Below are 60,948 nucleotides of genomic sequence, written 5' to 3' on the forward strand. Positions count from 1 at the left end.
AATCCACAGTATGAACCACCCATCCTAATTTCTCAATGACTTTTTCAAGACTCAAGAAATTAAAAAGAATGCTTTCTAAATGTATGCTGCATAATTCAAGCTGTCTTTTCAACCAAAACATCTTTTGCGTTCATTACCCCATAGCCCACTGGGGCACAGTCAGTTCATTATAAGAATGTTCAAAGAAATCTTATCAGTATCTGAGTATTTATATTCTTCTGGGAGTTTTATGATCTTTGCTATCTTTTTAGCAAATACAAAAAGCAGTTGAAACAAATGACAGTGCTTTGATACTTGGCTGTATTTTAACCAAAAGAATGTAGATGTCTTGGTGGGGTGCATGGTACAGATAGAATTGAATGTTTTACAGTCTTGAAACAACAGAGAAAATGAATGTATTTAATGGAGTATTGTTGCTTTACAGTGTTGGTTAGTTTCTGCTGTACAGCAAAGTGAATTAGCCACACATATGCATAAAGCCCCTCTTCCTTGGATTTCCCTCCCATTTAGGGCAAATTAAAATTTATTTTCAATTTGTACTTTTTATTGAGGTAAAACTCATATAACATAAAGCTCACATTTTTAACTTTTTAAAAGTGAACAATTTAAGCGTATGTAGTACATTCACAGGGAATTTGTTATTGTGTCATTGCTCGGTTGTATCTGACTCTTGCAACCTCATGGACCGTAGTCTACCAAGCTCCTCTGTTCATGGGGTTTCCCAAGCAAGAATACTGGAGTGGGTTGCTGTTTCCTCCTGCATCTAGTTACAGACCATTTCATCACCCCAAACAGAACCTCCATACCCAGGGAGCTACTCTACCTTCCCCTGTATCCCTAGTTCCTCCCAACCACTAACTGCTTTCTATCTCTATGGATCCTCCTCTTCTGGATATTTCATGAACATGGAAATATCCAGAAGAGGAGACTCTGCAGAATAGTCACTCTGCATAATATTTTCAAGGTTCATCTTTGTTATAGCCTGTTATCAGCACTTCATTCCTTTTATGACTGAACAATATTCCATTGTATGAACACATCACCTTCTGTTTATCCATTCATCTGTTGCTGGGCATTTTGCCTGTGGTGAATGGCACTATTGTGAATAGTACTACTATGAATATCAACGTGGAGGTTTTTGTTTGAATACCTCTTTTCAGTTCCTTTGGGTCCTCCACCTAGGAGTAGAATTGCTGAGTCACATGGTTGTAGCATATTGTTTTCATTGCAAAACTTCCTTGGCTAAAAATGTCTTGCCTTTTGATGAGATTAAAAGGTCTTTTTTGCATGGTAGGCTTTGGCTTTCCTGTTGATATGTAACAGCTCTGCACTGTAGCAGGCTGAGCTTTGCCTGTTAGTTGGTTTGTGCGTTTGGCTTTTTTTTTTTTTTTCTCCTAAAAGAGACTCTAATGTTTCAGCATTCAGTGACAAAATAACTCCCTGTCTAGAAACAAGATTTTGAGAGGCAAGGACATTTTCTGACCTCTTTGCCCTTCTTTTCCAAACAATGTTATGTCAAGTGGATTAAAATTGCATTGTGGAAAAGGTATGGAAGTGTTCCCAAATTTATTTTGCGTGGCCCGTCAGAATTATTACTGTTGGGAGCAAGATTGCATTTCTCCCTGTACACCTCTTGAGTCCTTGTGTCTGAACTCATCATAAAATTGACACAAAATAGATTAGCAGGAGAAAAAGAAATTCGTGTAGACAGAGGTCTCATAGAAATGGTATCCAAGAAGTAGCAAAGCAGGCCGCCTTTATACTTTTTAGACAAACAATAAATTTATGAGGAATTGACAGGACAAAGGAACTTGGGTTTTGGGTGCTCATTAGTGAAGAATCTAAATGGAGCTTGGGCTTGGAGTAATAATTTAAAGAAGTAACAAGGCTTGTTTATACAAGCTTCTCAGTCTGAATTCCTGTCTCTGTGGTAAAGGAGTCTTTCTACCTCCAGATACAGAGTACACCCTTCACATGAAAGGTCTATTTCCTGCTTTCAGGGAGACAGAGAGCAGGGTCACAGAGTGCTGGCTATTTCTTAACTAGCTCTGAAGTGAAGTAGCTCAGTCATGTCCAACTCTCTGCGACCCCATGGACAGTAGCCTGCCAGGCTCCTCTGTCCATGGAATTCTCTAGGCCAGAATACTGGAGTGGGTAGCCTATCCCTTCTCCAGGGGATCTTCCCGACCAGGAATTGAACCAGGGTCTCCTGCATTGCAGGCAGATTCTTCAACAGCTGGGCTACCAGGGAAACCCTATCCAAAATAATCAATATGCCACTGCGGCATATTTTGAGGTGGCCCACCCTGGGCCCCAACATTACCTATGCAATTATTGTTTTATGTAATGATTATGTGCCTGAAGTCTACAGTCAGAATACCTGGGTTTGAATCCTAATTCTACCACTTAATAGTTTTAAATCTTGTTTCTTAATCTCTCTGTGCTCCAGTTTTCCCATCTGTAAAATGGGGTTAATAATAGTACCTATGTAAGGATGTGAAGTCCTTAGAGCAGTACCCGGCATGAGGTCTGCCCTGAAAAAGCTTGTTGAACGCACATTCACAAATTGGTCCAGATAATTATACTACCTTTATATAATAAGATAATAGTGCAGGTTCTTTTAAAGGAGGATATTATGGATTTTCTAATTTAAATTTTTAAATCTTGTATTGGGGTATAGCCAGTTAACAATGTCGTAATGGTTTCAGGTGAATGGTGAAAGGACTCAGCCATACATATACTTGTATCCATTCTCCTCCAAATCCTCACGCCCTCCAGGCAAGCACGTAACAGTGAGCAGAGTTCCAAGTGCTATACAATAGGTTTTTGTTGGTTATCCATTTTAAATATAGCAATGTTTACCTGACCTTCCTGAAGTCCTTAACTATCCCTTTCCCCACCGGCAACCATGAGTTCATCCTCCACGTCTCTTGAGTCTGTTTTGTAAGTAAGTTCATTTGTATCATTTCTTTTTAGAGTCCACATGCAAGGAATGTCATATGATATTTCCCCTCTGCCTGACTTACTTCACTTGGTATGACATGCCTACATCCATCCATGTTGCTGCAGATGGCCTTATTTCATTCTTTTTAGTGGCTGAGTAGTATTCCATTGTGTGTGTATGTGTATACGTCTAAGGACATTCAGGTATTTAGGTTGTTTCCGTATCTTGGCTCTTGTAAACAGTGCTGCAATGAACATTAGGGTGTATGTATCTTTTTGGGCCCTGTTTCTCTCTGGATATATACCCAGGAATGGAATTGTAGGGTCCTATGGTAGCTCTATTTTTAGTTTTTTACAGAACCTCCATAATGGCTGTACAAATTTACATTCCCACCACCAGTGTAGGAAGATTCCCTTCTCTCTACACCCTCTCCAGCATTTGTTGTTTGTGGATTTTTTGATGATAGCCATTCTGGCTGGTGTGAAGTAATATTTCATAGTAGTTTTGATTTGCATTTCTCTAATAATTAGTGATGGTGAATGTTTTTTCACATGCTTCTTGGCCATCTGTGCATCTTCTTTGGAGAAATGTCTATTTAGGTCTTTTGCCCATTTGTTGATTGGGTTGTTTGTTTTGATGCTGTTAAGTGTCATGAGTTGTGATGTAAATTGTGGAGACTAATCCCTTGTCAGTCATGTCATTTGCAAATATTTTTTCCCAGTCTGTGGGTTGTCTTTTCATTTGGTTTATTGTTTCTTTTGCTATGCAAAAGCATTTTGAGTTTAAGTAGGTCCCATTTGTTTATTTTTGTTTTTATTTCCATTATTCTGGGAGACAGATCATAAAAAAATATTGCAGCAATTTTTGTCAGAGTGTTCTGCCTATGTTTTTCTGTAGAAGTTTTATAGTGTCCAGTCTCACATTTAGGTCTTTAATCCATTTTGAACTTATTTTTGTGTATGGTATTAAGGAATGATCTAAAATGATATTTTACATGTAGCTGTCCAGCACCATTTGTTGAAGAGACTGTCTTTCCAACATTGTGTAGTCTTGCCTCCTTTGTCATAGATTAATTGATCATAGGTGTATGGGTTTATTTCTGGGTTTTCTAGATGATCTTATGGATTTTAATTTTAACAGTGCCAGATGGTTAAAAATCTGCCCACAATACAGGAGATCCAGGTTCGGTCCCTGGGTCGGGAAGATCCCCCTGGAGAAGGGAATGGCAACCCACTCTAGTACTCTTACCTAGAGAATTCCATGGATGGAGGAGACCGGTGGGCTACAGTCCATGGAGTCGCAAAGAATCAGACAGGACTGAGCGACTAACACTTTCACTTTCACCATTCCCTATAAAAGAACAGTATTCCCCGAAAATATAACACACAAATGCTATTGAAGAAACATTATGGAACAGTCACTTAATACCTGATTTAAAGTACCTAAAGAGATATTACAAAGTTTAAAAACAGTATTTACTAATGATAAGACTCCATATGCTATAATAATAACAACCTGCACTTTTGGTTTTGATGTCAAGATCCAATTCATTCACCGTTTGTTTATTCAAAGTACTTAGCAACTACCACATTCAAGACTCACTGATAAGTATAGAATAGTAAACTAAGGAGGCATTATCCTTATGGAATTTCTAATCCAGTGGTAGAGTTAGAAATGAAAAACAAGTTAACAATTGTGTAATTACAGTTTCTCAGAAGAACTAGGTGAAGAGAATATTAGAAATGAATAATGCATGTATAGTGTTCAGGGGAGTTTCTGATCCTTTGAATACATGCATATAAGTTATCTATGATTATTCATTATTCCAATAATTATTATTATTTATCCAGTGTATTCACCTGTTAAAAAAAAATCCATCATCTTAAAGTTTCCTGCCCTCTAGTGGGGACTTTGAGTCATAGCCACACAAGCAGCTGAGGACCTCAGTCCACCATCAGTGGTCGCTCACTGTGTCTGACTCTTTGCGATCCCATGGACTATAGCCTACCAGGCTCCTCCATCCATGGAATTTTCCAGGCAAGAGTACTGGAGTAGGTTGCCATTTCCTTCTCCAGGGAATCTTCCTGACCCAGGGATCAAACCCAGGTCTCCTGCATTGCAGGCAGATGCTTTACTGTCTGAGCTACCAGTTGAGTGCTTTTGATGTTTCAGCAGCTGTTTAATGAGCTTCTGCTGGTTGAGATGTCCAGTGCGGTACTGGATAAACCATGCAAGACTCTTGCCAGCCACAGGGACACACATGCACATTACTTCCTCCAAAGGGCCTTCTCATGCATGCTTGGTGCCGTGTGACCTCACCATCCTCCATGGGCACCACCTACAGCTGGTCAGTGGCCTATGAAGTGGCCTGGGATAAAAGCTCTATTGAATAAGGGTTTCCTTACAGGAAGATGATAGGCCCGGCTAATCAGCCTTCAAAACATATAAAGACAGAGCCAGTTAATCCAGTCAGAGAAAAGAGATGGGAAGTATTTGAACCATGAGGATGGCAAAGTGTCAGAGCAAAGAATGCCTCCTATTGACCAGCCAGGGCTGCTTCCCACGTTGAAGGTAATGCAGTTACCACCCCCCCACCACCGCCTCCCCCCGCCCCCCACCAGGCAAGTCCAGGTAGAGTTATGACTGTTGCCTTTTTCCTACCTTCTCAGAATATTTTTACTGTCACTGAGTTAACCCAGGTAGTTCCAGTGTTAAAGAACCCAACAGAGATGCTTTGAATATTCAACCCATTTCTTCATTGCAACCCCCTGAGAAGCAGATATTATCATTGCTGTCTTAGGAGCTCAGAGAGGTTGAGTTACTTACCCAAGGTCTCACAGCTAAGAACTAGCAGCACAGAACTCACACCTTGCTCTCAAAGTTCATGTTCATTCCACTACCCTATAACCCATATTCCACCATGTTGAAACTGGACTTAAATGGAAACATGAGATCACATGTTCTCCCACATTTGCTTTTAGCAAAGCTCTCTTTTAAAAATAACTAGGTTCATCACAGCACTGTTTATAATAGCCAGGACATGGAAGCAACCTAGATGTCCATCAGCAGAAGAATGGATAAGATAGCTGTGGTATACATATACACAATGGAATATTACTGAGCCATTAAAAAGAATCCATTTGAATCAGTTCTAATGAGGTGAATGAAACTGGAGCCTATTATACAGAGTGAAGTAAGCCAGAAAGAAAAATACCAATACAGTATACTAACGCATATATATGGAATTTAGAAAGGTAATGATAACCCTGTATGTGGGATAGCAAAAGAGACACAGATGTATTGAACAGTCTTTTGGACTCTGTGGGAGAGGGCGAGGGTGGGATGATTTGGGAGAATGGCATTGAAACATGTAAAATATCATATGTGAATTGAATCACCAGTCCAGGTTTGATGCATGATACAGGATGCTTGGGGCTGGTGGTACACTGGGATGACCCAGAGGGATGGTATGGGGAGGGAGGAGGAAGGGGTTTCATGATGGAGAACACAGGTATACCCATGGTGGATTCAAGTCAATCTATGGCAAAACCAATACAATATTGTAAAGTAAAATTAATTAATAAAGTAAAAAGTTTTTAAAAATTAAATAAAAATGACTAGGTTAAACAGCTTCAATCAGGTCATCAGATAATATTTTTGTACAAGCTTTAAAAATATGCTGACATCTAGGAACAGTTTGATCTGTTGCCCCATAATCTGTTTGCCAAGATGCATTTTTTGTGAAGGGATGGTGCAGGGAGGGTGGCATGAAAGAAGGGATGTGCTGTAGGCCTGAGCTGTCGGCTTCATCTTAACACAGGTGTGGCCTGGGCCCTCTGCACTACTGCCAGTCTCTTGACCTCTTACACATTCAGGGGAAAATAGCAAATCTCATTTCACAGACTGATAGTCTGGACTTTACCCACAGCTGTTCGATCTGTAAATGTTGCCTTGTCTTGTTACCCTGGCAATGGGTTTCTGCTCAGGCGTGTTATCCAAGTCGCAGGCTCCGCTCTGTTGTTGGCCAGTGTGGTAGACAGATGAACGGCATGTTCATTTGTGCACAGATCCAGGTGTATGCACTAAACACCAGGGGAGTGCATGGAAAGTCCTGTCATTCTCTGAGTCTGTTTTTACCAAAGATTTCAACTGCATCTCTGTCCTTTGAATCCCAGGAGGTATTGTTAACCGCCCCCATGGGCTCATAGAAATCACCCAACTTGAGAGTTGCTCAATTTGGCATAATTTTCCTATTGATTTTTTTTTTCCTATTGATTTTTTTATATTTAACTTGACTTTTGGATATACTGATGGGCTATTTTTGTGTATTATGTGGATTTGGAGATGGGATGAACCCAAGAACCTAAGGGCATTTGAGGATTGGAGTCAGGTTAAACACTGGCTGAATCTTTAATCTCCTGGAAGTTTTTTTTCCATTTGTCCCAGGCTTCTTGGTTCTTGCTCTCCAGAAGCTCTGGGTGGAGACAGACCCAGCAGCCTTCCTACTTCTTCACTGGTGAATCATGAAGGAATAAGCCTTTTTTGAGTTTCTATCTTAGCTTCCGTGCCCCTGAATTTAGCCCTGCTCTCCTGGGAGAGGGGGCATTCCACTCATTGGTCAAAGGAGAAGGAGAAAAGCAGTGAAACGGTCTCTGACTTAAAATGTAGATCATTTGGGCCTTTAGAAAGCTTGTGAATATGGAGGGAAAGAGAACCAGGTGTTTATAGTTCTGACTTCTCCCTACTGCCATCGGTAGAAGCAAGGAGGCATGGGGTAAGAGGTTGGAGAAAAGTTTTGGTCCATCCAGAATCTGGAATTTGTACTTTGCTTGAAGGCTAATTGACATACTACCTGAAGACACCCTCTGTTTACTGACAACAGTCATATCCCCTCCGAAAGTCCCTGCGTTGAATTCACTTGGGGAGTCCAAGCAGAAGGCGAACTTAAGTTAAAGAGACATCAAGTCATTTTTAACTATATCAAAACAAAACTCCCCTGAAAGAAAACAGCTGAAAATGTTTATAACAAAGGTAGCACTGCAGAGTGGTGGGGGTGGAAGAGATGATTGTTTTAATGAACGGTATTTAGTCAATGAATATCCCATGGGAAAAAAATAATCTTGACCTCTGTTTTAAACTATACCCCAGACTCAATACTAGATGAATTGTAGGTCCAAATATGAAAAACAAATCTTCTGAAAGAAATCATAGAGTAATATTTATTTACCTAGGGAGGCAACGAATGTTTCAACAGGACAGAAAAAAAAAAAAAGACTACTAATAAAGGATATTATTGGTAAATGGACTACATTAAAATTAAGGAATTCTTGATTTCTTATTGGAGATACCATTAAAAGTAAAAATGCAAGTCACACAGTGGATATGCAAACATCAGTCAGTAAATACGTGCCTAGAAAATATAAAGAACTATAAATTAAAAAATTAAAAAAAAATAAAAAGATCCAATACAGAAATAGTCAAAAGACTTAAACAGATACTTAAAAAAAAAAGAGGCCAATAAGCTTACAGAAAATGTTCGGTCACTGAACATCACTAGAGTCAGTAGCTGTGCTTGTGGTTTTCTAGTTTTGTTTAGCTATACTATTTTATTTTTGGTTGTGCTGGGTCTTCTTTGCTTCGCACGAGCCTTCTCTAGTTGCGGCAAGCAGGGCTACTCTCCACTGCAGGGCGTGGGGGCTTCTCTTTGCGGTGGGTCTACGGCGTGTGGCTTCAGCAGTTGCAGACTCAGTAGCTGTGGCCCCGCGGTCTGGAGCACAGGCTCGGTAGCTGTGCTGGCCAGGCTAAGTTGCCGAGTGATATCTGGGATCTTCCCAGACCAGGGACAGAACCTATGCGCCCTGCATCGGCAGGTGGGTTTCTATCCACTGTGCCTCTAGGGAAATCCAGTAGCTGTGCTTTTTGCAATAGGTATAAGATGAATGAAATAGTCACCTCAACTTTATTGTTTTCATCTGGTAGTTCAACAATACATGTAATAACTGTTAGTTGAAATGAAATTTGTCCCTGCCATAATCTAACTGAACTGAATATACATTTTTTTGTTTGAAACTATGATCACCTCTTCTATCTATGGATACAAATTCCACTTTATATTCTCTATCTGGGATAATAATCATTTGTCCTACTGTGTTTTACTTGGTCATTCTACCACCAAATTTTAAATTGATTCATACCACTTTCCATTATTTCCTATAGATATTGTGCAGTCAGTTAAGCAAAGATTTCTTAAATAGGATACAGAATCTTTGGTTAACATTGGTTTGTTTGTTTTTTAAGAACTTCAAGCCAATATTCCATGTCAGCATGGACTTGTCTTTGTTCAGTATCATCAATTGTTTACTCACCTTTTTCGTCAGTTCTTTTTGTGCACAAATGATGTTTCATATCCCTTTAATGTACAATCCAGTTTACAGTCATAAATACCAACATTGGCCAGACGTACTTCTGAAGACTGGTTGTAAAACACATTAACAGGAGTAATAAAATATTTTCCCTTGAACTTTGATCATAACAGCCAGTTTCTACAGTTCCTACAGTGTTTTTAAATGTAAGTTTTATGATTTTTACAGTAAGATGTGGTGAGGCCAGCAGATCAGATATCTGTCATTGAAAAGGTAGCTTATTACTCACAGTTCTCATGGAAAGGGGCACACCATGTCCTGCACGGACCACACAGGGAAGCACCAGGGTCAGGAGGCAGAAAGAGGGGAGAAATGCGAACCAGAACTGTTAGTGTGGTTTCCACAGGAAGAAGAGAAGAGGCAGGGTAAACAGGCTTTGGGGAGGCTAGTTTGAGTGATTTCAGTGGGTTCAGAGGCAAAGGGACTGTCCCTGGTTGCCTGGTACCTGGCATCACAGCCTGGTGATGGCAGGCCTTGGATCTGGATTTTCAGAATCCTCGCTCTGGGCTCAGCTCGGGTGGGTAGTGGGGTCCCATGAATTCAGTTCTCAGCTGGGGGAACAAATATCATCCTGGTGGGAGACACAGCTGGGGAAGTTGTGGGGAAACCTTAGTCCTTTGTGCTTGTGACACATGGTGAGAAGTCACACTATGGATTTTTTAAAAAATTATTGATTGGTTGATTGGTTGAATTGGGGGTCTTCATTACTGCATGCAGGCTTTCTCTAACTGAAGCGAGCAGGGGCTTCTCACTGTGGCGGCTCCTCTTGCTGTGGAGCGTGGGCTCTAGGCCCGGAGGCTTAGTAGCTCCGGTGCCCGGGTTTAATTGCCCTGCAACATGTGGGACCTTCCCGGACCCCGGGATGGAGCCCGAGCCCCCTGCATTGCCAGACTGACTCCCAGCCACTGGACCACCAGGAAGGTCCCTGGATTTTTAATACAGTATTTGTTTTTCTTTTTGGCTCTGGGGTAGTTAGTGCAGGTGGATAGTGGCTCTGAGTGTGAGAGCCTGGCAGAGGAGGCTGTGGGTCGTGTGGCCTCTGGTGAGTCCTGCAGGCTGGAGATGAGTCCTGTCCTAGCTCTAGAAATTGTCTAGCCTTGGAAGGGGCAGTCCCTTCAGGGTCAGGAAGCCCCCAGATGTAAAAACGTTAGAATAAAAAGACATGCTTAATACACTTTGTTTGAAAGACTTTGTGTTAATGAAATACTATGTTTTCTACTACAATGGGAAATTATTACCATTAATCTGAGGCATATTTGTGTTTTGCTAGAAATAATTTCATGCTATCAAGAGGGTTGGAGTTACTTTCCAGTATCATCATCCAGCAAACATAGTAACATTCCAGAGGTTTTCTGCTCACTGATTTTGCTGGTTTCATGGATATGTTTTCTTTATCTTGCAAGGAGCAACCCAGGGTTACATTTGTTATTTCTCAATTATGCATTTGACCTGAATAATTCTGTTTTCCATCTCAATGTTTTAATTGGTAGCCAAAGAATCATTTAGCAAATACTATGAAATTGCAAGGATTTAATCCGACTTGAAGTTCAAGGTGTGGATTTGATAAGAATAACTATGTTATTCATTTTCATTATTTTCATGGGTAATTGTTTGTTAATAAATAATTTATAATGCCTTATTTCTGGATTTTACATGATTATGCTCAATAAAATTTGCTAATCTTTATTGTTGCCAATTTTTAAAATGTAAGCAGCATTCTTATTTAGAAATTTTCTATTTGTCCCTTTCAGTATTTTGGGGGGGATCTTCCCTGGTGGCTCAGATGGTAAAGCATCTGCCTATAATGTGGGTAGACCTGGGTTCAGTCCTTGGGTCAGGAAGATCCCCTGGAGAAGGCAATGGCAACCCACTTCAGTGCTCTTACCTGGAAAATCCCATGGACAGAGGAGCCTGGCAGGCTACAGTCCACAGGGTCGCAAAGAGTTGGACACAACTGAGCGACTTCACTTTTTCAATATTTTCCTTTTGTATTATCTATTTCTAGTATGATCTTGACTTGTATTGATTTCAGTGATCTAAAGGATTTTAAAAATGATATGTTATCAAATATTCAAAATTTGAATATATGTTTATCTAAAAGTGTAAATCAAGAGTAAGAAAATTAAAAAATTAGAATAGCCTCATATTTTCAAAAGTTATTTTTCTCTTTAAATAGTCACAATTGCCTCAAAAAGTGAGGGACGAAAATAAAGGGATTATCAAAGGCAAAATTTTTACTGATTTATGAAATTAAATCTTGTCAAGTACACTTTTTTAAAGTTGGAGTATAGTTGATGTAGTTTTATTTCTTTGGTTCTGGCTGTGCTGGGTCTTCATCGCTGTGAGGCTTTTCCCTAGCTGCAGTGAGTGGGGCTCCTCTCTAGCTGCAGTGAGCAGGCTTCTGATCGCGGTGGCTTGTCTTGTTGCCAAGCACAGGCTCTAGGGCACGGGCTCAATAGCTGTGCCGCCTGGGCTTAGTTGGTGCTCCACAGCATGTGGCATCTTCCCAGATCAGGGATTGAACTCATGTCCCCTGCACTCGGAGAGGGCAACGGCAACCCACTCCAGTGTTCTTGCCTGGAGAATCCCAGGGACGGGGGAGCCTGGTGGGCTGCCGTCTATGGGGTCGCACAGAGTCGGACACGACTGAAGCGACTTAGCAGCAGCAGCAGCAGCCCCTGCACTGACAGGCGGATTCTTTACCACTGAGCCATCAGGGAAGCCCTAGCCAAATACTTTTATAAAAAACAACACTGCTCAATCCTCTTAGTCAGTTGAAGATTAGTCAGTTATCAATTGACTGATTAGTCAATCTGTCTACTTGTAAAGAATTATCCTTAATGTCACAGTTCATATGTTACCCAGGTGGCTCAGTGGTAAAGAATCTGCCTGCCAGTACAGGACACAAGTGTTCCATCCCTGGGTGAGGAAGACCTCCTGGAGTAGAAAATGGCAACCCACTCCAGTATTCTTGCCTGGAGAATTCTATGGACAGAGGAGCCTGGTGGGCTACAGTCCCTGGGGTTGCAAAGAGTCAGAGATGACTGAGCGACTGAATATGCACTCATATGTTACATGTAGGCCTCTATGTTTATATGAATTCAAGAGCAATACGAATTCTGAAATATTGCACAATGTTCCTGGGGTGCCATGTGCAACTGGTGCAAACACTACATTCTTCTGCGAGTACCTGAGGAACTGAGAATTAAATCTTAAAGGGGAGCAAGAAGAAGAAATCTCTAGCTTTATGGGTAAATGATACATTACAGTGGAAGAACCAACCACCTCAAGACTGAGAAGAGTTGAGTTAATAACAGATACATGCTACTATATATAAACAGCAGGGCCTACCTTATAGTACAGGGAACTATCCTCCGTAGCTTGTAATAACCTATAAGGGAAAAGAATCTGAAAAATAATATAACTGAAACTAACACATCATTGTAAATCAACTATACTTCAATTAAAATAAGAGTCAATATACATCATTCTTTTATCTTTCCTTTTGCTTCTTCCACCCAATTCCTCCCTGTACTATAAAGTGAACCATCTCCTGCATGAGCAGCAACCTAAATATGTCACAGCTCTACTCAGATTGTGACAATGCAAACAAACTCAGAATTGAGGCTTGGGGACTTCTCTGGTAGTCCAGTGGTTAAGACTCTGAGCTTTCTAGGCAGCAGGCACAGGTTCGATCCCTGGTTGAGGAACTAAGATCCCACATGACTATGCCTAAAAACAAGCAGAGGCTTACAAGAACAGTGGCATATTAATTCTCAGAAGCTGGCCAGATATATTCTTAACTGGTTTCACTGAGGTTCATTCCAGTGCATGCATTTTGGTGACGCATGCACGTATTTGGGGGAGTTTAGCACTGGTGGATTCTTAAATTTGAACAAAGAATGTTCAAGCTACCGCACAATTGCACTCATCTCACACACTAGTAAAGTAATGCGCAAAATTCTCTAAGCCAAGCTTCAACAGTACATGAACCATGAAATTCCAGATGTTCAAGCTGGATTTAGAAAAGGCAGAGGAACCAGAGATCAAATTGCAAACATCCGCTGGATCATCAAAAAAGCAAGAGAGTTCCAGAAAAACATCTATTTCTGCTTGATTGACTATGCCAAAGCCTTTGACTGTGTGGATCACAATAAACTGTGGACAATTCTGAAAGAGATGGGAATACCAGACCACCTAACCTGCCACTTGAGAAACCTATATGCAGGTCAGGAAGCAACAGTTAGAACTGGACATGGAACAACAGACTGGTTCCAAATAGGAAAAGGAGTCCGTCAAGGCTATATATTGTCACCCTGCTTATTTAACTTCTATGCAGAGTACATCATGAGAAACGCTGGGCTGGAAGAAGCCCAAGCTGGAATCAAGATTGCCGGGAGAAATATCAATAACCTCAGATACGCAGATGACACCACCCTTATGGCAGAAAGTGAAGAACTAAAGAGTCTCTTGATGAAAGTGAAAGAGGAGAGTGAAAAAGTTGGCTTAAAGCTCAGCATTCAGAAAACTAAGATCATGGCATCTGGTCCCATCACCTCATGGCAAATAGCTGGGAAAATAGTGGAAACAGTGTCAGACTTTATTTTTCTGGGCTCCAAAATCACTGCAGATGGTGACCACAGCCATGAAATTAAAAAATGCTTACTCCTTGGAAGGAAAGTTATGACCAGCCTAGACAGTATATTAAAAAATAGAGACATTACTTTGCCAACAAAGGTCCGTCTAGTCAAGGCTATGGTTTTTCCAGTTGTCATATATGGATGTGAGAGTTGGACTATAAAGAAAGCTGAGTGCTGAAGAATTGATGCTTCTGAACTGTGGTGTTGGAGAAGACTTTTGAGAGTCCCTTGGGTTGCAAGGAGATCCAACCAGTCCATCCTAAAGGTGATCAGTCCTGGGTGTCCATTGGAAGTATTGATGTTGAAGCTGAAACTCCAGTACTTTGGCCACCTGATGCGAAGAGCTGACTCATTTGAAAAGACTCTGATGCTGGGAAAGATTGAGGGCAGGAGGAGAAGGGGATGACAGAGGATGAGATGGTTGGATGGCATCACCAACTCAATGGAGATGAGTTTGAGTGAGCTCCGGGAGTTGGTGATGGACAGGGAGGTCTGGTGTGCTGCAGTTCATGGGATGGCAAAGAGTTGGACATGACTGAGCGACTGAACTGAATCCTTAAAGTCGGTTCTTTTACCTTTTTTATATTCATACCTATAGGTAATGATAGAGTCCTATAGGTTCTACCTCCAGAATAACTATCTGTTTTCAAACTTTAGCATTCTGAGAGTTGCCTAGAAAGAGCTTATTTAAAATGCAAAATCACTGGGTCCCACCTCCAGGAATTCTAATTCTGTAGATGAAGCCCAGGAATCTGCATTTGTGAGACATCCCTGGGACCACACTCTAAGAAACTACTGGTCTACACCAGCACCTCTTCAATTCCATTCACAGGAACGTTTCAGGTCCTCCAGCTTCTCCCTGCATAGGTTCCCCACTAATATCTCTACCCTGAGCCATGCTAATATTGTGATCCTCATTACCAGCTACACATTGAAATCACCTGGAGAACTTTCCCACCTCAGTATTCTTACCTGGGAAAACCCACGGATAGAGGAGCCTGGTGGGCTACAGTTCATGGGGTCACAAAAGAGTCAGACATGACTTGGCCACTACACAACAAACAAGTGTTCTGAGAGTTCTTCTTTCCTCCAGCAGAGCTTCGCAGCCTGTATTGAAGAGAAGGCAGACAGGCTACAGGTGTGGCACTTTAGGACTCTGATGGACCAGTAATCAGGCTGCTCAAGGTCCCGTGGGCTGCAGTGCGAGGAGTGTTTCCTGCGGCTCCTTGGGTAGGAGCGCGAGCTGAATCACGTTTGTCTTCCTCTCCTGCACTCTGTATTCACCACTGTCTGTGGCAGAGAGGTACCCGCCAAGATGTGGAAGGGGAACATGGCCTGGGTGCCGAGGAAGCTCAACCCCAAGGTATGGCTGGTTAGGGAAGGGCGTGGGGTGGGTGGAAGGCTCAGCTGCCGCGGTAGCCCCCAGATATATGTCTTCACATGTATTCTGGTCTTTGGCCCGATGGTTGTTGACAGCTTTCTGCATGGTTACAGGGTGACTACTCCAACTGTGCATGTGTGTTTTAGAAATAAGTTGCACTGCTATTTTGAAAGATTTGGTTTGAGAGCTTGAAAATGGGTTTCAAATTTCTTGGCCTTATCTCAGTCAATTTGAACACTGTTGTGCAATGAAAGAGGAAGAAGTGTTTCTTTTAAACAGTATTTCAGATGTTGGTTGTTCCATTGTTTAACCTGCTTATGCGATTAAAATGTTTTCTGTGTTTGGTTGATGGTTACTAGCTGTAATAAGAGATAACTTAGAAAAGTGTGATTAAGAATTGTTATGTGTAGCACAACCTCGCAAAAAAATGTTCCCAAATATTAAAGGCAATTATCTACCAGACCTCAAGTTTTCAACAATATTAGTTTTACTCAAAACTGTAAAAAATATTACAGTTTAATGTTACAAAAATATTACAGTTTACTCAAAAACTCTATGAAGTAGGTGAAAATTCACAAGCTGGGAACACATTTGCAACATAAGTAGGTGAAAATTTACAAGCTGGGAACATATTTGCAACATAAAATCAACGAAGACCTGGTGTCTAGAATGGAAAAGGGACAATGAAAAATCAATAAAAAGAATGAACAGTAGGAAAAGAGGAGAAAAGACTTGAACAAGTGCTTCACAAAAGAGAAAATCTTTTGTGTATTCATTAAGCATATTAAAAATACCCAACATTATTAGAAATCACAGAAATACAAAAGAAAACCAGAAAATATATTTACACAGCCACTAAATTGGATTTACTCTCATTTAAATTTTAAAATCTGAGGATACTGTGTTGGTGAGTATGTGAAGTAACAAGAGCTCTTATTTCTATAAGTACCTGGTAAAACTGGCATTACCTAATAAAATGGAGCAAATTCATGCTCATGGTGTGTGGTCAGCAGCATTGGCATCACCTGAGAGCTTGTTAGAATTGCAGAATCTGCAGACCCTGTCTCAGACCTGCTCAGCATCTTAAGATCTCCAGCTGATTTCATGTGCATGCTCATGTTTGAGAAGCACTGCTCCATGACCTACTGATCCCACTTCACACGTATACCTTAAAGCAGTGATTCCCAAGCCTTTTGGCACCAGATGGCTTTTGTGGAAGACAATTTTTTCACGTACTGGTGTGGAGGGTGGTTTTAGGATGATTCAAGCACATTACATTTATTTTGTCCTTTATTTCTTTTATTATTACATCAGCTCTACTTCAGATCCTCAGGCATTAGATCCCAGAGGTTGGGGAACTCTGCCTTAAAGAACTTCTATCATGGCAGAATGAAACAGACCAATTATGGTATAGCCATATAATGGAATACTGTACAGTCAGGAAACCCAAAGATCAACAATGTGGCGTATTAACATGGGTGACACTCAGAAGCATTAGACTGAGTGCAAGGAGCAGATCTCAGAATAATACATTTAGAATAAGTTCATTTATATTTGCACACGTGTCTTATTTTACAAGTGTATCTTTAAGAAAATAAGCTTGATGTTTCACATTAAACTAAGATGATTTGTGGAATTTTTATATGAATTCAATGTTTAATATCCTTCCTAATAGTTTGTATTTGAGTTTTGTATTAAACCAAAGTAAAATATTAGTATTTCACTAAGACACATGGAATATGTGTTCAGTCGAATCCAACTCTTTGCAGCCCAGTGGACTGTAGCCCACCAGGCTCCTCTGTCCATGGAGATTTCCAGGCAAGAATATTGGAGTGGGTTGCCATTTCCTCCTGCAGGGCCTCTTCCTGACCTGGGGATGGAACCTGTGTTTCCTATGTCTCCTGCATTGCGGAATGATTCTTTAGCCACTGAGCCATCTCTACCCACTGAGCAATCACACATGGAGATGTCCCCAAACCTTATGTACCTTAACCCAGTGGGCTATTCCATTATTGTTTATGTGTGTGCTGTGACTTAAAACACATTTCAATGCAGAGACCTCGAAGCCAAATTATTTCAAAGGCCTTCCAGGTCCCAGCCTTTCCTCATGGCTTCATTTGTTGCGCTGCTCCACATTCCAGTTGGACTCCTTGCCCTTCTCCAAAGCCACCACCATGCCATTAAGCCATCCCGAGGGATGCCCTTCTTTCTTTAGGCTTTAGTCAAACACAACCTCTTTTGTAAAGGGTTTTCTCTATTCCAAGACAGTGTAACTCATTCTTTTCCAGACCCTTCGTGTGTGTGTGTGTGTATGAGTGTGCGCGTGCACATGTGTGTGCTTGGTTGTGTCCGACTCCTTGCAACCCAGTGGACTGTAGCCCATCAGGCTCCTCTGTCCATGGAGATTTCCAGGCAAGAATACTGGAGTGGGTTGTCATCTCCTACTCCATCCAGACCCCTGTGATGACCAAATAAATCAGATGGCGAGTTGTTCTCACCTTTTTCCTCTGCCAGACCATGAACAACTCTAGAGCAGTATGCTATACTTAAAGTACAGTATATCCATTTAATTGAATACTGCATTTGCCTTCTTCTCATGACATAGGAGAAGGCAATGGCAACCCACTCCAGTACTCTTGCCTGGAAAATCCCATGGATGGAGGAGCCTGGTGGGCTGCAGTCCATGGGGTTGCGAAGAGTTGGACATGACTGAGCGACTTCACTTTCACTTTTCACTTTCATGCGTTGAAGAAGGAAATGGCAACCCACTCCAGTGTTCTTGCCTGGAGAATCCCAGGGACAGGGGAGCCTGGTGGGCTGCCGTCTATGGGGTCGCACAGAGTCGGACACGACTGAAGTGACTTAGCAGCAGCAGCATGACATTAGTTATTCTTGGAACTGTAAATCATATATTCACCTTCATTATTACGTGAGTTTGGTAACAAGTGCAAAATGCTTGCTATTATCTCTAGATTTATTAGTTATCCACATCAGGGAAAACATCTTATGTGACAATTATGCTGTCCAGTTACTGAGATTTTTATAGTCTTTAGTGAACTCTAATATCTTTAATATTTTAAATAGCTAACGATGTATACTTCCAGTTACGAAGCGTATAACCACTTGGTCAGTGGTAAAGCAACCAAGCTTAGCAACTATGAAATTTTGTTTGGAGGCTGGCAGAAAAGATCTATAAAACTCTATGAAGAAGGGGAAAAAAGACCCTGATATGCTCATCTCCTGAAATACTTCTTGAAGTTAAAGGGTTATCTGTTAATGATCTTCTGTGACATTTTGGCTGTTTCCCCATCTCACTCTAAGAAACTATTGGAATGAAACCCACTGACCACAATCATGGTCAGAAGTCTGAGCTTCAGGCAGTCCCCTGGCTGTATTGTACATCTCCTCAAATGTTGATTCTCAGCCTTGGCTGCATATCTGATCATCTGGTGCCCAGGTAACACCCAAGACCCAGATTAAAATCTCTGGGGGTTGAACCCTATTTATTTTCTTTAAAGCTCTCTAGTTGATTTCAATGTGCTGCCAAGATTGAGAGCCACAGCCCTATCTACCAAAGCCTGCCCCGTGCTTTCTCCTTCCTGCCCAGTCCCTTTGATGGTATCTCCTGGAATCCAGATCAGGACCTCTCTCCGTACCTTCAGGGTGTTCTTGGAATCTGTCACCTCCTCCTTAACAGGAATCACCCAAAGATTCTCCCTCCCCAGCCTTTTACACCCCACATACTTCAGATCAGGAGGTGACTGGGGTTTTGCTTGCCCCCAATACCCCACACAAAGCACTTTTATTTGTAAAATCTCTTACTCCTTTGAGACTCATTCATGCCATTCTTACCATCCTTATTGGTGCCATCTGCTGAGTATCATGCCCCTCATTCACTGACCTCAAGATGCTTTTTGTCACTCTTCCCATATTCTTCTCAGCAACCCATCCAGTCTCCCGGTCTCAGATCCTTGACTGGCTGAGCTCTGACCACCTTTCCCTACCCTTACCTCACCACCCTCTGATGGTCCCCTTAATCCTTATCTTTGTTAGAAAATGCATTACCTCTAAAATCTGTTTTTTAAATCCCCCTCTGCCCACCACCTTCTGTCTTTTTAGTTTGCTTGCTCAATCACTGCCGCTGCCACATTTCTTTGATTTGTTGAGATCTCTGATTCCCCAGACCATCACTTTTTTTCCATCTCCACCAGCTTCCTTCTGGTTTCTCCTCTCTACTCATCTAAGTTTGATTCTATCCTGTGTCAGTATAGCCAATCTTTTGAAAACACTACCAACTCCTTTGCATTCTCCTTCTATTGGAATCACCTAGGACACATTCCTGTTTGCACTCTGACTCTCCACCTTCGATTTCCTGCACGGAAGCGGCTGAATGTGACCGGAGAGGCACAGAACAGGGCTTTGAATTTGCGAACAAACTTCCTATCCTGCACTCAGCCCTGCCCAGAAATGGTGCTCTGCTTCCCCATTTTGAAAACTATTTCATACTTTTTCCTTACAATTGCCTTCTTACTCTCCTCCAATTTCCATCTTAAAAAATAGAAGCTATCAGATGAAAATTCCATCTTTCTAATTCCAAACCCACAATCCTGTTTAAATTTGCATGCATCTTTATGCATGGGTTTATTTCTAGGTTTTCTATTATGGTCTGTTGAACTATGTCTGTTTTTATACCAATATCATGCTGTTTCGATTAATATAATTTTCTAATATAGTTTGAAATCAGGGAGTGTGATGCCTCCAGCTTTGTTCTTCTATCTTAAGATTATTTTGGCTCTTTGGGGTCTTTTGTACTTCCATATAAATTTTAAAATTGTCTGTTCTATTTCTGTGAAGAATACTATTTAAATTTAGTAGGGATTGCATTGAATCTGTAGATTGCTTTGGGTAGTGTTAAAATGGACATTTTAATAGTATTCTTCCAATCCATGGGCACAGAATATCTTTCCATTTATTTGTGCCTTCAGTTTTTACATCAGTGTCTTATGGTTCTCAGTGTACAGGTCTTTTACTTCCTTGGTTAAATTTGTTTCTAGGTATTCCATTCTATTTGATATAATTGTAAATGAGATTGCTAATTTCTCTTATAGTTTATTAGTGTACAGAAATGCAACAGACTTGTATGTTTTGGTATCCTATAAATTTTATAAATTCATTCCAACAGATTTTTTTTTGGTGGAGTCTTTAGGGCTTTCTATATATAAAAAATGTCACCTGCAAATAGTGGCAGTTTGTCTTCTTCCTTTTTGTATGCCCTTGGTTTCTCCCCACCTCCCCCCCCCAGTTGCTCAGGCTAGGTCTTCTAATATTCTACTCTTCTAATACTCCACTGTTGACAGTGGGCATCCTTGTCTATTTCCTCATCAGCTTTGCACCATTGAATATAATGTTTGCTGTGGGTTTGTCATTTATGGCCTTGATTGTATTGAGGTACATTCCCTGTGCACCCACCTTTTGGAATATTATTTTTTATCATAAATGGATCTTGAATATTGTCAAATGCCTTTTCTGTTTCTATTGGTGATCGTATCCTTCACTTTGTTATCCTTTATCTTCCACTTTGTTATTATGGTGTATCACATTGATTTTTGTATCACATTGAGTTGACTCATTGGAAAAGACTCTGATGCTGGGAGGGATTGGGGGCAGGAGAAGAAGGGGATGACAGAGGATGAGATGGCTGGATGGCATCACCGACTCGATGGACATGAGTTTGGATAAACTCCAGGAGTTGGTGATGGACAAGAAGGCCTGGTGTGCTGCAATTCATGGGGTCGCAAAGAGTCGGACACGACTGAGTGACTGAACTGAACTGAACTGACACTGATTTTTACAGATGTTGAACTAGCATCACCAACTCGATGGACATGGGTTTGGGTGGACTCCGGGAGTTGGTGATGGACAGGGAGGCCTGGCATGCTGCAGTTCATGGGGTCGCAGAGAGTCAGACATGACTGAACAGCTGAACTGAACTGAACTAGTCTTGTGTCCCTGGAATAAATACCACTTGATCATGGTTTATAATCCTTTTGCGCACTGTTGAATTTGGTTTTCCAATATTTTGTTAAGAACATTTGCATCTGTGTTCATCAGGAATGCTGGCCTGTAATTTTCTTGCAGTGTCTCCTTCTGGGTTTGGTACCAGGGTGATGCTGGCCTTGTAAAATTAGTTTGCTTCTACTTTTTTTGGAGAGTTTGGGAAGGACTGCTATTAATTCTTCTTTGAATGTTTCATAGATTTCACCAGGGAAGCTATCTGGTTGTGGACTCTTATTAGGAGGCTTTTGATTACAAATTCAATCTCCTTATTAGTAATCAGTCTGTTCATATTTTGATTTTCTTCATGATTCGGTTTCTTGTTTCCTGTCTGAGAATTTATTCATTTCTTTTAGGTTGTCCCATTTATGTATAATTGTTCATAGTAGTCTCTTATGATCTTCTATATTTCTGTGGCCAAAAAAAATCAATATTTCTTCCTTTTAAAATTTATTTTTAATTGATTGATTATTGTTTTACAATATTGGTTTGATTTCTATCATACATCAACATAAATTAGCTATAGGTATACACATATCCCCTCCCTCTTGAGCTTCCCTCCCACCACTTCCCACCCCTCTAAGTCGCTTCAGTCGTGTCACCCCTCTAGGTTGTTATAAAGCCCCAGTTTGAACTCCCTGAGTCATACAGCAAATTTCCATTGGCTCTATTTTGCATGTTGGTGTTGTCATTCAGTCACCCAGTTGTGTCCGACTTTGCAGCCCCATGTACTGCAGCACGCCAGGCTTCCCTGTCCCTCACCATATCCCAGAGTTTGCCCAAGTTCGTGTTCATTGCATCGATGATGCTGTCCAGCCATCTCATCCTCTGACACCATTTTCTCCTTCTGCTCTCAATCCTTCCCAGCATTAGGGACTTTTCCAACGAGTCATGTTTGCATCAGATGACCAAAATACTAGAGCTTCAGCATCAGTCCTTCCAGAGAATATTCAGGGTTGATCTCCCTTAAGATTGACTGGTTTGATCTCCTTGCTGTCCAAGGGACTTTCAGGAGTCTTCTCCAGCACCACAGTTCAAAGGCATCAATTCTTTGGTATTCTGCCTTCTTTACAGTCTAGCTCTTGCAACTGTACATGACCACTGGGAAGACATAGCCTTGACTGTACTGACCTTTGTCGGCAGAGGAGTGTCTCTGCTTTTCAACACACTGTCTGGGTTTATCATAACTTTCTTGCCCCCCAAAAATTGTCTTCTGATTTCATGGCTGCAGTCACCATCTGCAGTTATTTTGAAGCCCAAGAAGAAGAAATCTGTCACTACTTCCACCTCTCCCCCTTCTGTTTGCTATGTAGCAATGGGGGAGATGCCATGATCTTAGTTTTTTTTAATATATAGTCTTAATCTGGCTCTTTGACTCTCCTCTTCCACCCTCATCAAGAGGCTTTTTAGTTCCTCTTCGATTTCTGTCATTAGAGTGGTATCATCCACATATCTGAGGTTGTTGATGTTTCTCCCGCCTATCTTGATTCCAGCTTGTAACTCATCCACCCTGGCATTTCTCATGATGTGCTCAGTGTATAGATTAAACAAACAGGGTGACAGCAGACAGCCCTGTCATACTCCTTTCTCAATCTTGAACCTATTAGTTGTTCCATATAGGGTTCTAACTGCTGCTTCTTGACCCACATACAGATTTCTCAGGAGACAGGTAGGATGGTCTGGTGTTCCCATCTCTTTAAGAGTTTTCCACAGTTTGTCATGGTCCACACAGTCAGAAGCTTTAGCATAGTCAATGGAAACAGAGTTAGATGTTTTCCTGACGTTCTTTTGCTTTCTCTATAATCCAGCAAATGTTGGCAATTTGATCTCTAGTTCCTCTGTCTTTTCTAAACCCAGCTTGGCTATTTGGAAGTTCTTGGTTTGCATAATGCTGAAGCCTAGAATGCAAGATTTTAAGCTTGACCTTACTTTCCTCATAGCTCAGCTGTTAAAGAATCCACCTGCAATGCAGGAGACCCCGGTTCTATTCCTGGATTGGGAAGATCCACTGGAGAAGGGATAGGCTACCCACTCCAGTATTCTTGGGCTTCCCTGTGGATCAGCTGGTAAAGAATCCACCTGCAATGTGGGAGACCTGGGTTTGATCCTTGGGTTGGGAAGATCCCCTGGAGAAGGGAAAGGCTACCCACTCCAGTATTCTAGCCTGGAGAATTCCATGGACTCTATAGTCCATGAGGTCACAAAGAGTTGGACATGACTGAGCGACTTTCACTTTCACTTTACTATCATGGAAGATGAGTGTGATTGTCTGATGGTTAGCACGTTCTTTGGTACTGCCCTTCTTGGAAACTAGGATGAGATTGACCTTTTCCATTCCTGTGGCCACTTCTGGATCTTCTAGATTTGCTGACATAGTGAAAGCAAAACCTTGACGGCGTCATTAGGGATCTGAATAGTTCTGCCAGAATGTCATCACATCTGCTAGCTTTATTAACAGCAATGCTTCTTAAAGCCCACTTGACTTTGCACTCCAGAGTGTCTGGCTCAGGGTGTCTAACCACACCATCGTAGTAATCTGGTTCATTAAGATCTTTTTGATACAGTTCCTCCCTGTATTATTTCCATCTCATCTTGATCTCTTCTGCATCTACTAGGTCTCTACCGTTTTTATCCTTTACTGTACCCATCTTTGGGTGGAATGCTCCCTCAATATATCCAGTTTTCCTGAAGAGATCTCTAGTCTTTCTTCCCCCTCCTTTTTTTTTTTTCTATTATTAAGCTCTGTTCATTGAAGAAGGATTTCTTGTCTCTTCTAGCTATTGTTTGGAACTCTGCCTTTAATTGAATGTACCTTTCCCCCTCTCCCTTGTTTTGCATTTCTCTCCATTCATCTGACCCTGGACTTCTTATCAACCTGCCTAGGAATTGACTCTCTCACTTCCGCTATTTGTAAAGCCTCCTCAGATAACCACTTTGCCTTCTTGCTTTTCTTTTTCTTTGGGGTGGTATTGTTCACTGCCTCCTATACAGACCTCTGTCCATAGTTCTTCAGACACACTGTTAACTAGATTTAGTCCTTTAAATCTATTCATTACCTCTATTTCAAATTCATATGGGATTAAGTCATACCTGGCTGGCCTAGTGTTTTTCCTGATTTTCTTTAGTTTAAGCCTGAATTTTGATATGAGAAGCTGATGATCCGAGACACAGTCAGCTCCAGGTCTTGTTTTTGCTGACTGTATACAGCTTCTCCATCTTCGGCTACAAAGAATGTAATCAATTTGATTTCAGTATTGACCATTTGGTGATGTCCATGTGTAAAGTCATCTCTTGTGTTATTGAAGAAGGGTATTTTCTATGACTAGTGCATCGTCTTGGCAGAATTCAGTTAGTCTTTTTCCTGCTTCATTTTGTTCTCCAAGGCCAAATTTGCCTGTTATTCTAGGTATATCTTGACTTCCTATTTTTGCATTCTAATCCTCAATGATGAATTGAACATTTTTTTAAGATGTTAGTTCTAGGAGGTCTTCTAGGTCTTCATAGAACTGATTAACTTCAACAGCATTGATGGTAGGGGCGTAGACTTGGATTACTGTGATGTTGAATGGCTTGCCTTGGAAACAAACAAATATCATTCTGTCATTTTTGAGGTTTCACCCAAGACTTTTCAGACTCTTTCATTGATTATAAGGGCTACTACATTTCTTCTGTGGGATTCTTGCCCACAGTAGTAGATATAATGGTCTTCTGAATTAAATTTGGCCATTCCCATCCATTTTACTTCGCTGATTCCTAGGATGTCGATGTTTATTCTTACCATCTCCTGCTTGACCACGTCCAGTTTTCCTTGATTCATGGGCCTAACATTCCAGGTTCCTATGCAATACTGTTCTTTGCAGCATTGGATTTTACTTTCATCACCAGACACATCCACAACTGAGCATCGTATCTGCTTTGGCTCAGCCGCTTCATTCATTCTGGAGTGACTGGTAATTCTCCTCCACTCTTCCCCACTGGCATGTTGGTCACTTTCAGACCTGGGGGACTCATCTTTTGATGTCATATCTTTTTGGTCTTTTATACAGTACATGAGGTTTTCATGGCAAGTATGCTGGGGTGGTTTGCCATGCCCTCCATGTTTTGTCAGTATTCTGTGCTCTGACTCATCCATCTAGGGTGCACGGCACGGCTCATGGCTTCACTGAGTTAGTTACCCAAACCCCTTTGCCATGACAAGGCTGTGATCTTTGAAGGGGCTGTTTTGCATATGCTTCCATGCTTCTCTCTCCTTTCATCTCTTCCTCTCCTTCTCCCCAACCCGTGTCCATAAATCTGTTCTCTATGTCGTCTTCTCCATTGTTGCCCTGTGAACAGGTTCATCAGTACCATCTTTCTAGATTCCATATATATGTTCCATATATTCCATAATATGTGATATTTGTTTCTCTTTCTGACTTACTTCACTCTGTATAATAGGCTCTAGGTTCATCCGCCTCATTAGAACTGACTCAAATGCATTCCTTTTCTATGGCCAAGTAGTATTCCTTTGTATATATGTACCACAACGTCTTTATCCATTCATCTTTTGATGGACATCTAGGTTGTTTCCATGTCCAAGCTACTGTAAACAGTGCTGCAAGGAATATTGGGGTACATGTGTCTTTTTCAGTTTTAGTTTCCTCAGGGTATATGCCTAGGAAGTGGTATTGCTGGGTCACACGGTGGCTTTATTTCTAGTTTTTTAAGGAGATCTCCATACTGTCTTCCATGGTGGCTATATCAGTTTACAACCTGTGGCATCAATTGTTATGTCTCTTCTTTCATTATTGATTTTGAGTTTTCTTTTTCTTGTTGTGTCTAGCTAAAGTTTTATCAATTTATCTTTTCAAATAACTACTGGTTTCCTTTTCTTTTTTCTATTATCTGTTTAGTGTCTATTTCATTTATTTCTGCTCTTTATTTCCTTCTCTCTACTAACACTGGGCTTTGCTTATTCTTTATGTGAGGTGTACAGTTATTTGAGAATTTTCTTGTTTCTTGAAGTGGGTGTTATGACTAGGGACTTTTGTCTTAAAACTGCTTTTGCTGCATTGTGTAAGTTTGGGTACGTTGTATTTCCATTTTCATTTGTCACAGGGTGGTTTTTTTTTGTTTCATTGTTGTTCAGGAGCATATTGTTCAATCTCTGTGTATTTGTGAATGTTCTGGTTTTCTTCTTGTCATTGATTTCTAAATTCATACCATTATAGTCAGAAAAGATACTTGATAAATTTCAGTCTCCTTAAATTTAAAAAGCTTTGGTTTGTGGCCTCGCATGTTATCTATCCTGGGGACTGCTTAAGTTCCCTTTACGAACATGTATTCTGTTTTGGATATAATGTTACTATATGTCAGGTCTGTCTGGTCGAATATGCCATTAAAGGCCAAAGTTTCCTTATTTTTTTTGTCTATTCTACTCACTGACATACTCAGAGTGTTAAAGTTCCCTATTGTTGTTGCATTGCTGTCTGTTTCTCCAAAATAAATATTTGCTTTATATATTTCAGTTCAGTTCAGTTGCTCAGTTGTGTCCGACTCTTTGCGACCCCATGAATTGCAGCACGCCAGGCCTCCCTGTCCATCACCAACTCCCGGAGTTCACTCAGACTCACGTCCATCGAGTCAGTGATGCCATCCAGCCATCTCATCCTGTCATCCCCTTCTCCTTCTGACCTCAATCCCTCCCAGCATCAGAGTCTTTTCCAATGAGTCAACTCTTCACATGAGGTGGCCAAAGTACTGGAGTTCCAGCTTTAGCATCATTCCTTCCAAAGAAATCTCAGGGCTGATCTCCTTCAGAATGGACTGGTTGGATCTCCTTGCAGTCCAAGGGACTCTCAAGAGTCTTCTCGAACACCACAGTTCAAAGGCATTAATTCTTCAGCACTCAGCCTTCTTCACAGTCCAACTCTCACATCCATACATGACCACAGGAAAAACCATAGCCTTGACTAGACGGACCTTAGTCATCAAAGTAATGTCTCTGCTTTTGAATATACTATCTAGGTTGGTCATAACTTTTCTTCCAAGGAGCAAGCGTCTTTTAATTGCATGGCTGCAGTCACCATCTGCAGTGATTTTCTCTTATTGTATTTCTGTGTTGTCTGTCGTAACTTCACCTCTTTCCTTTCTAGTTTTATTGATTTGAGCCCTCTCCCTTCTTTTCTTGATGAATCTGGCTAAAGGTTTATCAATTTTGCTTATCTTTTCAGAGGACCAACTTTTAGTTTCATTGATGTTCTGTTGTTTCCTGTGTCTCTCTTTCTGCTCTGACAGTTGTGATTTCTCTCCTTGTACTAACTTTACATTTTGTTTGTTCTTCTTTCTCTAGTTGCTTTAGTTGTAAGGTTAGGTTGTTTATTTGAGATTTTCTTCTTTCCTGAGGTAAACTTATACACTAGAAACTTCCCTCTTAGAACTGCTTTTGCTGTGTCTCATATATTTTGGATTATTAGGTTTTCATTTTCATTTGTCTCTATCAAAATCGTTTCCTCTTTTGATTTCTTCAGTGACCCAGTGGTTGTTTCATAACATATTGTTTAGCCTCCATATGGTTTTGTTTTTGCAGTTTTTTCTTCTAGTTGATTTCTGAATCTCATAGCTTTGGGATTCATCAGATCTGAATAAGAGCCTTTCTTGGTAGAGTATTTGTGGTTGCAGGTATTTCTCTTTCATCACTTAAAATATACTGTTGCACTCCCGTCTGGCCTGCAGAGTTTCTGCTGAGAAATCAACTGCTAACCTTATGGGAGTTCCCTTGTCTGTTATTTGTTACTTTTCCTTTGTTGCTTTTAATATTTCCTTTGTCTTTAATTTTTGTCCATTTGATTAATATGCATCTTGGAATGTTCCTTCTTGGGTTTATCTTGTGTGGGACTCTCTGCACTTCCTGGACGTGGGTGACTGTTTTCTTTCCTGTGTTAGGGCAGTTTTCAGCTATTATCTCTTCAGTATTTGCTCAGGCCCTTTCTCTCCTTCTTGTCCTTTGGGACCCCTATAATGCAAATATTGGTGCTTTTGACATTGTGCTAGAGGTCTCTTAAACTGTTCTCATTTCTTTCCATTCTTTTTTCTTTATTCTGTTGTGTGGCAGTGATTTCCATCACACTGTAGTTCGCTGATTTGTTCTTCTGCCTCATTTATTTCTGCTATTAACTCCTTCTAGTGTATTTTTTATTTCAGTTATTGTATTTGCAACTCTTTTTGGTGGTTTTCTATATTTTCTAACTCTTTACTAAAAACTTGTTACTTCTCACTTTGTGCATCCATTCTTTGCCCAAGTTTTGGGATCATTTTTGTGATCATTACTCTGAACTCTTTCTCAGGAAGATAGGCTCTCTCCGTTTTACTAAGTTGTTCTTTTGGGGTTTCATCTTGTTCTTTCATCTAGAATGTATTCCTTTGTCATCTCATCTTGTTTAAATTTCTGTTTGTATTTTTATGTATGTAGTAGCTTAGTTACATTTCTCAACCTTGGAGAAGTAGCCCTCCATAGGGAATGTCCTGTTTACCAGCAGTACACTCCCATTCTGTCATGCAAGGGCCAGGAACCAGCTGGTCCCAGGGTAGATACTGATCTGGGTTTGCAGACTCAGTTCTGCAGGCTTGTGGATCATAGTTTCTTTGCTTTTGGTGTCTGCCAAGTGGTAGGTCGGAGAAGGCAATGGCACCCCACTCCAGTACTCTTGCCTGGAAAATCCCATGGATGGAGGAGCCCGGTGGGCTGCAGTCCATGGGGTCACCAAGAGTCGGACATGACTGAGTGACTTCACTTTCATTTTTCACTTTCATGCATTGGAGAAGGAAATGGCAAACCACTCCAGTCAGTGTTCTTGCCTGGAAAATCCCAGGGATGGTAGAGCCTGGTGGGCTGCTGTTTATGGGGTCGCACAGAGTCGGACACGACTGAAGTGACTTAGCAGCAGCAGCAAGTGGTAGGTAGATCTGGGTTTTGGCCCTGATGGGCAGAGGCATATCTAGAGGTGGCTGTAGGCTCAATAAGTCTTTAAGCAGCCTGTCTGCTGGTGAGTGGGGCTATGTTCCTGCTCTGTTGGTTGTTTTGTTTGAGGCTTCCCAGCAGCAGAGCTTACAGGCTGCTGTTGTTATTGTAGAGTTGCTCAGTCATGTCTGACTCTTTGCAACCCCATGGACTGCAGCACACCAGGCTTCCATGTCCTTCACTATCTCCTGGAGTATGCTCAAACTCAGGCCCATTGAGTTGATGATGCATCCAACCATCTCATCCTCCTGCCCTCAATCTTTCCCAGTATCAGCGTCTTTTCCAGTGAGTTAGCTTTTTGCATCAGGTGGCCAAAGTATTGGAGCTTCAGCTTCTGCATCAGTCCTTCCAGTGAATATTCAGGGTTGATTTCCTTTAGGATTGACTGGTTTGATCTCCTTGCTGTCCAAGGGACTCTCAAGAGTATTCTCCAGAACCACAATTCAAAAGCATCAATTCTTTGGCACTTAGCCTTCTTTATGGTCCAACTCTTATATCTGTACATGACTGCTGGAAAAACTAAAGCTTTGAATAGACAGAACTTTGTTGGCAAAGTAATGCCTCTGCTTTTAATATGTTATCTAGATTTGTCATAGCTTTTTTCCAAGGAGCAGGCATCCCTTAATTTCATGGCTGAAGTCACCATCTGCAGTGATTTTTGAGCCCAAGAAAATAAAATGTCACTGCTTCCATGTTTTCCCCTTCTGTTTGCCATGAAGTGATGGGACCAGATGCCATGATCTTAGTTTTTTGAATGTTGAGTTTCAAGCCAGCTTTTTCACTCTCCTCTTTCACCTTCATCAAGAGTCTCTTTAGTTCCTCTTCACTTTCTGCCATCAAGGTGATGTCATCTGCATATTTGAGATTATTGATATTTCTCCCCGCAATCTTGATGCCAGGTTTGCTTCATCCAGCCCAGCATTTCACATGATGTACTCTGCATAGAAGTTAAGTAAGCAGGGTGACAATATACAGCCTTCATGTACTCTTTTCCCAATTTGGAACCAGTCTGTTGTTCCATGTCTAGTTCTAACTGTTCCTTCTTAACCTGCATACAGGTATATCAGGAGGCAGGTAGGGTAGTCTGATATTACCATCTCTTTAAGAATTTTTCACAGTTTGCTGTGATCCATACAGTCAAAGTTTTTAGTGTTGTCAATGAAGCAGATGTTTTTCTGGAATTCTCTTTTTCTATGATCCAATGGATGTTGGTAATTTGATCTCTGGTTCCTCTGCCTTTTCTAAATTTAGCTTGTACATCTGAAAGTTCTCAGTTCACATATTGTTGAAGCATAAATTGAAAGATTTTGAGCATTACCTTGCTCTAACGTGAAATGAGAACAATTGTGTGGTAGTTTGAACATTATTTGGCATTGCCTTTTTTGGGGGATTGGAATGAAAACTGACCTTTTCCAGTCCTGTGGCCACTGCTGAGTTTTCCAAATTTGCTGGCATATTGAGTGCATCACTTGACCAGCAGCATCTTTTAGGATTTGAAATAGCGCAGCTGGAATCCCATCACCTTCACTAGCTTTGTTCATAGTAATGCTTCCTAGGGCCCATTTGACTTCACACTCCATGATATCTGGCTCTGGGTGAATGACCACACCATCATGATTATCTAGGTCATTAAGACCTTTTTTTTTGTATAGTTCTTCTGTGTATTCTTGCCACCTCTTCTTAATATCCTCTGCTTCTTTAGGTCGATACTGTTTCTGCCCTTTACTGTGCCTATCTTTGCATGAAATGTCCCATCTATAGCTCTAATTTTCTTGAAGAGATCTCTGGTCTTTCCCATTCTATTGTTTTCCTCTATTTCTTTGCATTGTTCACTTAAGAAGGCTTTTTCATCTCTCCTTGCTATTCTTTGGAACTCTGCGTTCAGATGGATATATCTTTTTCTCCTTTTCCTTTCACTTCTCCTCTTTTCTCAGCTATTTGTAAGACCTCCTCAGATAGCCATTTTGCCTTGTTGCATTTCTTTTTCTTGGGGATGGTTTTGGTCACTGTCCCCTGTACAATGTTATGAACCTCCATTGGTAGTTCTATCAGATCTAATCCCTTGAATCTGTTTGTCACTTCCAGCGTACAATCATAAGGGATTTGGTTTAGGTCATACCTGAATGCCTTGTAGTTTTCCCTACTTACTTCAATTTGAGTCTGAATTTTGCAATAAGGAGCTCATGAGCTGAGCCATGGTCACCTCTCGGTCATTTTTGCTGGCTGTATAGAGCTTCTCCATCTTTGGCTGGAAAGAATACAATCAATCTGATTTTGGTGTTGACTATCTGGTGATGTCCATGTGGAGAGTTGTACAGGCTGTTAGGTGGAGCCAGGTCTCTGTGCCAAGGAAGTCTAAAATGTCTGCCACCAGCTAGAGTTGATGTAGGCCCCTCCACCAGACTTTCTGACCCCAGGGAGAGCCACAGAGGCCCCCCTACCTCCCCAGGAGATTCTCCAAGAGAAGCAGGTAGGTTTGGCCCAGGTTCCTATGGAGTTGCTGCTTTTGTCCCGGAACCTGGTGTATATGAGACTGTGTGTGTCCTCCAAGAGAGGAGTCTCTGCTTCTTCCAGTCCTGTGCATCTCCTGCAAGCCCTGCTGGCCTTCAACGCCAAAGTTTCTGGGGGCTCCTTCTCCTGATGCCAGACTTCTAGGCTGGGCAGCCTGGTGTGGGACTCAGAGCTCTCACTGATTTTTTTAAAAACATTGTTTGTTTATGGCTGTACTTGGCCTCCTTGCTGCATGAGAGCTTTCTCTAGTTGCTGTCAGTGGGCTTCTCCTTGCAGTGGCCTCTTTTATTGTGGGGCACAAACTCTAGGTGCATGGGTTTCATTAGTTGGAGCTTGCAGCCTCTAAGGTGCACAGGCTCAGTTGCTCTGCAGCATGTGGAATCTTCCCAGACCAGGAATCAAACCTGTGTCCCCTGCACTGACAGGAGGACTCTTACCCACTGCACCACCAGAGAAGTGCAGCTCTCACTTCTGTGGGAGAAGTTCTATTTTATGGTAATCCCCCAGATCATGGGTCACCCACCTGGACAGTGTGGGATTTGGTTATATAGCAACTGTCTACTACTGTCTCATGGTTTCTTCTTTATGTCTTTGGATGTAGAATATCTTTTTAAGGTAGATTTCAATCTTTTTCATCAATTGTTGTTCAGCAGTTAGTTGTGATTTTGGTGTACCCATGAGAGGAAGTGAACTCAGGGTTGTCCAACTCTCCCATCTTGTCTTCTGAAAGCTCCACACCTTCCCCAGTTCTTTCTTGACTACACAAGGAATTCCCTTTCTCAGTTATCCTTTTTCCCATAAAACTGATCTCTACTTTGGCATCATTTCCATTTGCATACTAGCAACCAACTGTCTTATACACAAAATGTCTATTAACACATTATTGACTGGAGGATTTTTGCAGAAACTAACACCTGTGTCCAGCAATTTGTTGTGTACATGAATATTGAAATGTCTCTGGTCAATAACGCATTAGCTGGGTCTCTCAGCTTGCCTTTAGAGAAATTTTTGCATGAGATCTACAGACCCTGCTTCCTCATCTTTTTAATCTATTTACTAAAATTTTTTGTTTTAACTTTTAAGTAAAGTATGAGTACATTCTTACTATGAAAAATACATTTACAGATAAAACTAAAACCCATTAATCTCTACCTATTCTCTCCAGAAGTGACTGCTGTGATTAGTGAGAAATGTTTCCTTCAAGATCTTCTCATGTTAATTTATACTTATGACCTAGAGATATCTAGCATGTCTTATTATTTACACAAATAAAATTGTACTATTCTGTATTGTTCATATTCTGTAAATTTTTTCCACCCACTGACTTTTAAATTTTCCTATTTAATATAAATATTTCATTCTTGCTAGTGAAAAATTAATTAATAAACTGATTAATCAATCAGTTAATCTAAGAAACTATTGGAAAATTTTTTGAGCCAAATTTGAGACTTACAACCCAGAAAGAGCATCTGAGAAAGTGCCAAAAACTGTTCTACCAGTTAGAAGTCGACTTAGTTTGTAAGTTTTTTTGAGACAGAGGGCTGTACATTAAATGATATATATATTTTTTAATTTTTATTTTTACTTTATTTTACTTTACAATACTGTATTGGTTTTGCCATACATGGACATGAATCCACCACGGGTGTACATGCGTTCTCAACCATGAACCCTCCTCCCGCCTTCCTCCCCATAACATCCCTCTGGGTCATCCCCGTGCACCAGCCCCAAGCACGCTGTGTAATGCATCGGACATAGACTGGCGATTCGATTCTTACATGGTAGTATACATGTTTCAATGCCATTCTCCCAAATCATCCCACCCTCTCCCTCTCCCTCTCCCTCTGAGTCCAAAAGTCCGCTATACACATCTGTGTCTTTTTTGCTGTCTTGCATACGGGGTCGTCATTGCCATCTTTCTAAATTCCATATATATGTGTTAGTATACTGTATTGGTGTTTTTCTTTCTGGCTTACTTCACTCTGTATAATCGGCTCCAGTTTCATCCATCTCATCAGAACTGATTCAAATGTATTCTTTTTAACAGCTGAGTAATACTCCATTGTGTATATGTACCACAGCTTTCTTATCCATTCATCTGCTGATGGACATCTAGGTTGTTTCCATGTCCTGGCTATTATAAATAGTGCTGCGATGAACATTGGGGAACATGTATCTCTTTCAATTCTGGTTTCCTCGGTGTGTATGCCCAGCAGTGGGATTGCTGGGTCATAAGGCAGTTCTATTTGCAATATTTTAAGGAATCTCCACACTGTTCTCCATAGTGGCTGTACTAGTTTGCATTCCCATCAACAGTGTAGCAGGGTTCCCTTTTCTCCACACCCTCTCCAGCATTTATTGCTTGCAGATTTTTGGATCACAGACATTCTGACTGGTGTGAAGTGGTACCTCATTGTGGTTTTTATTTGCATTTCTCTAATAATGAGTGATGTTGAGCATCTTTTCATGTGTTTGTTAGCCATCTGTATGTCTTCTTTGGAGAAATGTCTATTTAGTTCTTTGGCCCATTTTTTGATTGGGTCGTTTATTTTTCTGGAATTGAGCTGCATAAGTTGCTTGTATATTTTTGAGATTAGTTGTTTGTCAGTTGTTTCATTTGCTATTATTTTCTCCCATTCAGAAGGCTGTCTTTTCACCTTGCTTATAGTTTCCTTTGTTGTGCAGAAGCTTTTAATTTTAATTAGATCCCATTTGTTTATTTTTGCTTTTATTTCCTGAATTCTGGGAGGTGGATCATAGAGGATCCTGCTGTGATTTATGTCGGAGAGTGTTTTGCCTATGTTCTCCTCTAGGAGTTTTATAGTTTCTGCTCTTACATTTAGATCTTTAATCCAGTTTGAGTTTATTTTTGTGTGCAGTGTTAGAAAGTGATCTAGTTTCATTCTTTTACAAGTGGTTGACCAGTTTTCCCAGCACCACTTGTTAAAGAGATTGTCTTTACTCCATTGTATATTCTTGCCTCCTTTGTCAAAGATAAGGTGTCCGTATGTGTGTGGATTTATCTCTGGGCTTTCTATTTTGTTCCATTGATCTATAATTCTGTCTTTGTGCCAGTACCATACTGTCTTGATGACTGTGGCTTTGTAGTAGAGCCTGAAGTCAGGCAAGTTGATTCCTCCAGTTCCATTCTTCTTTCTCAAGATTGTTTAGGCTATTCAAGGTTTTTTGTATTTCCATACAAATCTTGAAATTATTTGTTCTAGTTCTGTGAAAAGTATTGCTGGTAGCTTGATAGGGATTGCATTGAATTTGTAGATTGCTTTGGGTAGTATACTCATTTTCACTATATTGATTCTTCTGATCCATGAACATGGTATATTTCTCCATCTATTAGTGTCCTCTTTGATTTCTTTCATCAGTGTTTTATAGTTTTCTATATATAGGTCTTTAGTTTCTTTAGGTAGATATATTCCTAAGTATTTTATTCTTTTCGTTGCAATGGTGAATGGAATTGTTTCCTTAATTTCTTTTTCTACTTTCTCATTATTAGTGTATAGGAATGCAAGGGATTTCTGTGTGTTGATTTTATATCATGCAAATTTACTATATTCACTGATTAGCTCTAGTAATTTTCTGATGGAGTCTTTAGGGTTTTCTATGTAGAGGACCATGTCATCTGCAAACAGTGAGAGTTTTACTTCTTCTTTTCCAATTTGGATTCCTTTTATTTCTTTTTCTGCTCTGATTGCTGTGGCCAAAACTTCCAGAACTATGTTGAATAGTAGTGGTGAAAGTGGGCACCCTTGTCTTGTTCCTGACTTTAGGGGAAATGCTTTCAATTTTTCACCATTGAGGATGTTTGCTGTGGGTTTGTCATATATAGCTTTTATTATGTTGAGGTATGTTCCTTCTATTCCTGCTTTCTGGAGAGTTTTTATCATAAATGGATGTTGAATTTTGTCAAAGGCCTTCTCTGCATCTATTGAGATAATCACATGGCTTTTATTTTTCAATTTGTTAATGTGGTGAATTACATTGATTGATTTGTGGATATTGAAGAATCCTTGCATCCCTGGGATAAAGCCCTCTTGGTCATGGTGTATGATCTTTTTAATGTGTTGTTGGATTCTGATTGCTAGAATTTTGTTGAGGATTTTTGCATCTATGTTCATCAGTGATATTGGCCTGTAGTTTTCTTTTTTTGTAGTATCTTTGTCAGGTTTTGGTATTAGGGTGATGGTGGCCTCATAGAATGAGTTTGGAAGTTTACCTTCCTCTGCAATTTTCTGGAAGAGTTTGAGTAGGATAGGTGTTAGCTCTTCTTGAAATTTTTGGTAGAATTCAGCTGTGAAGCCGTCTGGACTTGGGCTTTTGTTTGCTGAAAGATTTCTGATTACAGTTTCAATTTCCGTGCTTGTGATGGGTCTGTTAAGATTTTCTATTTCTTCCTGGTTCAGTTTTGGAAAATTGTACTTTTCTAAGAATTTGTCCATTTCTTCCATGTTGTCCATTTTATTGGCATATAATTGCTGATAGTAGTCTCTAATGATCCTTTGTATTTCTGTGTTGTCTGTTGTGATCTCTCCATTTTCATTTCTAATTTTATTGATTTGATTTTTCTCTCTTTGCTTCTTGATGAGTCTGGCTAATGGTTTGTCAGTTTTATTTATCCTTTCAAAGAACCAGCTTTTGGCTTTGTTGATTTTTGCTATGGTCGCTTTTGTTTCTTTTGCATTTATTTCTGCCCTAATTTTTAAAATTTCTTTCCTTCTACTAACTCTGGGGTTCTCCAATTCTTCCTTTTCTAGTTGCTTTAGGTGTAGAGTTAGGTTATTTATTTGACTTTTTTCTTGTTTCTTGAGGTATGCCTGTATTGCTATGAACTTTCCTCTTAGCACTGCTTTTATAGTGTCCCACAGGTTTTGGGTTGTTGTGTTTTCATTTTCATTAGTTTCTATGCATATTTTGGTATCTTTTTTGATTTCTTCTGTGATTTGTTGGTTATTCAGAAGTGTGTTGTTCAACCTCCATATCATATTTTTTAAATTTTATTTTTAATTGGAGGACAATTGCTTCATAATATTGCATTGGCTTCTGCCGTACAACTGGAGCCAGCCGCAAGCACACACGACCCCCTCCCCCACCCCATCCCGCCCGTCTCGGTTGTCAGAGCACCGAGTTGCGCTCCCTGTGTTATTCAGCAGCTTCCCATTAGCTCTCTCTCTCACATGTGGCAGTGTCTACACGTTAGTGCTACGCTCTCAATTTGTCCCATCCTCTCCTTCTCTCACTGTGTCCAGTCTGTTCTCTATGTCTGTGTCTCTATTCTCGCCCTGCAGATGGGTTTATTAATACCATTTTTTCTAGATTCCATGAAGTGAAGTGAGTGAACTCAGCTGTGTGCACTCTTTGCAACGCCACGGACTGTAACCCGCTGGGCTCCTGTGTCCATGGAACTCTCCAGTCAAGAATCCTGGAGTGGGTTGCCATGGCCTTCTCCAGCGGTTCTTCCCAACCCAGGTCTCCTGCATTGGAGGCGGCCTCTTTACCGTCTGAGCCACCGGGGAAGCTGCTTTAATGTAGAAAATGTTTTTTTCCTCTCTCTGACTTGCTTCACTCTGTGTAACAGGCTCTAAGTTCATCCACCTCACTGACTTTTTATGGCTGAGTACCATTCCATTTTATATAACTTCTTTATCCATTCACCTATCAATGGACATCTAGGTTGCTTCTATGTCTGAGCTACTGTAACTTGTGCTGTATGAACACTGAAGTGCATGTGTCTTTCTCAGTGTATGTACCCAGTAGTGGGATTGCTGGGTCATAAGGTAGTTTTACTCCTAGTTTTTAAAGGAATCTCCATACTGTATCAATCACTCATTCCCAACAGTGCAGGAGTGTTTCGTTTTCTCCACACCCTCTCCACCATTATTGTTTGTAGATTTTTTAATGATGGCCATTCTGACCAGTATGAGGAGATACGTCATTGTAGTTTTGACTTGCATTTCTCTAATATAGTGGTATTGAGCATCTTTGTGTCTGTTGGCCACTGGTATGTCTTCTTTGGAGAACCGTCTGTTAGGTCTTCTGCCCCTTTTTTGACTGGGTTGTTTTTCTGGTATTGAGCTGCGTGAGCTGCTTGTGTATTTTGGAGATTATCCTTTGTCAGTTTTATTTGCAATTGTTTTCTCCCATTTTCTCCCATTCTTTTCATCTTGCTTATAGTCTCCTTTGCTGTGCAAAAGTTTTTTTAGTTAGGTCCTGCTTGTTTTTACTTCCACTACTCTAGGAGATAGGTCAAAGAGAATATTGCCGTGATTTATGTCAGTGTTTGCCTATGTTTTCCTTTAAGAGTTTTTAGTTTCTGGCTTTACACTTAGGTCTTTAATCCATTTTGAGTTTATTTTTTATGTGGTGTTAGGAAGTGTTCTAATATGCTTTTACATGTAGCCGTTGTTTTCCTAGCTTCACTTATTGAAGAGGCTACATTAAACGATTATTGATAGTTTACATAATTCAGATTTAAGTACCACATGACCCATAAGTGTTGGGTCATGTGACTCTACAAGATAAGAAGGAATGTTATCTTTTAAGGAGTTGTCTAATTGATGCTAGAATGTTGCTCTTTACAGTTGAGCAGGTATCCCTATGGATGGGGCAGAGAGGGGAGGGGAGGCCAAAGGTCTGAGAATTGTTATGTTTAAATTCTCCTTGCCTTGCCATAAACATGGACTTTATTTCACATCCTCTATTACCTAGAAAGGATTTATCATATTGGATTTAACAATTTCTGTACTGACAGGGATCCAATTTCATGCTGCTGTAAACGACGCTGCTGCAACAATCATCCTTGGGCATTTTCCTTACTTTGCCAGGATGGCTATTAAAAGTCACTTCTGCTCACTCACTTTCCAGGTCTCACCACCCTGGCTCCCATCCCTGTTCCTCCATAAGAATTGTCACAATCACTCTGCATTTAGGCTCACAGCAGCACTTGATAGTTAACACACCTTCCTTTTTGAAATGTTTTTTGCTTTGGGGGTTCAAAAAAACACAACCCTGTTGTTTCCTCCTTTCCCTCTGGCTTCCTTTATGTTTTTTGTTGGTTTGCACTCTACTTGCTCTAAATGTTGAGAGCTCATCAAGATGTTTTAAGCCTTTTCTACTCTGGATGCTCTATCCTGGATGTTCCCATACATCTGTTCTTAGCCATCTACATTATGTCTTTCAAATTCCTATTCGAGTCCAGACTAGTACCTAGCAGTCTGCATGAGATCATTCATCTTAAATGGTACACCACAAAAGCAAGTCTTAACATGTCCTAAGAGAACCTGACCTGCCTCCTCCAATCCCCACCTTACTCATTACCTGGCACCCCAACCACCCATTTGTTCAACCCAAAAACCTGGTTCTTTACCTTGGAATCCTGCTTGTAGGAGTCCTTGGATTGTCTTTTCCTAAATGTTGAGTCACTTCCTCTCTCACCTCTCCACCATCTGTGCCCATTTGTTTTGGCCTCATAGTATATGAGGTTTCCCAGGTGGTGCTAGTGATAAAGAACCCACCTGCCAATGCAGGAGACGCAGGTTTGATCCCAGGGTCAGGAAGATCCCCTGGAGGACATGGCAGCCCACTCCAGTATTCTTGTCTGGAGAATTCCATGGCGAGAGGAGCCTGGCAGGTTGCAGTCCATAGCATCGCAGAGACACAACTGAAATGACTTAGCATGCATGCATAGTACATACCAGTCTATCAGTCATTCGTTTGCCTTCTAGAATGTACAGGGTGGCAGGGTAATAGTTGAGCATTTGTCCTCTAGACTTATTTGGTTTTGACCTCTGATCAGCCACTGACTAGGGTGGTGCTACTGTTCAGCCTCTTTGCTCGTTTCCTCACTGGGAAATGGGGAGGGAGTATAGTGCCTAGTTCAGAGGATTGTTGAAAGATTAAATTATAAGGATGGTAAGAGGCATATGATTTAACATGGGCAGACATCAATTTTGGTCATAAGGATCATTCAGAGAACACAGGAGCTATAAAATACTTTCTCTGTGCATAAATTAAAAAACCCCAAAAAACAGAATTTTAACATACTACTGTTATCTGTGCATTGCCCCCAGTAAGATTTTTCTAGAAATACACACAAAAAAACCCTTAAACCAGTGGCCTACAAGTTTACCAAAAAAGAATCAAGAACATATGAAAGTAACAAGGACATTAAAGACCATCCAATGGCCGGTTTTCATTTATTTTGAAAACTAGGTAAAGACACGAGACAGGTTTAAAAAGTGTAGAGTTAATATTTTATTGTCACTTATCAGATGGCAGTAAGGTATATAATCTTCATACTTGATCTTTCCTTTGTGTAAATAAAAAAAAAATTACAAGTTTAAACAGCCAATGGCTGGTCATGTCTTCAGAAAACATGATTAGATTAATTCATTAATGGTGGCTTCAAGTTTTTCCTTATTAGCTCCAGAAAATTCACCCACCTGTTGAGAGAATATTGAATTGCCATTAGATGTAGCACTGCATCCCTCTTTTGTGTATCAGATACGACTACAGAATGGGTAGACAGGAAGTATATACTTATTTAAATTTTACATCCATGGATAACACTCAAGTTTAACAACAACAAAAAGTCAAGGCTCAATTTTTCTACACAAATATCTCTGAACAAAGATAAATGCACTGTGATATAAATATGAAGTACCAATCACAGGGATTAATCAGCAAATCCCTGTGACTTAACAGAGATTAATTAATAATGACATGTCTCATTATGTACTTAATGAAGAATGACACATTTAAATATTCTTAAAAGGAAAAAAATGGGGGTGTGCTTCCCATGTGAAAGGTAAGTCGCTTGTTTGTTTATATGCCAGGCTAGCCTGTTACCCAGCTGGTTTTCAAGGTCAGGTGTACCTACCTTCTGTCCTTTTTTAAAAAACTGGAAGGTTGGCATGCATTTGACTTCACACTCTGCAGCAACATCCTGAGGGGAAGAGAGGCATAGCAAGAAGATAAAAACAAGACTCAGTATTGAGCGCTGACACCCGTGATCTAAAACCAGATTCTTTTTCCTGTTACATACCCAGAACTCAACATTAGGGCTTTGTGTCAATGTTTACATGCCTATACAATGATACAGTGGCACAAAAGCCAAATTGGTTATATTCTCAATTAAAATTTTAAAATATGTACTCTCATCTTTGAGAGATACTAGCCTCAGATACTATACAGTGACTCAGTTTAACAGAATTATTCTGTTTTCTTGAAGTGAAGTATGTAGATGATGATCATAGGCTAAAGTTCAGGGTTAGCGAGAGGGACAACTTGTTTACAAAGGACGTGTTCAAGAAGAAAGTCACGGTAACCTACAGGACAGCTCCACACAGACTTTACTGCTTTTACCACCCCTCACTCTCCACACCTTATTCACACCAGGTTTTGGGGGAAGATTCCATGAAAATGTTTTGGACAAGAGTTTCAAGTGAACAGGTCCATTAGGGATTCAAAACATCAGCTCAGCACTCAAAGAGGTCAGGGAGAGAAATGCAGAAAGAACCATGCACTCTTAACTAACTGCGTGGTCAGCAAAAGCTGTGAAGAACAGCAACCAAGGAGGCAGAAAGAACCCTGAGAAGCAGATCACAGAAACCAAAGAACTTTCACAGGAAAGCAAGGTTGGTACAAACACTGTGGCGTCTTCTAGTCGGGGTCTGGCAGTGAGGAAGACAGGAGTTAAAAACAGAGCGGGCCCGAGATTGAGCCACCAGTCAACGGAAGCAGCCTAGCTTCACCTCTTCCCCTGAGACTGGAAGAAAAGTGTGGTTTAAATCTTTATGAAATTGCACGTGTACTGTTGCTAGTTTGGGCAGGAAGGGTGGCAGACAACTGCGGTTCTTTTCCTGATAACCTTTACTTTTTCTTTAAACACTGCACACCAAGCAGCACAGGGCAGTAAGGCTGCAATAAAATGGCTAGTAATGTACTGAATGCCTGTACATTCCAGGCACCAAACACTCACTGAAAGCAAGAGTTACATGGACATTAGCAAGAACATTTGTTTAAACCCATAATGAAGATCGTAACATTTTAATTGTACCAATTCCAGTAATTCAGGATGAAAAAATGGGGTGGAGAGTTGACCAGGAAGATAGTGAGCTGTACATGTCAGGGTTCAGGACCTTGAGGGTGAGTAATCAGGAGACCAGGCTTCCCAGATGGTGCTAGTGGTAAAGAACGCACCTGCCAATGCGGGAGACACAAGCGACGTGGGTTTGTGCCCTGGATTCAGAAGGTCCCCTGGAGGAGGACATGGCAACCCACTCCAGTATTCTTGCCTGGAGAATCCCACGGACAGAGGAGCCTGGCAGGCTACAGCCCATAGGGTCACATAGAATTAGACATGACTGTGCAACTCAGCAGGCATGAACAACCAGGAGACCTGAAGATTAGAAGGGCAGGGGGACTGGTTTAGCTAAAAGATTAAAAAATGGTTGTCTATGGGATGAATCTGGTCCAGAGAGGTTGCTTGGTTCATGTAAGTGCTTTAAAAAAAATCTCTGAACTGCTTGAATATTTGGGAACACTGGCTGGCTCCTCCCAGCACTGGAAAAGCAGCTGCTTACTGGAGTTCCCTCACTCTTAAGTCGCCAGGTAGGGATCATCTTTCATGCAAGCAGTTGGCAGAAGCCTCAGAAGATGTGGGTGTTAGAAGGGCAATGGGGTCGAAATGGTGAGCCACCCTCTCCCCGACTTCTAATCAGAGAAACATACAGGTGGTACAGCTGACCTTCATCACCCACGAAAGCATGCAAGACAACAGGACGTGGAGATAAGATGGAGCAGAAGGATCTCGAGCTCACCTCCTCTCCTGAGCACATCAGAGTCACAACTAGTTGCTGAATATAACCATCAAGAAAGACCGGAAGCTACCAAAAAAAGCTATTCTACATCCAAAGACAATAGGGCTTGGACACTGATCACAACTTTCAGGTGAGAAAGCTACTCCCAAAGCTTTATGAGCAGAAAACACAGGGTCCCAATCAATGGAAATGATAGTCTCATTCCTGTTCTCAGATTCTGGATACCTCACCCAGTCAGAGCCTGGCACTCCTGCATTGGTACAACTGCCTAACTTAAAATAAGCTAAGTCATGAAAACACTAATGCTTTTGAGAAAGCTTCCAAGTGTTTTAATCATGTTCATACATTTTATGTCTTAAAATTGCAGTCTAAGTCTCTACATGATAAATTTTTAGTTAAAGCATAAAGAATTCTCTCACTGGGTATGAAAGTGATATTACATTGTTCTTCAATCCCCATCCCTGAAAGAGCTGCTAAGGGAATGAGAATATTCATTTTAAAGCTCCTAGATACACATGGTTAAACTACTTTGCAATTTGAATATATAAATTTATCAGTATGTATCATGATTTTTGACATCCAGTTTGACTTTTCATGTAGTCAGATCCATCAGCCCTTCCCTACGCCAATCACTGACAGCATGGGCTTTACTGGATTTTTAATGACCTCAGTAAAGATTGTTGTTTACTTGCTAAGTTGTGTCTGACTCTTTGCAACCCCATGGACTGTATCCCGCCAGGCTCCTCTATCCATGGGTTCCTCCAGGCAAGACTATTGGAATGGGTTGCCATTTCTTTTCCAGGGGATCTTCCTAACCCAGGGACCAAGTTGCATCTCCTGCACTGGCAGGCAGATTCTTTACCACTGAGCCACCAGAGAAGCCCCAAAAGGTTAGTAGTCTGTAGCTAATATTTGATCTCTATTACCTCTGTGAATGTTTTACTTTTTTTGTTTTCTATTACTTGTTCTATGCACTAATTTGCCCATTCCTGTGGGGATTTGAAAAGACACAGACACTTTAAAATTAAGGAGTTACTGTTGAGGTTTTAAAAATATCCCTAATCCTGAGTTGATCACTTCCCTCATTTAAAAACAGAAAGCGAGCCAATCCCTAATGGCACCCCAACTTCCTGCCATTAAAAAAAAACACAACAATCTGGAATGTATGTAGTCACAGCATAATCAGGATACACAACTCTTCCCTCATTCCCCTAAAACCTCCTCAGTGGCTCCTTTATGGTCAAACCCTATCCCACCCCACCCCACCCCTGATCTGTTCTCCATCACCATAGGTTTAGCCAATCTCAGCTTTTTATTAGTTTTTACTAGTTAAGTATAACAGGGCTTCCCAGGTGGCTCAATAGTAAAGAATCTGCCTGTCAATGCAAGAGCTGCAGGTTCAATCCCGGGGTTGGGAAGATCCCCTGGAGGAAAAATGGCAACCCACTCCAGTATTCTTGCCTAGAGAATCCCATGGACAGAGGAGCCTGGCAGGATGCAGTCCATAGGGTCACCAAAGAGTTGGGCATGACTAAGCACACATGTACTAAATGTAACAAGGCTACATTTTACCTTAAATTTCTTTTTGGTGGTTTCTAGCTTAGCATTTTGTCCCACATGGTGTAGTGGTAAAGAATCTGTCTGCCAATGCAGGAGACCAGAGAGGTGGGTTCAAGCCCTTGGTCAGGGAGATCCCCTAGAGAAGGAAATGAAAACCTACTCGAGTATTCCTGCCTGGAAAATCCCAAGACAGTGGAACCTGCTGGTCTACAGTCCATGGGGGTCACAAAGAGTTGGACACTACTAAGCAACTGAGCACGGAGGACCAAAGTACCTTTAAACCTGCTCTTGTCACCTTTTATCAACTCACTCCTGGCTATTTCTAATCCAAATGGAGACACATGGCATCCTAAGTTACTTTGTTTCTTTTAACTTACAAGTATCATACTCTGTAGAGCTGGGAGTAGAGTCTACTCTTAAGGAAATAAGATCAGTCTATGATTTGCAAAAGTAGTTTGCACACTTTGCTATGCACACAGAGTGGTTCTGTATGTATACCACATTCTATGTCCATGCCTTCTGACTGTCCATTTGATTTATTACACCTGAAGGATAACCTCCTCCAGCTCAAGTGTTTAGAGATTATTCTATTAAAACTAGGTGCTATTTGCCCCCAAATACTATAAACATTAAGTGCCCTGGGTTTGGAGTTCATGGGCAGCAATTATCTGCATTAAAAAATGTAAAAAAATATTCATTCCTAAAACATTCCATCTATGATATGATCTAATGTTCAAAATGATGATATCCCTGTTATCCTTCATCTGCATTCTTTACGAGCCAAAATGAGGAGACGGTTTTATCTACAGTGTTCCAAAGCAACCAGAGGATCCACTCCTAGAATCTGTAAATTCCACGGGGAATAATTCATGGCATGACAATGAATTGCTTTTTGTTTGCATTACTTCCCTTGCTAAGTCTGCTGACTGACCAGGTGGGCAGGAACAGACAAGACTGTTACTATGTGTATCGGACAACCTAAGAGTTCTGGAATTCAGTTTCTAATGCTGCAAAAGACTGATAAGGCTATTTAGATGGTAGAAGAGTAGTCACTGAAGAGTATGAACAAAAAACTACATGTTACTCAAAGCGAAAGGTCAACTTATGAGAGGGTCATTTTAAGGTCTAGACACTTTCAGGGTGACGATGAGGATGCCAACCAGGCCTAAAGGAGGGACTGTCATACGGACATCTTGGCCTGCTCCACACACCTACTTCCCAGAGGCTCTGGACTGGCAGAGAGCATCTGCCCAGGGCCTGGCACAATACTACAGGGGCCAAACCCCAGGCTCTGCCTCTGACCATTCTTCCTTCTGTGCTGCAGTCTCATCACCTGTGCAGTGGGGGTGCTGATAAAAACACTCCTCCTGGTTACTAGCTGGATGAAATGACATAACACAGGTAGAGGGCTTAGTGCAGCGTCTAGTATGTGTTAGTACTTCCAAATAAAAATGTCTGATAGGATTAGAACCAGTTTCTCTAGTCCCTTCCAGGTGCCATTTGTACCTGGCTAAAGTGACCAGATTAAGGGGAAAAAAAAAATTAGGTTAAAACAAGGAGCAAGATTTTTTCACACATACTGTCTGCTCTTACTTAAAAAAACCCAGGACACACAGAATAACTGTACTTGACAACCATATAAATTCATTCATTCTATACCTGCTATAGCCTGACAGGTGTGCTACGTAAAGGGGAAACAAAGGTAAGACAAGGTCTTGGATTCAAAAAAACTGACAGACCATAATGAAGGACAGAAACAAAGCTCAGAATAGTCACAGCTGAGCTCACTGAGAGCTTATCATGTACCAGGGACCATTCTGAACACACACAGGTCTTATAAGATACTGACAACTGCCTTATGATGCTGCATCAATGTGATTTTACAGAGGCTCAGCCCGAGGCACAGAACAGAGCTTTACCAAGCACACACCGCTAACAAGGGACATGATCCTCCTATCCCACAACATTCAATCCAAGAGAAAGAAGGGCAGAACACACCAGGGGAACACAGAGGAAGGGAACTAACCCAATCTGGGCATAGACGGCAGTAACTAGAGAATTCCTGGAAAGGATGTGAAGTTTACGTCCAGGAGTTTGTCTGGCAAGAGATGAGAAATGTGCTGGGAATAAGCAATGCGCTGCAGGGTGGAGCCCACAGGCTTAGGAAGTACTGCCACATCCCCCTTTTTATAGACCCTTCTGGATCTTTAGAATTTCCTTGTTTGCTCAGTGAATAAGCAACCTTACAAAGCTGGTAGGGCAGGTATTAAGATCTGGTCATAGACAATTGAATCAAAGCTCAGAGGCGACAAGGATGAGCCTAAAGCAGAAGTCACTGGGCCAGGACTGGAACCCAGGTCTAGCACCCTTGTTGCCACTTTGTATGTAACCCACTCTCGTCCCTCTGAGGTTAGGTGAACCTGCCCACACACATTTAAATCCCAGCTCTGCTACTTACTGTAAGTCTATGGCCAACCTGTTTGTTTTCCCATCTGTAAAATGGGCGATATGGCAGGACCAAGGATTAAATGAATTCATACTTGTTATGCTCTGAGAGGTGGCGAAGGACAGGGAGGTCTGGAGTGCTGCAGTCCACGGGGTCGCAATGAGTCGGACACGACCGAGCAACAATACGCACAGAACAGTCTGCCTGACCTAAAGTGCTAAGCATATTTCTTTTCTCAGCTCTCTATCAAGGTACCCTGGTGTTTGGTCTTTTCAATTCTATTTGTTGAGCATCTTGGATTGTTAGGCAGACTATGTAGGCTTTTAGAAAGAGGACTAGTAAAGTCAGGAAATAGATGCCTCAATGATTTTGTTTTAGGATGTGATATACATAGCTCCTGACAGCTAGAATTAAGCTTAAAATTGGCACAAGTACCTGTTCTTCTGAAATAAACTTTTTAGCTAGGGTGGTAGTTGTAGTGTTTTTCTTATTTATGAGAACAAGCAATGTGCAATTCAGAGAAAAAGAGCAAGGCAAAAAGTTCAGCATTATTCCGGATTTCTAGCCACATACCTGACAGTCATCCACATCTACTTCGAGGAACACCACGTTGGAATACTTCTCAGAGAGAGACTGGAGAATTAAAAAAAAATCCACAAAGATTTACCACTGGGTAGTGGCACTCAACACACTTAAGCTTCTTAAATGGAAACTTAAAAGTAGGGACTAAAGATGCAGATATTTAGACTAGGGACAGGTGAGCATAAAGGACATTTTCTCTGAATCAAATTCTTCTTAGTATACAATAATTTAGAACACTGATTTTGATTCCTGAACTTCAAGTAGGGCCAATGTTTCAACTTGAAGAAAAACAAAATCACTTAGACAACCAAATTAGGTTTTGAAAGTTGTCTTCCATGGGCGGTATGTATCAAACTTAAGTTCTAAATTAAGTTGTTATGCTATGACTTTAGATGAAAGATCCAAAATCAAAACCTCTTTCCTCCTGTTGTGACCACCAACCCCAAACAGCTTGCAAAAGCAGAAGCTGGCTCATACTCACATGAAAGAAAGGCTTGATCATTTTGCAAGGCCCACACCATGTGGCTGAGAAGTCGACTACTACGAGTTTCTCTCCTGCACTGTTCAAGGCTTCCTGAAAAGCATACTAAGGAGGGAAAGAGGAAAGCTGATGTTAAATTACATTTATTTCCAAAAGCCTTGATAAAATGTGACACAAAGCACAATCTGGAGGTCCTATTTTCAGGGCCTGTTTTTTAATTTAAAAAATGAAAACCAAGCAAATAAACTGAAGAAATCCTACTGTGGTGTGTAGTGTTACTTGCTAAGAATGAAACAAGTATGATGTATACAGTATATCAATATTCACGTCTTCACAAATACAAAATATTATTTGGCTAATCCACATCCAAACTAAGTAAATGAAAATAAAAACATTTGTATTAAAACTGCTTCCACATCAAATCTAGGTATATAGTAGACATTCATTAAATGCTTATTGATTGATGCAAGGAGTCACTCTTCAACTGAACGCCACAAATGCACACAATTTTGCAACTAAAACACAAGCTGCTTTCAAAATCAAAACTTCTTGATTAAGCTAATTTTACCTATGTTAGAACATTTGAGAGCTCAAAAAAGAAAAAAAAAGAGAGTAACTTCTCCACACCCTTATACCCAATTACTGTTGACTTTTAAGCATATATCCTTATATTCTTTTTAATGCAGTTTCCAGAATTGAGATCATACTCTTGATTTATCATTAATTTCTGCTTTCATCATTGACCAACTAAAAAAGTTTTAGTTCTTCATGAAGGGAATTTTGTTATTTTTCATAAGCAATGCTTGTTGAATTCCACCAGCAGAAATGATCAAGAAATTCCTCACCACCAACCTCCCTGAATAATTTGCCAATGGTGTTGATACTGTAACCCTAGCAACGTAACATTCTAGTTAACAAGGGACTCATTTTTAACCACAATTAGTCAGCTGCTGCTGACCAAAGCCACGGCCATGAAGAGAAATCAAAACACAAACATCTATATCTGAAGTCTCAGTTTTCTTCAAGGGAAAAGATGCCAGTCACATTGGTTTTATCAAAAACCAACACAACCACCCCCTTGCTTTGAAAGCTAGGAATCAGGTCAGATCTGGTCCAGTAAAGAAGGAAAGTAAATAAAGCACCATTAAAAAAAAATTTTTAAGTGAATTCCTCTGAAGTTATTTCTCTAGATTTATAATTTCTACCTCATGTTTTAGGGAAACAATTCACAAATGGTGTTTCCCTGGGACGGTAGGTCATGGTTTCTGTTTGCAGTTATGCAGGTACAAACCTGCACGCAAAGAAACACACCCCACCTTTGGGTATGACAAGGTAGGGGCACACAGGGTAAAAAGTAGAGAGATTATGTTTCCAAACCATCACCTATATTTTCCAGATGAATTTCCTTCAAAGCCTTCCCTAATGTGATTTTTTTTAGGTCAAACCAGCCATTCTTTACTGCAAGATCCAGGAAAGACAGGAAAATAAGGAATTACAGTGTCTGCTCAGATGAATGCATGATTTTGTGAACATGGTTGGCTTTCAGTCAATACTGGGGAGGTTACTTTCAATCTAGAATATCTTTCAGCAATAAATTTTGGCTTCACTGAACATGAGTCACACAGCCAGGTATAGGTAAGACTTCATGACAAATTCTATTCTCTGGCCACTTAAGTTTGCATCTTACTAAGAAGCAAACCATAATTTCTAGCTTCCAGAAACTACCAGTGAGCATTGATAAAGGTCCCCATCACTGACACAAAGGTTCTGAAAACAAAACAAAGCACTCATATTTGGGGCAGATAAATAAGAGCAGCTTCCGGCATCTCTTTTCCTAAACACACCCATTCCAAAGGCAATCAACAAGCCTCAGAGTGGTTTGTAAAGCATTCAGTGAAAGTGCCTGTGTGTTCAAATTAGGAGTTCAAGAAATGGCAGTGGCCATTCTTGGAACAAACTGTTGATTTCTTCTTCCTCACTTTTACAGTCTAGGTATCCCACTTGGATCTGAAACAGACCCCAGTGGTTCTGAACTACCAAAACCTCAGCTGTCTTGGATGACCAATGGCACCAATTTAAGTCCATCAGAATGAAAATCGAAAGTGTACTCAACAGTTACAACAAAACATTCAAATCAGCTTACCTTTTGATTGACTCTAGATCATAGTTTTGAAGACCCATTGATTACAACCCCAGATCAGTGCTTTTTCTGAGTAATGAACTTCCTGTCACCCTTGTACATCTTGCCATTAATGAGGGGAGGAAAGTGCCACAACTAAATAGGAAACTAAATATGGCAACTAAAATAGGAAAAGACTGAATTTTGAAAAGACTCTGCTCCAGGAATCAATCAATTTTTGGTTTGTAGCTGTATGGATTCTGAGACACATCAGCTAGACCAAAGATTTTTCACTCCTTTCATGGGTTTCAGAGATTCTACTGAAGAAGTCGCCAGCCTCTACAGAGGAACACCCCTTATTCCCCCTCCCCCCCCACCCCCTCCGGCCCAAGACTGTTACCAGTCATTCAGTAGATACTGACGCCAGGCTTTCCTGTGGCTCATGGTTAAGAACCCAGACGCAGGAAATGTGGGTTTGATCCCTGGGTTGGGAAGATCCCCTGGAGAAGCAAATGGCAATCGACTCCAGTATTCTTGTCCAGGAAATCCCATGGACAGAAAAGCCTAGCGAGCTACAGTCCATGGGGTCACAAGAGTCGACATGACTTCACAACTAAATACACAACCGATGTTGACCCTAACCTGAGGAAACACCCTCAACGCTGTATAAAGCGTGAGTAACAGAAACATTCATCGAAGCATGGAAAACTGCCTACCATGTCCAGCAATGTCTTCAGTTATTGAAATGATTCCAAAATCTTCTAATTACACAGAAAGAGTTCAGACTAAATGTGACCACAAACACACACCTCCCAAATAAAAACGTCAATTATCTGTGGCTGCTTCTAGGAAACAGATCTCTCTTCCCAGATTTCCTACAATGATCTTTATGTTTCTTGATCGTAAAAGGAAAAAAAGGAACCATTAACATTGAAACCTCCATTCCTCGAAGCCAACCTCAGATCTGAACCAAGTTCGGGCACTCCACTCGCCTTTCCCTGCTTTACTGGGGTGGGAAGTTTTCTTCCACTGACTTTTCTGACTCTAGATTAGCATCCATTTCTTGGGGCGGGGGACGCGCACAGTACACCAGACACTCTTAGGCTCTGAATTCTCCGAGCAGGAGAGTATTAAGTTTGCAATAACTCTCGATATATGCAACACTTTTTGCCTTGGGCATTCCTAAAAGGACACAACCGCCGTCGAGCACATAGCCGGGCGCGGCCGCACCCAGGAGACTCCGGGCTCCAGCGAACCCCACAGACCGAGAAAGAATCCCAGATGGGTAGGGCAGTGGAGGCCCCCGGGCCCAGCCTTGGGGACTGAGTCATTCCGAAGCCAGCGCTGCCGGAAACACGCCCCTGCGTCGCAGGAGGAGGAGTCCCGAGGGCGCGGCCCGGACTTCACTTCCTTGCCGCCACCTGGGCCACTAAAGCCGGACTCGTAGGGGTTGGGGTGGGGGTGTCTCCAGCCCGGAACCGCCCCTTTCACGCGGCCGCAGCACGCGTCACCTCTACGGCCCGGCAGCCGGGGGAGGGGGGTCTCCGGCCTAGACCCGCTCCCCAGGGAGCTCACTGCATCCAAAAGCGCGGGTGGATCACGCGGCTCCACGAGGAAGGAGTGGCGGCCAGCAAGCCCGGGTTTTCCTCAAGAAGCCCTCCACCTCCTTGCCCAGGCCCGTGTCCGGATAAAGATGGGGGGCCTAAGGCAGCCTCCTTCCATCCTCTACCCAATCACGGCTTCCCGGCAAGAGGGGTGGCGGGGGCGCAGTGGAGGACTCCCGGGCGCTCTCCGCGCGCGTGCATCCTCCAGACACACTAAGTCACCTGGACCTTGCCCTCCAGGGAAGCCTGTCCGTCTCCTCCCTTCCTCCAGGGAACGCTCCACCGTCCCGGGCGCGCCCAGGCCCGGGCTTCCCGCAGTGCAAGGCCGAGCCGCCGCGTCCTCTTCCCCGAGGGATGCAGAGGGGTGGACTGCCCACCTTCGGCCCACCGCCTACCCCAACTGCCCGGAGCTTCGTGCTGCGCCCTGGCATGCCCCGGAACGCGTACCTTGCTCTCAATCTGCTTCACCATCTTGGCAGCTGGTGGGGGTCTGACGAACGACCTGACAGTGCAAGCGATGGAAACGGATCCGAGGCGCCGGACGGAGCTTAGCCAGCTCGCAGCCCGCTTTCCCTTTATAGGAACAGTGGGCGGGGCGGGCGGGCGCGCGCGGCGTGCGTGCGGCGGGGACGCGCCCGCTCAGGCCGCCCGCGCCCGCGCCGGCGTCAGGGCTAGGCCCCGCCTCCCGAAGCCGCCGGGTCGGGGCGGGACGGCTGGCGGGGGCGGGACCGCTGGCAGGGGCGGGGCCGGAGGAGCCGGGCGGGCGCGAGCGCGGGCGAGGGGCGGAACTCCTGGGAGTCGTCTGGGCTCGAAACCTTCGGCATCGTCCACCTGTACCCCACCTGCGAGTGGGAAGGCGGGAGGGCCATCAGGTGACTTAAAGGGCGCATGCCGGCGGCCACTCCCTGATCTAGAGGGTCACCTGGGAAGGAGCCAGCCAGACCTTAATCGGACGCGCCCAGAGAAGAGGCCATTTACGGTTTCTCGGAAAGACCCGCTGTACCACCGCCCCACAGTCTCGCGAACTCCCACAAAATGCTGAGTAACGATAACCAGGAAGTGTCTCTTGGTGTGAGCCCCCACTCGCCCTCGCCGCCTCCTTATCAGGCATGTACCGCGACGGTTCTCCTGGTTCCTTCTTCCTGTCCTTTCACTTTCACCCAGGAACCTGCTGTTGCATCATGACACAGCAGTTTAGTGCCACTGTGAACTGACCGGGCTCCTGCCCGGTAGCCTTGATGCTGGTTGTTAAGTCCTGCGGAAGTGACACAGTTGTGACCCTGAGCAGGTGACCTCCCGGTTCCTCCGATTTCCTTACTGTAAGATGAGAATCAGGATGGTCCCTGATTCCTGGCGGTGGTGTTTTGAGGATTAAATAAAATTCCTTTAAAGTGATTAGGAGAGTGCTTGACACATGGTAGGCACTCAAAAAATAGTTGCTGCTGCTGCTAAGTCGCTTCAGTCGTGTCCGACTCTGTGCGACCCCATAGACGGCAGGCTACCAGGCTCCCCCGTCCCTGGGATTCTCCAGGCAAGAACACTGGAGTGGGTTGCCATTTCCTTCTCCAGTGCATGAAAGTGAAAAGTGAAAGTGAAGTCGCTCAGCCGTGTCCGACTCAGCGACCCCATGGACTGCAGCCTACCAGGCTCCTCCGTCCATGTGATTTTCCAGGCAAGAGTACTGCAGTGAGGTGCCATTGCCTTCTCCGCAGAAAATAGTTATAATTAATTAAAGATGGGAGCAGTCATTAGTCGTGCTTGTTGTCATGGGGGTGGGCACGCTTGAAGAGTTTATAATGGCATCAGCGTGCGTGCGCGCACACACACACAGACAGGTGTGTGTGTACAGATAAGTAGGCTGTTCCTGCTGACACCTGGTTGCCTGTGGCAGGCTGGGTTTGGCAAGACTGGGCATTGTGGAAGGTGAGCATGTGAAGCCAGGAGGGCAGCTGGAAGTGGAAATGGGCGAGCTGTTGAGCTGGAGAGGGGAGTGGAAGTGGGGAGACGGGACAGGAGTGGGATGATGTTGGGGCAGGAAAGCAGAGCATGTTTTTTTCAGACGGAGCACTCTGGACGCAGCTACGTCTAGGTGTGATCAGCTGGGATGGTGAAACAGCCCCCTGGCTTCCTTCTTTCTGCTCTTTCAGAGAGGAGGGAAGGAAACCAGAGGTTTTGATCCTCTTGTGCAGTTTCTAGAAGGTTGAGGAACACAGGGCCACGGGTAAGAATATAGACAAGGGACAAATTCTAAGCACAGCCCTCACAGCGGGAGGCTAGGCTGGCCTGAATGCAGCCAACTTCCCATAGAAAATAAGGACCAGTGGGGCAGAGAGGAGGCCTTGAAGAGTAGCAAGAGCACATTACATAATCTGCTTTGCTGCTGCTCTGTCCTCAGCCCAGCATATAGCTCTGCTTTGGGGCCTATTAGTTGATACATTTACTTAGGAGGTGACAATAAATAATTGAGCTGTAGGAAACAGAGGTACAGATATCCATTGACTATCCAAACCTCTCCCAGCTGACACCTCTTTAAGGACCTTTCCAATGTCCAGGACCAATATGGAGGGGGATACAGGGAATGCTACAATTATAGGGAGCAGGTAACTGGGAGTCTAGCACCTGCATTAACAGCCTGGACTTTGCAATTAGATTCCCTGCCCTCATTCCCACTCTACCATTTAGTGGCTGGGTAACTCTAGACAAGTTTAAACAGTCTCTCTGCCTCAGTTTCCTTATCTATAAAATGGATACAATAATAGCCCCATGCTATTAGAAGAGTCAGGTGAGCTAAAATACATGTAAAGTGCTTAGAACCATGCCTGGTACACAGTCATGGTGGTGGTGCAGTTGCTAAGTTGTGTCCAACTCCTTGCGACTCCATGGACTGTGGCCCGCCAGGCTCCTCTGTCCATGGGATTTTCCAGGCAAGAATACTGGAGTAGGTTGCCATTTCCTTCTCCACTGGTACAGAGTAAGTGCTTTATACACTATGATTACAGGCTATTAATGGAATGGTGACATCCCTGTGGAATGATGGCAGAGGCGGAAGGCAAGGCTGTAAAACAGGTGTCAAAGTCCTAAGTGAATTAAGTTATCAGGAAATTTGTAACGAAGACTAAGCTCTATAATATGAATCAAAAGGAAAAGGATTCTCTCCCCTCAGAGGGTGAAAGAGTATAGGTTAGACGTGTCCCTACACAAAGCGGAAGATCTCCTGCTTACAAGCTCATGGGACACTCAAGTCTTTAGTATTTCAGTTGGGACAAGGTGGTAACATTCTGTGGGGAGAGGGGGGTGCAGGGGAATTATTGGGACAGCCCAGAAACGGAGGATCTGTTTGTGCAGAAAGGTAGGGGTGAGAAGACCGGGTGTCATGAAGGCCTTTACTTGGGGAAGAGGGGGTTGGTTCTGTGTATTAGTCAGAACTCTCAGGTGTAAGGAGAAATTCCAGTTCAAAGTAAAAAGAATTAGTATCTCATTCAACGCCAGGGGCCTGAAGGTGTCATAAGAGCACCACAGCTGTTTCATTCTCAGTGGGTTCTCCACCTAATATAAGACTTGCCCCTCCAGGCTTAGGTCCCTATTGATTCAGTGTCCTGGAAGAATGGGCATTCCTCTGCCTTGTTCTAGAAAGTGCCCTGAAGGCTGACCTTATTTGACTTTAGTTGGACGGTGGAGAAGGGCATCAGCCTTGCTTGGACCATTTGTTTCAGCTAGGAGTGAGGAAAATTCGAGGGGTTGCCAGAGAAAGGAGAAATGCGCTTTGGATAGGCTAAAATGGTATTTCTTCATTGTCAAGAAGAGCAGAAATGAGTAGCTTGACTGATGAGCTTGCTTCAGGTTTCTGGGTCAGCTCTGTCTGAGTTTTCCTGGGGGACTGGAAAACTAGGTTTGCTGTCTTTGTCTAGGTTTGAATTTGAAGGAAATGCAGATCTGGGGCTTCTGAGCAAGCTTTTTTCAGATCACAGGTTTCTCTAAGTGTGGCCTTTGACTGCATCATTCAGTACAGCTCAAGGTACTTGATGATTCAGCAGATTTCCGGACCACACCCAGACAGATTTTATAGAACCACAATCTTCTGAGGGAGATCGCTGGACTCTGCATTTTAAAGCAGGATTCCAGGTGGTTAGGTACACTAAGATTTGATAAACTTGCCCTGGGATTTCCAAAGGGAGGCCAGCAACTAGTGATGTGTAAAGACTGAGTCTAGCAAGAGAGTTGAGATGAGGACACAAAAGGGAACATGTAAGCAATCTAAAATTGAGAGTTCAAAATATAATGGTAAAGAAGATGGTTACAGGGAAAGAAACAAATACAAGTGTGGAACGGTCATTCAGTACCAGACCTGGAGCTGGGTATATTGCATCCCTTAGGAGATAGGTTTAATTCTTCCCATTTTGCCGAGAAGAAAATCAAGATCCAAGGAGCTCATCTGGTTACAACACATGTGCACCAATTCTTATACTCTGTTCATGAAGGAGAGGAAGTGCCAACACAGTTTTCAAGCCAGCCCATCTACAGATCTTGAAATATCTTTTATGTCACCAGTGAAAAGTATCTAACATTTGTTATGCTAATTTACACACTCTATAAGGATATTTGAATAGTTTGCAGGAATCCCCTCTGGAGCATCAGTTCCTACTTAGGGATTTTCAGATGCTGATTTAAACACCCCAGGAGTAGACTCCTGATTAGGCATTTCAAGTATTAACTGTTTATATCTTTAAAACTAACAAACATATAAATACATTCCACATTATCAATGCTAAATATTTTCATGTAAGTTTCAAATAGTATAATAGCCCCTGTGAGTAGCCTACCCTCTTTACATTCCTTAATCTGGTGCAGTCGTCCCCCTCCCTGTGTCCCTTCTCACTGTGTACCTTGCTGAAACTAGCTGGATTCAGCAGCACCAATATACTGTGAACCTCTTCTCAGATGTTTCTTTTGTCTTACCTGAGACTACTGCTCTTTTCAAGTGTGGGCTCCATGTACATAGGCGCCCAGGAGGTCAAGCAAACACTTCTCCTTGCTCCTTTCAGACTCTCTGTTTTTCTAGAAGCCAGTGGATATCTCTATTTAAAAAAAAAAAGAAGTAAGAAACTTGACCTTTACCTTACACCATACAACAAAATAACTCAAAATTTACTATACAACTTCTAGAAGAAGATGTTGGAAATAAATTTTGCAACCTTGGGGCAAATATTTCTTAGGCAGGACACAGAAATTCCTAACTAAAAAAGAAAAACCTAATAAATTTGACTTCATTAAAATGTGAAACCTCTGCTCTTTGAAAAGCAGTGTTAAACAGCTGGTAAAAAACATGGCACTAACTGGAACACACACTTCTCCAAAGAAGATATCTAAGTAATCGAAAGTACACAAACAGAAAAATGCTCAACATCATTAGTCATTGGGGAAATTCACAACCACAATGAGACAATCTTGTACCCACTAGACTGGTAACACCAAATGGAGGTGAGATTGTAGATTAACTGGAAATAATTTTGATACATTGCTGATAGGCGTGTAAAACTATACAAGTACTTTAGAAAACAGTTTGGTAAGTTTGTTTTGCTTCCCCCCCCCCCTTTTTTTTTTCAAAAGTTAAACATACATTTAACATATGATCTAGTAATTCCACTTCTAGATATTTACCCCAAAGAAATTAAAACACGAGTCCACACGAAGACTTGAATATGAATATTTATAGCAACTTTATTCAAAATAGCCTCAAAATAAACCCAAAATGGAATGATGTTCTGATACGTGCCACAATATAGATGAACTCTGAAAATAAGCAGAGTAAAAATAGTCAGATAGAAAAGGCCATTAGTATATCTGAAATGACCAGAGCAGGCAAATCCAGAGTCCACTAGTGGTTCCCAGGGGTGGGAGGAAGTAGGGGGATGGGGAGTGATTACTAATGGGTGTGAAGTTCCTTTTTGAAATCTTGAAAATGTTCTGGAATGGTGATAATTACACACCTTTGTGAATCAATCTGATCACAAGAAATGTGTACCAATTCTTATACTTTGTTCATGAAAGAAAGGAAGTGCCAGCACAGCCCATCTATGTCTCTTGAATATCTTTCCTGTCACCAGTGACAAATATCTAACATTTCTTCTTCTAATTTACGAACTCTAAGGATATTTGAATAGTTTGCAGAAACTCCCTCTAGAACATTATACTTGGAGATTTTCGGATGCTGATTTAAACACCCCCAGGAGTGGACTCCTGATTAGGTGCTTCAACTATTAACTGTTTAAAGTTTTAAAACTAATGAACATATAAATACATTCCACATTTTCAATGCTGGTGTAAATATACTGGTGCAGGACAGGGAAGCCTGGCATGCTGCAGTCCATGGGGTTGCAAAGAGTTAGACACGACTATTTGACTAAACAACAAATGAAACAGAAATGGGATAAAGATATTCATTGTGCCTTCACCAAATCACTTAATAAAAATAAATATGCTCTGTGGATTATAAAAGAAGAAAAAGAAATGACAACCCTTCCTACAGAAGCCAGCTGAATCCATTTCCTTACTTTGGAAATGTCATATCTTCAAAAGGCAGAGAGATAAAATATAGGTATATTATCTTTGCCCAGTGCCATTAACAACTGATCCAGAGCTAAAAGTGATCCTGACTCTTGTGGGGAGGACAACTTGCGTATCTATAACCACCAAACAACCAGAAGGACATATTTTTTATTATTTGTTCCTTATCTACACGGATGCTGGTGTGCCACACTGTTCATTGGCACTCTGTTAACAATCCAACTGTGTTATAAGGAACCTCAGACATGCCGACGATACCACTCTAATGGCAGAAAGTGAAGAGGAACTAAAGAGCCTCTTGATGAGGGTGAAAGACGCAGTAAAAAAGTTGGCTTAAAACTCAACATTCAAAAAATGAAGATCATGACATCTGGTCCTATCATTTCATGGCAAACAGATCAGGGAAAAGTAGAAGCAGTGACAGATTGTATTTTTGGGGGGCTCCAAAATCACTGCAGATGGTGACTGAAGCCACAAAATTAAAAGACACTTGCTCATTGCAAGGAAACTATGACAAACCTAGGAAGCAGATTAAGAAGCAGATGTCACTTTGCCAACAAATGTCTGTATAATCAAAGCTATGGTTTTTCCAGTCATCATGTATGGATATGCGAGTTGGACCATAAGGAAGGCTGAGCACCAAAAAATTGATGCTTTTGAATTGTGGTGTTGCAGAAGAGTCTTCGGAGATCCAATCAGTCAACCCTACAGCAAATCAGTCCTGAATATTCATTGGAAGGACTGGTGCTGAAGCTGAAACTCCATACTTTGGCCACCTGATGCAAAGAACTGACTCATTTGAAAAGACACTGATGCTCGGAAAGATTGAAGGGAGGAGGAGAAGGGGACAACAGAGGATGAGATGGTTGGATGGCATCACAGACTCAATGGACATGAGTTTGAGTAAACTCTGGGAGTTGGTGATGGACAAGGAAGCCTGGCGTGCATGTCCATGGGGGTCACAAAGAGGCAGACACGACTTAGCAACTGAGCAACAACAATATGCACAAGAATCCTTACCAGCAGATAACCTTTAAGGGAAGAAAACTGAAGGCATAAAGGAATTTTACTTGGTTGGAGACTCAAGACATAAAAGAAATAAGATTTCATTTGAAACACATGATTGTCTAGGCTGTCTAATTCTAGAGCTCTTCAGTAATCACTTGACTAAAAATAAGTAATTCAATGGTTCAACAAATGCATTTAGAATTATTCCTGATATTGATAAATTTGAGGGTACAAATCAAGGTATCACAAGCAAAGATGTAAACACATTATCAGTTGGATTTTTCTGTTACATTGGCCTTTACCTTTTGTTTATCATCGTCTCTTGGCACACATTTGTGAGGCCCATGTTCTCTCATGATCCTCCTCCTAAAAAAAAAGGGTTAGTTTTTAATTAGAATGTTTATCACCAAAGGTAACTAAAGAGATCACAATACTTAAAAATAAATCATTGTAAGTAACATTTACTGGTGCGAGGTCATCTTTGTTTTGCTCATAAAGGATATCTTTACTCCAATAAAGCACTTTCTTCATTTCTACTTCACTGCTACTGCCCTCCAGACCACTTCTCTTACCCGGACCACAGCCGTACACTCAGGACTCAGCCCACTCTGACCATGCTTGCTCCCCTATGACCCATTCCTTACACAACAGTATGTACATCTGAGCAAGTCATTCCTCTGCTTGAAACCCTTTATATCGCCCACAGTTATGAAATGGGAAAACAGATTTAGTTGTGCAGCTCTGATGAGACCTTGTCAGGAGCCAAGATTTCCTCATAAAAATACAAGGACTGGGGAACAGGGATTTTAGCTCTACTTACTTTAGATCCCTTTTTGTCTTTTTTCTTGATGGCAGAAACCAGTAACTACTTTGTCAAATAACAAAATGGCATGTTATATGGTACCCATTTCCACGCTAAAACAATTTTTAAAGAACTATGACACACTGAGCCTTTTCTCCCCTTCAATATCCGTTTTGCTATACACAAGAAACTTATTTTAGTGTTACTCACACTTAGTCATTTTCTCAGGAAACTTATTTAGAAATCCATTTGTTTTTCTAGAGAAATCTGATAACTGAAATATAAAATCTAGCACAGCCCCATTTGCCCATCCCCAAATGAAACTCCAGTACTTTGGCCACCTCATGCGAAGAGTTGACTCATTGGAAAAGACTCTGATGCTGGGAGGGATGGGGGCAGGAGGAGAAGGGGACGACCCAGAATGAGATGGCTGGATGGCATCACTGACTCGATGGACGTGAGTCTTGAGCGAACTCCGGGAGTTGGTGATGGACAGGGAGGCCTGGCGTGCTGCGATTCATGGGGTCGCAAAGAGTCGGACACGACTGAGCGACTGAACTGAACTGAACTGAAATCAAACAAACCAGCTGTGTCAACTCCATTTAATTTTGAGTGGAGGGCAGCGTTTTCACTTTCTGAACATTTTATCACAATTACTCATAGACCTCAAATGCATACAGTTATATTGAACTTTAAGCCATTCTCTCCTGAAAACAAGCCATGAACTCTTAGCGGAAATGTGGTCTGACCACCACAACACTTAAATACGAAGCAAAAAATGAGCTGCAAAGTGACTGAATTAACTGAATTAAAAGGCAGTTGAGGGACATCCCTGGTGGTCCAGTGGTTAGGCCTCCAAGCTTCCACTCCAGGGGCACAGGTTCAGTCCCTGGTTGGGGAACTAAGATCTGCACACTGCATGGCACAGCCCCAAAAAATACAAATGAAAAAATAAAAGGCAGTTGATCTTGTAAACGCTTTGATTTTGGAAGAAATTAA

The 60,948-nt window shown here is 41.8% G+C and overlaps 1 protein-coding gene across 2 annotated transcripts; it reads right to left on the reverse strand.

The window, feature by feature from the left end:
* Positions 1–40,195: 40,195 nt before the first annotated feature.
* TXN (thioredoxin) lies at positions 40,196–52,144 on the reverse strand. Of its 2 annotated transcripts, XM_068974244.1 has the most exons (5): positions 52,023–52,144; positions 47,853–47,957; positions 47,363–47,422; positions 40,842–40,907; positions 40,196–40,404 (listed from the first exon to the last, which is right to left on the reverse strand). In XM_068974244.1, the coding sequence occupies exons 1-5, from the start codon at positions 52,044–52,046 to the stop codon at positions 40,342–40,344; spliced, it is 318 nt and encodes a 105-aa protein (XP_068830345.1). In that variant the 5' UTR covers positions 52,047–52,144; the 3' UTR covers positions 40,196–40,341. The 2 variants fall into 2 exon arrangements, with proteins under 2 accessions (XP_068830345.1, XP_068830346.1); XM_068974245.1 differs by lacking the exon at positions 47,363–47,422.
* Between the last annotated feature and the right edge of the window lie 8,804 nt (positions 52,145–60,948).

This window comes from Capricornis sumatraensis, chromosome 6, assembly GCF_032405125.1.
Source record: "Capricornis sumatraensis isolate serow.1 chromosome 6, serow.2, whole genome shotgun sequence".
NCBI lineage: Eukaryota > Metazoa > Chordata > Mammalia > Artiodactyla > Bovidae > Capricornis > Capricornis sumatraensis.

Excerpts from the sequence above, each read along its gene's own strand:
- TXN (XM_068974244.1), bottom strand. The coding sequence starts at position 52,046 with ATGGTGAAGCAGATTGAGAGCAAG. Across the intron at positions 40,908-47,362 it reads TAGATGTGGATGACTGTCAG|GATGTTGCTGCAGAGTGTGA; the intron begins GTATGTGGCTAG and ends TCTTCCCCTCAG. Across the intron at positions 40,405-40,841 it reads TTTTTAAAAAAGGACAGAAG|GTGGGTGAATTTTCTGGAGC; the intron begins GTAGGTACACCT and ends TTCTCTCAACAG.